The 72,089-nt window shown below is 40.0% G+C and overlaps 1 protein-coding gene and 1 long non-coding RNA gene across 2 annotated transcripts; both read right to left on the bottom strand.

Annotated features, from left to right (window-relative positions):
- Positions 1-6,621: 6,621 nt before the first annotated feature.
- LOC118237933 lies at positions 6,622-9,405 on the bottom strand. The gene is made up of 4 exons (XR_004769309.1): positions 9,291-9,405; positions 8,886-8,960; positions 8,417-8,543; positions 6,622-7,244 (listed from the first exon to the last, which is right to left on the bottom strand). It is a non-coding gene; the product is annotated as an uncharacterized LOC118237933 (long non-coding RNA).
- A 13,285-nt stretch (positions 9,406-22,690) lies between these two features.
- LOC100770404 (zinc finger protein 431) lies at positions 22,691-39,087 on the bottom strand. The gene is made up of 3 exons (XM_027404869.2): positions 38,956-39,087; positions 22,954-23,080; positions 22,691-22,755 (listed from the first exon to the last, which is right to left on the bottom strand). The coding sequence occupies exons 1-3, from the start codon at positions 38,980-38,982 to the stop codon at positions 22,691-22,693; spliced, it is 219 nt and encodes a 72-aa protein (XP_027260670.1). The 5' UTR covers positions 38,983-39,087.
- Between the last annotated feature and the right edge of the window lie 33,002 nt (positions 39,088-72,089).

Here is a 72,089-nt window from a genome sequence, read left to right on the forward strand (position 1 = left end):
TGGATTTTCAGTATGTTGGAATAGGCTAGGTGAAACTGTTCTAAGAACAAACCCCTAAATGTTCCTGCCTTTAAACAACAAACTTGATGTCTCTCTTGAGTGTCAGTGTCCTTCTATATCCCTGGAAGGCAGAAGCTGATGTCTTGAACACAGCAGGCTTCATACTCAGAAGGAAAAGATCGGTTTGACATTGAGTCATCGGTCTGGTTTGAGGTCTCTGGTTTTTGCTACATCATTTATACTGGGTCCTCACTGGGGATTCTCTTGGATATACTGATGTGGTCCTGTGTCATGAAGATCCTGTAACTCTGGGTCTGCATGGGCTATAGCAGATCATAGACTGGGTGGATGATGGGATGGGCCAACTCATAGCTCCGTCTCTGGGTCTGGGTGGTTGCTGGATTGGTCAGCCTACCTGCTCTCCTTCATTTTAATACCAGGGTGAGCTGTCTAGTACTGGCCTGGATAGGTCACCCTATGTGGTAAGCAGTAAGTGGTGGGGCTGATTCTCTTCCTCTCATATCCTGGGGCAGGGTTGTTGTTGGTGGTGGACTTACCCACACCTATATCACTAGAACCAGATCTGTCATGCTGCCCAGGTGAGGTGCAGGACCTGCTGGCCCTCTCCAAGGCTGCAGCCAGTGAGGGGTAGGACCAGTTCTCCATGGTGTTGCAGCCAGTGAGTGGCAAATACAACTCTGTGCAGCCCTATACTCTCTGCTTTCAGTGGTAACAGGACATCACCAAGACCATAGCTGCAGCCAGGCCACAGATGCAGACATGGCCCTTGGCCACAGCTCAGGCCCATGGGCCCTGGTGGCAAGTTGGCCACACACCTCAGCCCACTCCTCACTGCCTTCACCTCTTTGGATCTGCTTCTCTCCACAGGACACGAAACAGATGTTCTCTCTCTCTCTCTCTCTCTCTCTCTCTCTCTCTCTCTCTCTCTCTCTCTCTCTCTCCCTCCCTCCCTCCCTCCCTCCCTCCCTCCCTACCTACCTCTCTTTTCCTCTTCCTCCCCTCTCCCTCTCCCTTGCCCTCTCTTCCATACTCCACCTATATTTGCATATGATAGAGTCCATCAGGCTCCAGGTGGGCCAGTGGCCTCTCTTCCAGGTCCAGGGAAGAGATCCCTTGACCAGCATGTGGATCTTTGTTTCCCACTCAGTCTTGCTGGTGCTGTGCTTCTTTCTTCTCTTCAGGGCCACAGTATGCACCTTCAGACAAAAGGCATTTATACAGCTACCTGGACTGTTGAGACGATTCTGCTGAGAGAGCTTAATGTTGACCAACAGCTCTGCACCAGAGGTGCCAGGAGGGCTTATGTGTCTAGGGACCTGGGACGGAGCTGTGCTGGTGGTCCTCTATAACCCGCCAGCCTAGAGAACCTAATAACTGGGCTCTTAAGTTACAGGTAACTGGCATGTAGATGCCCCTTTCAGAAACCCCAGTTTCTATTATTTCTGATGTATAGCCGAAGAGATTGCTGTATCATTTGAGAGACAGAGACACCAACACAACTCTTCTTCCATTATTTTTAGGGTCTCCATACTGTCTCCCTTGCCTTCCACATTTTTATACATTCTTTTAAAAGAATCTCTAATTAAATATTTAACTATTTATTGTGGTTTCCCCTTCCACTACTACTTCCAATTCCTCCCCACTTCCTGCTCCTATCTGGATCCACCCCCTTTCTATCTCTCATTAGAGAAAAAACAGGGTTCTAAGGGATAAGTACAATAAAATACATATTTTAAGATAAAAATAAAAGCTAACACACCAGAATGGGACAAAACAAGCAAACAGAAGGAAAAGAGCTCAAGAAAAGGCAAAAGACAGATATGGATAAAGAGACCCTCTCATTCACACACTTAGGAATCCCTTTAAAACACAAAATAGGAAGCCTTAATATTATACAAAGAATCTGGGTAAAAATAGAGAACTAATAAGTAAAGATTAATAATTAAGTTGAATTAAATAACTAAATTAACCATGACACAACATTATGAGACAATGAGCCTTCAAAGATTCACTTGAGTTGTTTTATGTTGTCATCTACTGCTGGGCATGGGGCCTACCAAAAGAGGTAGGATTTTGGCTGGAAGTCTTTAGGAGGCATTCTGTCAAACATTCTGCCTCTCTCTTTCTATGTCCTGAAACCATAAGGGAGGCATTAAATCTGCAAGTGACTTTTGATAGGATGTCCATTTTCACAATATTAATCCTAGTGGTCAACTAGCATGGGAGATATTTCCATTGTGTGGTGCCTTCACCACTTTCTTTCTTCAAGGCCTTAACATTTTTATTACGCAAGTATTTCATTTGCTCGGCTAGAATTATGCCAAGATGTTTTGTTTTGAAATCTATTGTGAAAGGTACTGTTTTCCTGATTATCGTTTGAGTGTTTTTGTCATTTGTATGAAGAATGGCTACTGGTTTTTGTGTTACTTTTATATCTTTTCCTGTGCTGAAAGTGTTTCTCCGTTGTAGAATTTTTCTGGTAGAGTCTTTGGGGATTTTGTATATAAAACCATATCACTTGCAGATAAGGAGATCTTGACTGCTTCCTCTCTTATTTGTATTCCTTTGATCTGGTTCAACTGTATAAATGCTGTAGCTAAGACTTCATGCATTATATAGGATAGATACAGAGAGAGTGGACATTCAGCAATACTCTTTTTTTTTTTTTTCGAGACAGGGTTTCTCTGTGTAGCTTTGGAACCTATCCTGGCACTCGCTCTGGAGACCAGGCTGGCCTCGAACTCAGAGATCCGCCTGCCTCTGCCTCCCGAGTGCTGGAGGCGTGCACCACCAACACGAGAAAATACTCTTAAAGAGGATATGCATAAATGACTTCATGGAGACCATGAAAACAGCAGTTTAGTTTAATAATGAAAACCTTTCAGAAATAGAAAGTAATAAAATTAGAATTGTCAAATAGAACACAAAGTGAAATAAAATTGGAAATGAAAATAGTAGATGTTAAACAAAAATTTCATAGGTAAGCCTCATCAACAGATCACAAAACATGAAAGAGACAATTTTCCAGTCTACAAGTCAAGGAAGAAGGTGTCAATGACTCCATCAAAGAAAAAGGAAACATTATCCAGGCACAGAGACAGTATGAAAAGTCTAAGCCCATGAGTAACATAGAGAGGAAGGAGAAGAAACCCAGATCAAAGGCATAGAACACATCTTTGTAAAAAAAAATTGTAGAAGAAAAGTTCCCTCGTCTAAAGAAATAGATACCTATCCTTTCCATTTAAGTTGATATTGACTATAGACTTGTGAATACCATCTATTATGTTGACATTTGCCCCTTGGTATTCCTAGTTTCTCCAAGGTTTTGTATCATGAGTTGTTGGATTTTTTTGTCAAGGACCTTTTCAGCATCTAATTAGATAATCATGTAGTGTGCCTTCTAGTTTATTTTTTATGGTGGATTACATTTATCAGTTTGTGTGTGTTGAACCATCTCTGGGATGAAGCCTACTTGATCATGGTGGATAACTTTTTTTGATATGATCTTGAATTTGTTTTTTTTTAGATTTTATTTATTTATTATGTATACAGTCTTCTGCCTGCACGCCAGCAGAGAGTACCAGATCTCACATGGTGAGCCGCCATGTGGTTGCTGGGAACTGAACTCAGGACCTCTGGAAGAACAGTCAGTGCTCTTAACCTCTGAACCATCTATCCAGCCCATGATCTTGAATTTGATTTGCAAATGTTTTGTTGAGAATGTTTGTATCTATGTTCATAAGGGAAATTAGTCTGTAATTCTCATTTTTGGTTGGACTTTTTGTGGTGTATATATGAGGGTAGTTATGGCCTTTTAAAATTATTAGGCAATGTTGCTTCTGTTTCTATTTTAAGAACAACCAGAGGAGTATTGGCATTCACTCTTCTTTGAAGGTATAGTACAGTTCTAGACAGAATCCATCTGGTCCTGGTCTTTTTTACCCTGGGAGACTTAAAAATTACTGCTTTACTTCACCAGCTGTTATGGATCTGTTTAAAATGCTTATCTGATCTTGATTGAGCTTTGATAGGTGTACATATCAGTAGATTCATCCATTTCTTTTACATTTTGCGTTGGGTATTGTACATATTTTTTATTTTATCGACAATAGATTTTTTCTCACAAAATAATTTTATTGTTTTAATACTATATAATGATTATACTCCCCAATCTTTCTAGTTCCTCCCTACTTCCCTCTCCCTGAGGATCTACTTCTTTTCTGACTCTCATCAAACAAGTTTTTTAACAGATAATAATAGAATCAAAAAAATGTAATAAGATAAAAAACCCTAAGACATTGGAGTTGGACAAACAAACAAGGAAAGAGCCAAGGAGAAATCACAAGAACAGAGACCCACTGACTCTCACATTCAGGAATCCCATAAAAATACTAGTTGTGTGGGAGTAATTATGCAATTTTAGCTGTAATTATGTTTCTTTTATGAACCTGGGTGCCTTTGTGTTTGATGCATAAATGTTTAGAATTGCAATATCCTCATAGTAGTTTTTTTTTCCTTTAAAGAGTATGCAGTGTCCTTCCCCGTTCTTCTCTGATCAATTTTACTTGAAGCCTGCTTTCTCAGATAGTAAGATGCTTACACCTGATTGCTTCTTGGGTTCATTTGCTTACAATATCTTTTCTGATCCTTTTACCTGAGTTTACATATCCTGAATTCTAATCCAATCTGCTGGTCTCTGTCTTTTTATTGAAGAACTGTTGTCATTAATATTGAGAAATATCAATGAACAGCATTTACTGTTACTGTTATTTCATTGTTATGATGGGGGTTTTTCACATCCTCTTTTTATTTGCAAGTCTAGGGTTATTCATTCCATTTCATGTGTATGAGGTGGGGGATGAGATAACCTCTTCAGATTACTATTGTCCTTCTAGCTCCTTCTGTAGAGCTGGATTTGTTGATAGATACTGCTTAAATTTCACCTTCACAGAATACTGCTTTCTAGCTTTGGGTGTTCCATCAGAACAAGCATTTGCCTAGGATGTTGAATCTAGTTTGCTGTGCTCAGGATATTTTTATAAGTTTTAAAGATTCCTTGGAAACAAGAGGCAATACTCAGCTCACAAAATTTCTACCCTGCATTCAAAGAAACTTGAAGAAAAGTAAAATGTATATTAAAATTTTAAGAAGCCTGGTAAAAAGGAAAACCTTCCTTTACTTGGGAAGGTTCAAGAGAAAACAAAACTGAGAATAAACTAACAATGCCCTGTAAATGGATGCCAAACATGACAAATATGGCATGTGGTGTGTGTACATGCAGTATAATTCTCATAAAATAATTATAAGACTTCTCTCCTCCTGTTCATTTCAAACCTATGACAGTATTCTCACAGTTAAATGAGGTTTTTCCTGATCTTTGAAATCAGTACAATGTACCATTGTATTGACTAATAGCAACTGCCAAAAAGTTAAGACAAACTATTGTGCTATAGTTAGGTTTTTCAGGAAAGCTCTAAGCCAGTGATGACATGTAAGAAAAATGGGGTTTTTACATGGGACCATCCTAGTTAGAGGAGCAAGAGAAAGCACAGGTTGATACTAAAATCATGAGCTATGTACTTATTCACTATGGGATCATGAAATTAATCAAATTGTTTGGATGGCAATTGTTAAAATAGTAAGGTTCTTAGATACAATGATATAAATGATTAAATTGTATGATTATTAAAACATATATTAAGTGAATTTTATGTAATCTATTCAATAAACTCTATCTTCTTTTCCCTAGTTCAAATTATAAGTTAACGTTTATTAAAATAGATAGATATGGATTAGATGTCTTCAGGCCAATTTCCTGTGATTGAAGAATTAGTAAAAACACATCTCAGTAGAATATATTAGTGTATAAAATATAATGTGTATACCCAAAGAAGCTTCTAGGATAAATAATACCTATGAGGTTGACAAATAATTATTTCATCAAGAAATCTTCACCTCCCTTGAATTTACTGAGCAAAAGAATGGAAGGAATTTTCAGCATTTTATTCCTAGAATTAAGTGACCATATACAGTGACCATAATCCTGATGAATTGCCAGACTGATGGAAAATACTGTTATTGACAGAATCAGTACCCATCATAACTAACCAGCAAAGAGAGTAGTTTGTCTGGAATAATGGTCTAGAATCAACCTGAAGACAAAAGAAGTATTTCCTTGTGACACAACAATGCTTCTCCAGGTACAAACTGAATTTGTTCCAGTAAGGATGAAAGAACCTGTCAGAGAACTTGAGGCAACGAGCATTGTACCTTTCAATCTCCCCTCAAATGATGGAAACTGTTCAGGACAATGTTTCTCACAAATACTTGCAAAGAATCAGGAACGATCACTAAGGCAAAGTCAATGATGCTCACCCTCCCTGATCTCCTCTTGGGGTAGGCAGTCATGAGCTCTTTTAGGTCAACAGTAATTCTCATTCTTACCTATGATACCACAATGTAGAAGACACTCCATTGCTATTGTTGTCACCCTTGGAAATGGCCATGGCTAAGATCAGCTCTTAGGAACATTTATACTCAACACGTTGTTCATACACAGAAGTTTAAAAGATGCACTGGGAAGGCAAGGAGAGACAAAGATGCTATGGAGGATAGGTTTTTATGAAATTGTAAATTCATATGTAGCTATGCACATGTATATCACTTGATAATTCACTAAAGTTCTTTCTGTTAGGATAGAAAAATAATTTTTTATTTTATATAAAACATGAAAGACAACACAGGCTGAGATCCTATTGGCATTCCCCTTGAGAAAGTGCCTTCCCATAGAAAATATTGACTGGGAATGTGCCCAAGTGGCAGAGCACCTGTCTTGCACAATAGGCTAAAAGATAAGCTAGGTCTGTGGATCGATAGTTAAGTATTCTCTTGGTGTATGGGTGACTTCATGTTTAATGTGTAACATCACAGGTATCAATCACACACAGCAAAAACAGAATGTAAATCAGGCATGGCTAGACTGGTTTTACCTTTTTCCTCCAAAGAAGAGGGTTATTTGTGCTTCACCTGTAATATTAACATTCTAGTGTTATTGCACTTGGCAAAAATCATGTTTAAGTCTTGATGACAGTTTTCAAAAGTATGACCTCTAGAGAATTCCTTTCGGTGCTCAAGAGTCCGTTTGGCAACACAGGAAGCTCCAGGTACAGCTGTGTTGTAAAACATGCTACTATTTCTGTCCAGCCTTCTGATGAATCAGATATCTAAGGAAAGAAACATTTATAAAATGGGGAATATTTGCCTTATCTTTGGTGATATACAAAAATAAAGGAAAAATAGGACTAGAGGAGCAGCAGATGCACAGAGCACCTTCCTCTAAACCATGAAATCTGGGTTCAGTCCCTCACAGATAAAGATAATAATTTCTAATTATACATTTAGAGACTCCACCACTACCATACAGGAGAGCAAGAAGTAATTGTCATGTAAGTAAATATCACAGTAGCATGATATGAGTGTATTTTCCTAAATGGAGAGTTTGAATACAAAAATACAATTATTTTAGGGTTGTGAGTCACTTTTTCTGAGTGTCTCTTTTTTCCCCTTTCCTCCAAACCACAGCCATCTGGGAACCCACAGCGCTGTTCCAGATCCAAGCTGAAACCCTCTTTGTTTGTGAGTCACCTTTGTTGGAAAAGTCTTCTGTTTCCCATCCCATTCCTTCTTACTTTTATCACCAAATCCACATGCTTTGCTTTAGACCAGCAGGAGGCATGGCCTCCATGTTTTGCTGTTACCTTTGTTGGGGAAGTTGGTTTTTCACTTTCTCTGCAAACCCATAAGCCTATTCTTTGTTTTTTAAAGATTTTATTTATTTATTATGTATACAACATTCTGCTTCCATGTATATCTGCACACCAGAAGAGGACACCAGATCTTATAACGGATGGTTGTGAGCCACCATGTGGTTGCTGGGAATTGAATCAGGACCTCTGGAAGAGCAGTCGGTGCTCTTAACCTCTGAGCCATCTCTCCAGCCCCATAAGCCTATTCTTGAACCAAGGTTGTGAACCATGTTTGTGAGCCATATTTGCTGGGTAAATCACTTCTTCCCCTTCCTATCACCCCACCATTTCCCATTGGGGCCATCTCTATGCCTAGTGGCCTAGCTCAAGATCAATGGCTAAAATAAAGATGAAAATTGAAAAATTCAGTATCCAGTTAGAAAGCTCAGAGTAAAGCCTTACCAATATAATGAAGCAAACAAAAGACAGAATATCAGGATGTGATGACATAGTGTCGGGAAGCAAATGGATATTTGCCATCTTAATACATGACAAAATAGACTTCAAACTAAATGAACCAGAAGAGACAAGGAAAGGCACTTCATGCTGACCAAAATATCAGTTAATCAAGAAAATATTACAATACTTACCAAATAGGCACCAAAATCTGGTGCCAACTTCATAAGCATGTTTTTGGTAGAATTACGCCACAGATGAAAACAAACGCAAAGATAGTAAGTGATTTCAAAACCCCAATTTTTCAAATAGATAGGTCATCTGGCCAAAAAATAAACAAAGAAACCTCAGAATAAAAATGCCATCATCATCAAATGGATCTAACAGATAATTAAAATAATATTCTGCCTAAACACCAAAGAACATACATTCTTCTCAGAAGCACAGAGATGCTCCCCTAAAGTAGAACAAATGCTGGGACAGAGAGAAACCCTTAAGAAATATAGAAAATTGAAATAATGCCACGCATCCTATCTGACCACTGTATAATAAAAACTTAGTTGACAGCAAATAAAACTGCAGTACACATATAAACTCACAGAGATTAATAACTCATTATTGAATGGGTCAGAGAGGAAATCAAAAAAGAAAAATAATCCTTACCTGAATGAAAATGGAAACACAACACAACATAACCTCTGTGACAGTTCTAAGAGGGCAGTTTATAGTCTTAAGTGTCTACATTAAAAAATCACAAAGAAGAATAAACGAATTAATGATGCAACTCAAGAATTTGGGAAAACAAGAACCAAACCCCCAAGCAGTGTATGGCAACAAATAATAAAAGTTAAAGCAGAGATGAGTGAACTAGAAACAAAGAAAACACTACAAAGAATCAATGAATGCAGTGAATCAAAGAGCTGATCTTTTAAGAAAACAAATATGATCAACAGACCCCTTATCAAAGAAGAGTTTCTTTATAGCAAACAGAGATAATCACCATAATCTACAAGTAGACCCAGAGCAAAAATCAACAGAATGTATGGACCCTAGTCCCAGTGGACTCACCTGCATCACAACTCCAGCATCTATGACACAGGGGACATCACAGAAGCTGCAGGTGGAGACTGTAAGTTTGGGACACTTCTGTGGGAAAAAAATGTCTCATAGAAATCTCTATATAAACAAGATCTAAACAAAGGCAGTAACAAAAGACATGCTAAAAAGAAGGGGTGGGTGAATCTCAGAAGACCATGCTCCTAGATAAGGAACTATAGAAAACTAATGACTGCTGAGACAGGAAGGCTTAGCACCAATCAGGGACAAGCTCCCTAATTTGTCGTTCATTGAAATTGTAGTCAGCACTGAAACCATATAAACTCAAACAGTAAAACTAATTATGTCCCCTTTTTCATTTCTGATTTTGTTAATTAGCATACCCTCTCTCTGCCTTTTGGTTAGTTTGGATAGAGGTTTGTCTCTATCTTGTTGATTTTCTTGAAGAACCAACTCTTTGTTTCATTGAGTCTTTGTAATGTTTTCCTAGTTTCTCTTTTTATTTAATTTTTTTATTACCACTCATATTTACATATCCATCTCCCCATTCCCTAGCCTTCCCATCCTCCCATGTTCCTCACCAACCTCCCTACCCATCCCCAACTACTTCCCAGGGACAGTGAGGCTCTCCACTAGGGACCTTCAAAGTCTATCATATCGTTTGTGGGAGGGCCCAGGCCCTCCTTGCTGTATCTGGGCTGCAACAGTATCCCTCCATAGGGAATGGGATCCCAAAGTCCATTTGTGCTCTAGGGTTGAAGACTGGCTCCACTGTTAGAGGTCCCATAGACTGCCTGGACTCCTAGCTGGCACCCACATTCAGAGAGCTTAGTTCGGTCCAATGATATTTCTGAAGTTTTATGACTAGGGTCTCCATGCTCTCACTAGGTCAGGTTCACTGTTTCTGCAGGTCTCTCAATCCCCATCTTGGCTCCTTTGCTCATCTCTCCTCCCTCTCCACAACTGAATCCCAGTAGTATGGTTCAGTGCTTAGCTGTGGGTGCCTGTTTCTGTTTCAAACAGCTACTGGATGAAGACTCTAGGAATGGTAACCAAGGTAGACACCAATCTCATTATAGGGGAAGGGAACCAATGGCATTTTCACCACCACGGCTTGGATTCTTAGTTGGGGTCATCCCTGTGGATCCCCTAACATTTCCCCTGTGCCAGACCTCTCTCCATACCTGTACTGTCTCCCTCTATCAAGGCATTTCCTTCCTTGACCTCCTCTATTCCTCCCCTGTCTCAGTCTTCTTGTTCTCCTCCCCCTCCCCTTCTTCTCTTCCCACCTCCTTCCTCTCCACCTACGCCCTATGCTCCCACTTTGTTCAGGGGTTCTTTTCCCCCTCCCCCTCTTCAAGGGACTATGCAATCTTCTCTTGGGGTCCTCTTTGTTTCCTAGCTCCTCTGGCAGTGTGGCTTATAGACTGGTAATCCTTTGCTCTGTGTCTAAAAATCATACATGAGTGAGTACATATCATGTTTATCCTTTTGTGACTAGGTTACCTCACTCAAGATGGTTTCTTCTAGTTCCATCCATTTGCCTGCAAATTTCAAGATTCCATTGTTTTTTTTTTTTCTGCTGAGTAGTACTCCACTGTATAAATGTACCACATTTTCTCTATCCATTCTTCAGTTGAGGGGCATCTAGGTTGCTTCCATGTTCTGGCTATTACAAATAATGTTGCTATGAACATAGTTGAACATATGTCCTTATTGTATGAATGTGCATTCTTTGGGTATATGCCCAAGAGAGGAATTGCTGGATCTTGAGGTAGGCTGATTCCCATTTTTCTGATCTGTATATAGTAGGGCTATATATCATATCATCTGCAAATAGTGAAAGTTTGACTTATTCCTTTCCAATTTGTATCCCTTTGATCTCCTTTTGATGTCTTATTGCTCTAGCTAGAACTTCAAGTACAATATTGAAGAGGTATGGAGAGAGTGGACAGCCTTGTCTTGTTCCTGATTTTAGAGGCATCACAATGATTTTCTCTCCATTTAGTTTGATGTTGGCTGTTGGTTTGCTGTGTATTGCTTTTATTATGTTTCGGTGTTCCTGTTATGCCTGATCTCTCCAAGACCTTTATCATGAAGGGATGTTGAATTTTCAACATCTAGTGGGATGATCATGTAAATTTTCTTTCTCAGTTTGTTTATATGGTGGATTACATTGGTGGATTTTTGTATGTTATACCATCCCTGCATCCCTGGGATAAAACCAACTTGATCATGGTGGATGATTTCTCTGATGTGTTTTTTGGTTCAGATTTGCCAGTATTTTGTTGTATATTTTTGCGTCAATGTTCATGAGGGATATTGGTCTGTAATTCTCTTCTTTTGTTGTGTCTTTGTGTGGCTTGGGTACCAAGGTAATTGTAGCCTCATAGAAAGAGCTTGGCAATGACCCTTCTGCTGCTATTGTGGAACAATTTGAGGAGTACTGGTATTAGCTCTTCTTTGAATTTCTGGTAGAATTCTTCACTGAAACCATCTGGCCCTAGGCTTTTTTTTTTTTTTTTTTTTTTTTTTTTGGTTGGGAGACTTTTGATGACTGCTTCTATTTCATTAGGGGTTATAGGTCTGTTTAAATTGCTTATCTGTTCTTGATTTAATTTTGGTAATTGATATCTATCCAGAAAATTGTCCATTTCCTTTAGATTTTCAAATTTTGTGGAGTATAGGTTTTCAAACCTGATGATTCTCTGGATTTCCTCAGTGTCCGTTGTTATGTTCCCCCTTTTCATTTCTGATTTTGTTAATTAGCATGCCCTCTCTCTGCCTTTTGGTTAGTTTGGATAGAGGTTTGTCTATCTTGTTGACTTTCTCAAAGAATCAACTCTTTGTTTCATTGAGTCTGAAGTGTTTTCCTAGTTTCTACTTTATTGATTTCAGCCCTCAGTTTGATTATTTCCTGGCATCTACTCCTGTGGGGTAAATTTGCTTCTTTTTGTTATAGAGCTTTCAGTTGTGCTGTTAATTCTCTAGTGTGACTATTCTCCAGTTTCTTCATGTGGGCACTTAGTGCTATGAACTTTTCTCTTAGCACTGCTTTCAAAGTGTCCCAAAAGTTTGGGTATGTTTTGTCTTCATTCTCATTAAATTCTAGGAAGACTTTAGTTTCTTTTTTTATTTTTTTTTCTTGACCCAGGAATGGTGCAAATACGAATTACTCAATTTCCATGAGTTTGTAGGGTTTCTGCAATTTGTGTTGTTGAATTCTAACTTTAAAGCATGGTAGTCTGATAAAATGCAGGGGGTTATTCCATTTTTTTGTATCTATGTAGGTTTGCTATGTTGTTGAGTATGTGGTCAATTTTAGAGAAGGTTCTATGTGGAGCTGAGAAGAAGGTATATTCTTTTGTGTTTGGATGGAATATCCTATAGATATTTGTTAACCCCAATTGGGTCATAACTTCGGTTAGCTCCTTTGTTTCTTTATTAAGTGTCCGTCTGGTGGTCCTGTCTAGTGGTGAGAGCAGGGTGTTGAAGTCTCCTACAATAAGTGAGGCTTTATGTGTGATTTGAGTTTTACTAATGTTTCTTTTATGTATGTGGGTGCCTTTGTATTTAGGGCATAGATGTTCAGAATTGAGACTTCATCTTGATGAACTTTTCCTGTGATGAGTATGAAATGCCCTTCTTCATCTCTTTTGATTGATTTTAGTTTAAAGTCTAATTTGTTAGATATTAAGATTGCTACACCAGCTTGTTTCTTGGGTCCATTTTATTGGAAAATCTTTTCCTAACCTTTTACTCTGAGGAAACGTCTGTCTTTGACGTTGAGATGTGTTTCTTGTATGCAGCAGGATGGGTTCTGACTTTGTATGCATTCTGTTAGCCTGTATCTTTTTATAGGCAAGTTAAGACCATTGAAATTGAGGGATATTAATGACCATTGATTGTTGATTTTTGTTTGTTTTGGATTTGTTGTTGGTGGTGTTATTATGTGTGGATTTCCCTCCTTCTTTCTTTTGGTGTTTGGTAAAGTGGGATTATGTATTTCCTATTTTTTTGTGATTGTAGTTATCTTCGTTGGGTTGGAGTTTTCCTTCCAGTACTTTCTGTACGGCTGGATTTTTGGATATGTATTGTTTAAATCTGGTTTTTTCATGGAATATCTTGTTTTCTCCATCTATAGTGATAGAAAGCTTTGCTGGATACAGTAGTCTGGGCTGGCGTCCATGCTCCCTTAGCATTTGTAGAACATCTACCCAGACTTTCTGGCTTTCATAGTTTCCATTGAGAAGTTGGGTGTAATTCTGATAGGTTTGCACTTATATATTACTTGGCCTTTTTCTTTTACTGCTATTAATATTGTTTCTTTATTCTGTAAGTTTGGTGTTTTGGTTATTATGTGGCAAGGGGACTTCTTTTTGTGGTCCAGTCTATTTGGTATTCTGTAAGCTTCTTGTTCTTTCATAGCCATATCCTTCCTTAGGTTGGAGTTTTTTTCTATGATTTTGTTGAATATATTTTCAGTTGCTTTGAGCTGTATTTCTTCACCTTCTTCTATACCTATTATTCTTAGGTTTGGCCTTTTCATGGTGTCCCATATTTCCTGGATATTTTGTGTTAGAGATTTGTTGGACATGAGATTTTCTTTGGTCAATGACTGTGAGTCTTCAACACCTGGGATTCCCTCTTCCACCTCTTGTATTCTATTGGTTATACTTGCATCTGTAGTTCCTGATCGTTTACCCAGCTTTTCCATTTCCAACATCCCCTCATTGTGTGTTTTCTTTATTGTTTCTATTTCAGCTTTCAAGCCTTGAACTGTTTGAATTGTTTTCTTCACTTGTCTGGTTGTTTTTTTCTTGGCTTTCTTTAGATTCCTTAAGAGATTTGATTATTTCTTGAATTTTTTGGTTTGTTTTTTTTCCTCCATTTCTTGTGTTTTTTGTTTTTTGTTTTCTTCTATTTCTTTAAGGGTTTTTCTTGTTTCCTCTTTAAGAGTCTCTATCATCTTCATAAGATAGCTTTTAAGGTCCATCTCTTCTTCTTCCTCTGTGATGGGCTTTTCAGGTCTTACTAGGGTGGAGTCCCTAAATTCTGGTGGTATCATAATGGTCTTTCTGTTGTTGAGTGTATTCTTATACTGTCATCTTCTCATCCCTTTTTCGAGTGGGTGCAGGTGGGGTCTCTCCCTCTCCTCTAGTCTCCCGGTGGCGTATGTGAGTCAAGACTTCAGTGTCTGCAACTCTGGATGGTCTGGCCTCTCCTGGTATTCTCCTCACTCAAGCAGAGGGCAGAGGATGGGCCAAGGGTGAAGTGTGGCCAGACTCAGGGTGGGCCTCAAGCAGAGGATGGAGGGCAGAGGGGGAACCAAGAGTGAGGTGTGTCCGGACTCAGGGTGGGCCTTCCTGCCTGGGCGAGTCCACTCTATGCCAGGAACAGCCTCAGGAAGAACTGCCGAGGGTGTGATGGTGGGAGTTGGGGCCGGAGCAGTGCCCAGACTCACTTCAAGCAGAGGACAGAGTGGATTTTATATTTTTAAGACCAGGATGAAGTTGGAGTTTATTTTTTTAATTCCTGGAAATTGACTCTATATTGGATTTGTTGAGGAAACTGGGGGTATGTATTGCCTTCACTGTGTCCATAGACCTTAGGTTTATTTATTAATAATTTTAACCTTCAATGCATGCTTACCAAGAGATGTGGGCAAATCAAGTATTGCTAGTGCAATCTACCATGTTTTACTCATGATGTATCAGTCCCTGATAACTGTGTGAATGTGAAATATCACCCACAGGATCACGTGATTGACATCCTAGCTGAGCTGGTGACAATTTTGGTAGGTTATGTAACCTTTTGGACACAACCTTGATGGTTGAACTATTGGTATGTAGGCAGTATTGAGAGGACACCTTTCTGAGTTTCTCCAGGGTCCTCTGATTCTGGTTTTTTAGAGATATGAGGAAGAGGAGCATAAGCTCCTGATACCATAAACCAAGCTTTACCCAGCTGCCGTGCTTTCTCAGCCAAGACGAGACTCTATCTCCCAAAACAGCAAATCCTGTCTTTATATTTTGTTCATGCTTTCTCAGCCAAGAAGACACTCTATCCCCCAAATCACAAATCCTGTCTTTAAATTTTGTTAAGTTACTCTATTGTATATTTGGTAAAATGCTCTCTAGGGGAAACATGGGGAGACATTAATCTACTGAAGATTTGGTCTTGGACTTCACCTGCTCCAGAAGATGATCTGGACACTAGACCTCTGTATGATCACAGGTGCCACAGAGACTGCAGCACGGAAAGCATACCTAGGCTGTCTCCAGCCCTGTTGTCCTCAATGGAGCTAGGAAAGGTAGAATTCCCTGGCCACCTGGTTTCCTCATGGCCCTTCTTCCTTAGCTCTCAAGAGCACTCCAAGTGTTCCTTCATTCTTGTCACTTACATTAAACTTCTTAGAGAGGAGACACAGCACCCTTTGATGTTTCCCTGGCACATTGCTTCGTGGAATTTATTCTCTAGTTTGTAAAGTAGGCAGTACCTATTCTCAGTACTACAGCTGCCACCAGGACAAGTTCCCCTTTCTACTACTAAGGCACTCAAAGAAATGTGGTGTTGTTTGATACTGTTTCTTCAAACAGAAGAGATTCTTCTGGTGGTGGAAAACACAGCTGTGTTTTCTGTCCACTCTAAATAACTTCTTTAATCAATCTTAACTTTTAACCCCTCCCAAATCCATCTTACCACCAGAACCTGAATCTATGAGTCCCAGAAGTGATATATTCTGGTTTGGCCAGTCAAACACACCTAGATGGTTATGGAGCAGCACTGGTTAACAAAAACATGCTGGTTCTTCCTTAGACATAACTGACAAATAGTGCTCACTGTGCATGTGCAGTGTAAGCCTGGCAGTCTTCTTTTGGTTTACTCTATTTTCATCCAGCAAGGTCTTTTTCTCTTCTTCAAAGTTGAAGGATTCCTTTTTCCCTACAGTGACCTTGCTTGGTAGTTGGATTTTTTTCCCTCATATTTTTTTTTCAACAAGAGGTCATGGATGAGTCTGCCTTTTGATGAAAATGGAACTTCTCTCTTGAAGATTCTCTCTGGGTGGTTTGGTTCTGTGTTTTCAATGCAGTGAAAGGCTTTGAAGTTACACTTTTTGTGGATGCAGGAGTGGATGTATATGCTTTTAACATGATTCTAACACACTGATGAGATGTAATTTCCAGCCATGGCTGTTGGAATTCTAAATGTCTTCTCTACAGCCTGGTCCATATATTTCCCTCGATGAAGGGACCTTCTGCTATTATGTTATAGAAAATGTTTTCTATGCCCTGAGTATCTTCACAATATCTTCAGTGTCTGATCTTTATATTTAGTCACTGCAGTGCTTTTAGTGAGAATGCCCCACACGGGTTCAGATATTTGAACACTTGGTCCCAGCTGGTGATGCTATTTGGAGAGGTGGCAGTAGGTTTGGGAGATGGAGCGTTGATAGAGGAAATCTGTCCCTGGGGGCAGGCCTTGACTGTTTACAGTCTCTGCCCACTGTTTGCTCTCTGACTCCTGCCTATCGCTGAGATGGGATCGCTAAGCTTCCTTTTCTTGCTCCCATGCCTGCCATTTGCAGCTAACTCTCCCCACCATGACAGACACATACGCCTTTAGAACTGCAAGGCCAAATCTATTCTTCCTTCTGTAAGATGCTTCTAGCCACGGTGTTTTATCACAGAAACAGAAAATTAACAAGTCCCATCTCTGAATAGCAACATCCCAGAGATCTAGAAAGATGTGGTCATTCCTTTTAATTCTTAGTGTCTAACTGTAATTATACCCCAACCTTGATTTCTAGCTCTAGTTGTTCTTCTGCTTGACTCTTTCCACTGCTGAGGCTCTTTACAGAATGTCTATGCTCAATGTATAGGGGTTTTCATGAAAACTAATCCAATAGTTTTCATGTTCTGTCTCCTGACTTTCACATTCAAATTGTGTGTTTTGTTCTTATATTTTCAGCTGTTTATTGGTGTCCTCGTTGAAGTAATAGCTGTTTTCTTTCTAATTACTTTAAATTTTATTTTAATAAAATCTGTCTTTCATTTTGTGTGTGTGTGTGTGTGTGTGTGTGTGTGTGTGTGTGTGTGTGGTTTGTTCCATATGTTATGTGTGTACTGGGATTACAGCTATGCACCTCTAAGTCCAGCTGAGATATGTTTTTAAATGACCTGTCATTGAATCAGAGAATAAAAGGATAAAATAAGATTTAGAAGAGGCCATCATTCCTTTGATGAACAGTAATACTTCTTGAAATTCTATAATATAAATGGGCAAGTTATTTCATGTTCTCAATAATTAGATTATTTTATTTGCTTTTTACATTTCATCCATTTAAAAATTTTGAAGTGTGTGTGTGTGTGTGTGTGTGTGTGTGTGTGTATACACCTGGGCCATGATGTGTATATAGCACTGAGAGGACAACTTAAAAGTGTCTATTATCACCAGGCATTGGTGGTGTACGCCTTTAATCCCAGCACTAGTGAGGCAGAGGCAGGCAGATCTCTGTGAGTTCGAGGCCAGCCTGGTCTTCAGAGCGAGTGCCAGGATAGGATCCAAAGCTCCACAGAGAAACCCTATCTTGAAAAACCAAAAACCAAAATCAAAAACAAAAAAACCTGTCTATTATCTACTTCTGATATGTGAGCTCTATTGATGAAACCTAGAGAGTCATTTGGCTGCAAGTGCTATGTATGAGTGTGTGAATACCACTGCCCAAGGGTAGAAATAAGAGAAAAACAGGTAGGAGTAATATAGGTAATCAAGAGATAAAACTCAGCTCATCAGGCATAGCAGGAACCAACTTTACTGCATGAGGCAATTCTCTGGAATTTAGTTGTGGTTCTGAGAAAGTATTATGAATAAATGTTTAATTCTCAGAATAAACTTAAAAATAAACTGTAGTATAAAATTTTTCATATGAAAAGTAGTTTTATTATTCAAATTGTCCAGTGTTCCTCTATCATTATATGAAATGATGCTTACAATCTGAAAAGAAGACAAACAGTATACTGTTTGCAATATTTGCAATATTTGCAAATACTGCAAAAAAACAAACAGTTGCAATATTTCTACTAATCTTATTTGGGCACCAGTGACACAGCTCTGTGGGAAAGGTCTGTGGTGTGCAAGTCTGGAAACCCAACCTTGATCACTATATAAAGAGGACCAAAAGAGATACCACCATACTGTCTTCTGATATCTTCATATCTGCTATGGGATGACAAACCCATAATCACATTACACACACACACCATAAATGTTTGTTACAAAATAAATCTTGGTGCCATTACATTATCTGGCATCTGTGGATAATTTCCTAAGAAGGCAGTGTTGGGGACTATTATGCTGTGTCTTTGTTTATGTTGTATTTGTTTAACTCTGTGAAGCTGTAACTCTTTGCCCATCTAGAATAGCTGATGGTCTAATAAACATCTGAATAGCTTTGCTCCACTCTGCTAAGAGAGCTTCCCAGCAGAGATATCCATTGCTGTTCTACTCCACTCCCTAAGGGAGTTTCCAAGCAGAGGGGTCCGTTGCTCTCTGCTCTGCTTCAATAGGAAGTTTCCTAGCAGAGACGTCTGTTTCTTCTCAGCTCCCACCTAAATTACTACATCTCTGCTTCACTCAACTAAGGGGGAAACAGCTGCAGTAATATACTGGTCAGCTCCAGCTCCTGCAAACAGTTGATAGTACTGCTCCACTCCCCTAAGACAGCTTCCCTGCAAAGGTGTCCATTACTTCTCTGCTCCACTCCACTACAGAGTTTCTGATCTGCTCCAGTGAAAGAAAGGTCTTCATCTAAAACCCATTCAAGAGATTTATTTGGAGGGGAGGAATCTGGGAGAATGGCTGCCTCTGCCAGGGTAGAAAAAGGATTCTGCCACCTGAAAAAGCATAGAGCTTCATAGGGGTAGAGTTTTTTCAGGGAGATTTTTGGGGTGGAAATTGGTCAGATTTCAATCCCTGGCCATGAACAAGCTCAGAGATTGGCTGACTTTTGTGCTCAGGGAATGGTGGGTTTCAAGCTCAGAGACTGGTTGGTTTTGTGTTCAGTTGCTCAAAGGTAGAGTTTCTTTGGCTCTAGTTTCAGGGTCTAAGCGTGTTTCTTTCACTGGCCCCTTTTAACCTTTTGGCTCTGGTTTCAGGGCCAGGGGGCTCTTTCACTGGCTCTGGATTACTGACAAGGTATGTGACTTGGGCTCTAGATTCAGAGTCAGGGTGTGTTTCTTTGGCTCCAGTTTCAGGGCCAAAGTGTATGTCTTTCACTGGCTCTAGTTTCAGGGTCAGGGTGTGTTTCCTTGACTGGGCCTTTTACCCTATACATAGAGTTCATAAGTTCACATTTTTCCATGAGTTTCCTGATGCAAACAATATAAGAACAAATATCATAATGCTTGAATGGATAATTGGCACTGTCAAATTTCTTCTACAGAATAAATATTATTTTTTTAACTGATTGTAAGTGTGTTGGCTAAAGATCTTACCAAATAACAAGCCCTCAGTATCTTTTTCAATAATCAAAAACTATTGTAATATGCAAAGGCTTTACCGGATTGATTGCAACAAAACGGTTTATTCCATTATGACATGCAAAACTTTACCACACTGACTACATTTATAAGGTTTCACGGCAGTATGTTTTTTCTCATTATTTCGAAGACTATTGATACAAGCAAAGATTTTACCACACTGATTACATTCATAGGGCTTCTCTCCAATGTGTTCTTTTATGCTTTTGAAGATTACAGTGTCGTGTGAAAGCTTTACCACATTGATTACATTCATAGGGTTTCTCTCCAGTATGTATTCTTTCATGGCTTCGGAGATGACTGTGAAGGGCAAAAGCTTTACCACATTGATTACATTCATAGGGTTTCTCTCCAGTATGTGTTCTTTTATGGCTTCGGAGATGAGCGTGATGTGAAAAAGCTTTAGCACATTGATTACATTCATAGGGTTTCTCTCCAGTATGTGTTCTTTTATGCTTTTGAAGTTCATTGTGACCTGCAAAAGCTTTACCACATTGATTACATTCATATGGTTTCTCTCCAGTATGTGTTCTTTCATGCCTTTGAAGAGTATTGGTATGAGCAAAGGTTTTACCACATTGATTACATTCATAGGGTTTCTCTCCAGTATGTGTTCTTTTATGTATTTGGAGATGAATGTATTGTACAAAGGCTTTAGCACATTGATTACATTCATAGGGTTTCTCTCCAGTATGTGTTCTTTTATGTCTTTGAAGACCATAGTGACAAGCAAAGGCTTTACCACACTGATTACATTCATAGGGTTTTTCTCCAGTATGTGTTCTTGTATGCCTTTGAAGAACACTATGATGAGCAAAGGCTTTACCACACTGATTACATTCATATGATTTCTCTTCAGTATGTGATCTTTTGTGGCTTTGAAGATGACTATAATTTGCATAGGCTTTAACACATTGGATACATAAAGGTTTCTCTTCAGTTTGTCTTCTTTCATGCCTGCAAGAATAATTGGCACATGTAAAAGTTTCACCACATTCAATACATGGTTAAATCTTTGTATCAGTATGAATAAATTTTATACTTTGATTCAAAGGTAAAGAGAAATCAGATCTTAAGTTTTTTTTATCACTGGGTTTACACTCATGTTATTCCCCTTCATTAACAGATTTTTTGCTGTTGTTGTTTCTTTCAGACTTATTCTTTATTCTTCTTTTGTATTCTAATTCTGTACTCTTATCTCTATTCAGAATTGTCCCATCTGTCCTCTTGATGTTTTCCTCCTAATTCTCTCATTCTTGGTATTTTCCTTCTAAATCTATCTTCATTCTTTATGTTTTTCTTAAAATTCCTTCTAACTCTCTCATTCTTGGTGTTTTCTTTCTAACTCATTTTTACCTCTTTTATTCTTTCCCTTACAGCTTATATACACCAGCAAAAGCATTCAAGCAATATAACAATTACAATCTGGTTACACTGTTTTTCAAGTAAATGATTACAATGAATTCAAATAAAAAACAGTATGTTTTCAATGTCCCTTACATAAGTAAACATTTTACATACTACAGGTGAAAAACAAATTACCCCAAGAACCTATATACATTCATACCCAAGCAACTTGTTATAGATTAACTGTGTAGCAAGCAAGATATTCTTTTCAATCAGTTCTTTTGCTGGCAAGATGCATTTTGCAATTCCAGAGAATGGATTGATTACTTTATTACTTATCTTGAAAGGTAATCTTATAAGGAATATTAAAAGAATAACAAATCGAAACTCTTATGTATGAAAAAAAAAACCCAGTCAGCTCTACTTTAAATTTTTAGTATACATACCACATTCATCAATACTTTTTTTTAATGTCAGGAGACTGAGGGCAAAAAGAAATTTTTTTATGGTAATAATATCCTTTATTACATGGCTCACATTTACAGAATCTTTTTTATATGAGATTTTTCACATATTTAAAGAGTACTGGAAAAACTCAGAGTTTTATCACCCTTACCACATTCATAAATTTTCCTATGTTATGAGTCATACAACATTTGCTAAGAGAACTAGGATAAATAAGTATTTACACAGTCCTAGTACTCATAGGGCTTTTCTGAAGTGTGATTTTGTTGATCTATTAACAATGAAGCTGAAAAGCCAATTACTTGTATACATGAATCAAATGCAACAAGTATACTCAAAGTGGGGACTGATTATAGTATATATATATTGTTCTTAGAGAGGTATGTTAGGTCTTTCCACATCCCTATGCTCATAGGACTTATACCCAGAGTAACATATACCATACCTAGAAAAGTAAGAATAACTCTTATGTTATACAAGGTTTCAACATTGAATTCACAATGTTGACTTTCTATTCCTCATAGACTTGTAGTATAGGTTAAGGTTTCTCCGCAACAACTGTCCCTTGACTCTAACTGCCCCTCATAGACTTGTGGTATAGATTTGAGATTTCTCCAGAACCACTGTCCTTTGACACTAACTACCCCTCTAACTAAACTAAGCACAGTCTCAAGTATATGAGATACACTGGATTTACTATGGGCTATTTACTTATTAGAATGTTTTGAAGATATACTTATCACCTCTTCAACATGTATACCTTTTGTAATATGGGTGGCATGACTTGAATGGATTGACAAATCTACAGTCTAGCTCTCATGGAGCTATGATTCAAATGGTGATATCTGCTAAGACATTGTTTCCATGACTTCTTTTTTAAATGAATGACTTGCAAATGCAATTCATTTACCAAAAATTGAGGTATATAGTTTTGTGAGAATTGAATAATCATCCATGCACATTAAGCTGTGAGTATTTATACTGTTGCTTTTGTTTAAAACTTTTAGGGCATGTTACAATTTCTTCAGAGGTACATTTCTATCAATTTGCACATGATAATTACCTTTCATGTCTTCTAGAACTGTGACTATGTTCTTCAATATTATGGTCTTCCCAATTGTATCCTAAAATATAGTAACAGAAAATGTATGGTATATTATTGGAAAGGGTGCAAAATTTAACTTACCAACTTCAGTGAACCTTAGAATAATGCCTGATTTATGAACCTCAGTATTCTTTCTCAAACAAATTACCGAAGGGCATCAAAAACAAAGGAACAGTTGTCCCCTTATTTTAAAATGTGAAGGAAAATTCAGTCTTACCTATGGTAGTGAGGTTCCTGTAGGTCTCCAGCATCACATCTTTGTAGAGCGTCTTCTGGGAAGGATCCAGCAAAGTCCACTCTTCCCAAGTGAAGTCGACATGCACATCATCATAGGTCACTGTATTCTAAAATATCCCATGCATGTGTACAACAGAAAGCATGATACTGACTATATTGCAAATGAATACTTCTTTGACAGTATACTCATATAATTCTAGTGCTCCCCACACTTATTCCATGACATAGACATCATAATGTAATCGCTCAGTCACTTCTGTCAACTCTGTTCCCTGGGAATGGGATGTCACCTTGCAAGATAAATGCCTACTAAAAACCAGACAGAAAACTAAACAGGTCAGCAGTACAGAGTACACATGAGAGAAATTGTATGAACAATTACTAACTACAAAAAAGAAAACTAAGATGGACAAGCTGGGTGTTTTGGCTAACACCTTTCACTTCTGCACTCAGAAGTCAGAGGCAGATATATCTGCCTTGGAGTTGAATGCCAGCCTAGTATATGCAGTCAGTTCCAGGACAGCCAGAAGTACATATTAAAAATTAGTACATGCAAAATTAGTCAAAAAACAAAAAAGAAAAAACTCAGATTTTTACTGACTATTTCTACAAAGAGTTATGCATTCACTCCAGTCCTGTATTCCTCTTCCAGAAACTTGAAGTACCCCAATTTAAACTGTTACATCAACAAGGTTTACTTAAAGTCACTGCATGTTTAAACTGTTAGAAATGGACAGATGAAAAATTAGCCATACAAATGCTATTCATAAATAACACAGGGCAGAAGAGATGGCACAGCAGTAAAGATCTCTTGCAGGTCTTGCATATAGGTGCCTCAACTGCTAGTATTACTGGGGGAGGGAGGTTACAACTACCCATATTTCCAAGTTCAGGGTTTCTGAGACCATCTTTTGACCATTGTGAGGACCAGGTACCCTAGTGGTGCACATCCATCCATACAGGTAAAACACTCATTTTCATTTAAAAAAAATCATAACAAATACAACAGGGAGGAAGAACGTGATGTACTTGCAATCCAATGACTCCAAAGGCTCAGTCAATATTAATGTTATGCATACATGCCATCCTAGAACAGAACTGTACCCTCTGCCCAATTTTAAAATTGAAGATATGAGCAAGGCTCAGTACAACATCATATGCTTGTTTGACGTGGACAAAAACTTGCATTCCAGACCCATCACACAGTAATATTAAATAAATAAATAAATAAAAAACAAGCCAGGTATAATATTGGCCCACATTTGATCCCAGAATTTAGAAACCAGAGACAAGGGGACCTCTGAGTTCAAGGCCAGCCTGGTATACCAAGCTACTTTCAGGACATCGAGGGCTACACAGCTAAACCTTGTCTTCAAAAACAAGTAAATTAAAACAAAACAGAAGGGTAGAAAACTGGCTTAGCACTAAATAGCAATTGTTTCTACTGTATCTTATGTGAATCATGCATAGAGTCTATAATGTTGGTCAAGGTATGACAGTACAAGAAGGAAGCTGGATGATTAGTTTCAACCACAACACAGGAGAAACAAAGAACAGAAAATAGGGTGAGGCTATAGAGATTCATATCATATCCCCAATGTAGAATTTCATACAGAAAGACTCCTCCTACTACAGGTGTCATGAGAAATCTAAAGAAAGTCACCAAGGAGAGACACATATGCAAACATACAATCCTATCTGGGAGGTTTTTCATTCAGTCAACTACATTCTGACACAGGTCACTATAGGCTAATGGTCATCCATGAAGAAAATGCATTTAGTCACTTCAATGATCCTCATAATCTGCAACTATTGTTTGTGGTAGAATATTATTTTAAGGTGTGTGACTTTTGTTTGTGTTGCATTTGTGTAACTTGATGAAGCTGTGATCTTTGGTTGTCTAAAACACCCAATGGTCTAATAAAGAGTCAAATGGTCAATAGCGAGACAGGAACAACCATAGGCAGGGCTGGCAGGCAGAGAGTATAAGTAGGAGAAAAAAGGAAAAGAATAGCAAGACAACCATGAGAAGAGGGTGTCAGGGGTCAGCCACCCAGCTACACAGCAATTCATAGAGTAAGAGTAAGATTTACTTAAGAGAACAGAAAAAAGCCCAGAGACAAAAGGTAGACAGGATAATTTAAGTTAAGAAAAGCTGGCTAGCAATGAGCTAGCCAGGACATTCATAACTAACAACAAGACTCCATGTGTGATTCATTTGGGAGCTGGGTGGTGTGCCACCCAAAGAGAAAATACCTCCTACTATTGTTGTTAAAATGTCTATTCAAAATGTCCAGTCTCTTCTGATACTCAAAACAATCTTTCCTAGCAATCTTTCAAACTCACTAAGAGTCTACAATCAATCTCTTCTAATTAGCCCCATTTGGGGTCTAATTTTTTTCTAAATCTATTTATCAGTCTAAATACTTACTAGAATCTCCTCATTGTATTTTTTCAGGAGCAATTGTAACCCCCAACAAGACAAAATGTTCTATACTTCTTCAAACATTCTTTCTAAAGTATCTACATTTGAATCAGATATTAAAATTAAATCTCATCCATGTAATGGTAAACTCTAGACTGAGGAAATTGCTTATGTATCATTTCCAACAGCTGACATACAAAATATCGGCACAGAGTGGAACTAGTTAACATTTCCTTTGGGAGAACCTTCCGTTGATATCATTTAGCAGGTTGAGAATTATTATAAGTAGATAAGGTGAAGGCAAATTTCTCTCTGTCTTTTTCTGTAAAGCTATAGTGAAAAAAACAATCTATTAAATCAATAATTATAAGAGTCCATCCTTTAGGGAATAGAAATGACAAAGGAATTCCAGACTGTAGAGAGCCCACTGGCTGAATCACCTTATTAACGGTTCTTAGATCTGTTACCATTCTCCATTTTCCAGATTTCTTTTTAACAACAAATATAGGAGAAGTCCAAGGACTGATTGACTCTTCAATATGCTGAGTATTTAGCTGCTCCTGTACCAGCTGTTCTAAAGCCTGCAATTTCTCTGTTGTTAAAGGCCACTGCACAACTCATATGGGTTTCTCTGTCAACCATTTTAAAGGTTCTTGATGTCTTTGAAAGATCAGAAGCTGTTGTTTTGCTCTGTTCTTTTACAACCTGAATGGTTGTACAAGAGTGAATGACTGTTCTTTACAATACCTCCTAATATTTTTCCCTGAAACACACCTTAATTTATGGTTTGTTTCTAAGATTTTGGGGATGTTAATCTGAGTATTCTTCTGCTGTAACAAATCATGTGCCCACAAATTCATTGCTATGTTAGCAATATGTGACTTTAATTTTCCCCTCTGTCCTTCTGGCCCTATACATTTGACCCATCTTGTGCCCCCCCCCTTTTTTTTCCTTTTAACCTGAGATAAAATTCCAATCCCTAAAAGCTGAATATTTACCTCCTGAAGAGGCCAATTTGGATGCCAAGATTCTGGTGAAATAATTGTTACATCTGCACCTGTGCATACCAGACACATAAATGACAACATCATTTATTCCTATTTTTAATTTTAGTCTTAGCTTATTTGTAGAAGTTTGCCAAAATACTCACTTTACGGTTTTCCTGAAAGTTTTGTTCTCTTTTCTATAGCTGTTTTATCAACCAGTGTTATCATTCTATTTACTGCTGAAGTCAGTCTTTGCAAGAAATCCATGAAGGCTTCCTTTGGACCCTGTATAACTTTAGTAAATGACTCAATTTTCTTTCTTACTTCTCCAATTCTATCCCAAACATTCAAAAATGCCATGCAATATAAATCCAGGACATGGTCATCATATACAGCTTGCCTTTGTACATTATTATAATATCCCTCTCCAAGAAGTTGATGCTGGCAGATTTTCACCCTTCTAGCCCTACTCACTTGTTCAATGGTCTTAGCCTCATCTTTGAACTCCATTGTAATTGTGGACCAGGCTCTAAAACAGCTTTAACCAGTCTCTGGGGATAATTCGATTACAAGCTGACCTAAAATTTAACATCTGCTTCACAAAAGGTAAATGCATGAGACTATCACTTCCTTGAATCTCCTTAAATCTAACATTTCCACAGGAGTCGATTTAGCTCTTGTATGACCTTGGGGATATCTATAATTTGGCAGTTGTTCCTGTAAGGTGACTGGATAAATTAAAGATGGTCCTTTGAAAACCTTAAGCTGACCATCCCAGCGGGGTCCAGCCCAGCCAGAGACTACCAGCTAGAGTCCTAGTCCCTTTCTCTGCCCACAGGATGAGGAAGAGGAGAGCCATCAGAGTATTGAACCTGCTTGCACCCACAGGAAGGGAAGTTTGGACCTGTACCCATCAGGAGAGTAAGAGACTTCTTCTGCACCCACTGGAAGAAGGGATGGGAAGACAATATAAAAACACATTCAACAACAGAAAAACCAATATGACACCACAAGGGTCTAGGGACTCTACACCAACAAGACCTGAACGTCACAAAGCAGATGAAACAGAAGAGAAGACCTTAAAAAAAAGACATCATGAATATGATAGAGGTCCTCAAAGAAGATATGAGAAAATCCCTTAAAGAAATGGAAGAAAAAGCAAACCAAAAATTACAAGAAATCAACAAATCTCTTAAAGCCAAGAAAAAACAATCAAACAGATAAAGGAAACAGTTCAAGACCTGAAAACTGAAATAGAGACAATAAAGAAAACACAAACTGAGGGAATGCTGGAAATAGAAAAGCTAGGTAAATGATCAGGAACTACAGATGCAAGCATAGCCAACAGAATACAAGAGATGGAAGAGAGAATCTCAGGCATTGAAGATACACTAGAAGAAATAGATTCATCAACCAAAGAAAATCTTAATATCCAGGAAATATGGGACACCGTGAAAAGACCAAATCTAAGAATAATAGGTATAGAAGGTGAAGAAACCTACCTTAAAGGTGCAGAAAACATATTCAACAAAATCATAGAAACTTTCCCAACCTAAAGAAAGACATTCCAATGAAAGTACAAGAAGCTTACAGAACATCAAATAGATTGGACCACAAAAAAGTCCCCTCATCATGTAATAATCAAACCTCCAAACATACAGAATAAAGAAAGAACATAAAGAGCAGCTAAAGAAAAGGCCAAGTAACATATAAAGGCAAACTTATCAGAATTACACCTGACTTCTCCATGGAAACTCTGAAAGCCAGAAGGTCATGGATAGATATTCTACAAACACTAAGAGACCATGGATGCCAGCCCAGACTCACAGCAAAGCTTTCAATCACTATAGATGGAAAAACAAGATATTCCACAACAAAACCAGATTTAAAGCATACATATACACTAATCCAGCCCTACAGAAAGTTCTGGAAGGAAAACTAAAACCCAAGGAAGTTAACTACAACCAGAAAAACATAGGCAATAGATAATCCCACTTTACCAACAGCCAAAAGAAAAACGGAGAGGAAATCCACACTCAATTCCACCACCACCACCACCAAATCCAAAACAAACAAGAATGAACAATCAATGGTCATTAATATCCCTCGATATTAATGGTCTTAACTCACCTATAAAAAGACATGGGCTAACAGAATGGATTCGAAGAGAGAATCCACCCTTCTGTTGCATACAAGAAACACACCTCAACTTCAAAGACAAACATTACCTCAGAGTTAAGGGTTGGGAAAAGATTTTCCAATCAAATGGACCCAAGAAACAAGCAGGTGAAGCAATCCTAACATCTAATAAATTACACTTTAAACTAAAATCAATCAAAAGAGATGAAGAAAGTCATTTCATATTCATCACAGGAGAAATCCATCAAAATGTAGTCTCAATTCTGAACATCTACACCCCAAATACAAAAGCACCCACATTCGTAAAAGAAACATTACTAAAACTCAAATCACACATAAAACCTCACATACTTATAGTGGGAGATTTCAACACGCCTCTCTCACCACTAGACAGGACCACCAGACAGAAACTTAACAAAGAAACAAAGGAACTAATAGAAGTTATGATCCAATTGGGTTTAACAGACATCTATAGAACATTTCATCCAAACACTAAAGAATATATCTTCTCAGTGCCACATGGAACTGTCTCTAAAATTGACCACATACTCGGCAACATAGCAAACCTCAACAGGTACAAAAAAATTGGAATAACCCTCTGTATCTTATCAGACCACCATGCTTTAAAATTAGAATTCAACAACAACGCAAATTGCAGAAGACCCACAAACTCATGGAAATTGAATAATGCGCAATTGTACCATTCCTGGGTCAAGAAAAAAAATAAAAAAAGAAACTAAAGACTTCCTAGAATTCAATAAGAATGAAGACACAACATACCCAAACCTATGGGACACTTTGAAAGTAGTGCTAAAAGGAAGGTTCATATAGCACTAAGTGCCCACATGAAGAAACTGGAGAATAGTCACACTAGAGAATTCACAGCACATCTGAAAGCTCTATAACAAAAAGAAGCAAATTCACCCCGGAGGAGTAGACACCAGGAAATAATCAAATTGAGGGCTGAAATCAATAAAGTAGAAACTAGGAAAACAATACAAAGAATCAATGTAACGAAGAGTTGGTTCTTCGAGAAAATCAACAAGATAGACAAACCTCTATCCAAACTTACAAACTGCAGAGAATGAACATGCAAATTAATGAAATCAGAAATGAAAAGGGGGACATAACAACAGACATTGAGGAAATCCAGAGAATCATCAGGTCATACTTTGAAAACCTATACTCCTCAAAATTCAAAAATCTAAAGGAAATGGACAACTTTCTGGATAGATATCAATTACCAAAATTAAATCAAGAACAGATAAACAATTTAAATAGACCTATAGCCCCTAATGTCATAGAAGCAGTCATCAAAAGTTTTCCAACCAAAATAAGCCTAGGGTCAGATGGCTTCAGTGCAGAATTCTACCAGAAACTCAAAGAAGAGTTAATACCAATTCTCCTCAAAGTATTCCACACAATAGAAGCAGAAAGGTCACTGCCAAACTCTTTTTACAAGGCTTCAATGACCTTGGTACCCAAGCCACACAAAGACACAACGAAAAAAGAGAATTACAGACCAATATCCCTCATGTACACTGATGCAAAAATACTCAATAAAATACTGGCAAATCTGAACCAAAAAACACATCAGAAAAATCATCCACCATGAACAAGTAGGCTTCACCCCTGGGATGCAGGGATGGTACAATATACGAAAATCCATCAATGTAATCCACCATATAAACAAACTGAGAAAGAAAAATTACATGATCATCTCACTAGATGCTGAAAAAGCCTTTGACAAAATCCAACACCCCTTCATGATAAAGGTCTTGGAGAGATCAGGAATAACAGGAACACACCAAAACATAATAAAAGCAATATACGGCAAACTAACAGCCAACATCAAACTAAATGGACAGAAACTCAAGGCGATTCCTCTAAAATCAGGAACAAGACACGGCTGTCCACTTTCTCCATACCTCTTCAATATTGTACTTGAAGTTCTTGAAGTTGTACTTGAAGCTAGAGCAATTGGACAACAAAAGATCAAGGGAATATAAAATGGAAAAGAAGAAGTCAAACTTTCACTATTTGCAGATGATATGATAGTTTACATAAGTGACCCGGAAAAATTCTACTAGGGAACTCCTATGGCTGATAAACACTTCAGCAAAGTGGCAGGATACAAGATAAACTCGAAAAAATCAGGAGCCCTACTATATACAGATCAGGAAAATGGGAATCAGCCATTCCAGCAATTCATCTCTTGGGCATATACCCAAAGAATGCACATTCATACAACAAGGACATATGTTCTACTATGTTCATAGCAGTGTTGTTTGTAATAGCCAGAACCTGGAAGCGACCTCAATGCCCCTCAACTGAAGAATAGATGGAGAAAATGTGATACATTTACACAATTGAGTACTACTCCTCGGAAAAAAAAACAATAGAATCATGAAATTCGCAGGAAAATGGATGGAATTAGAAGAAACCATCCTGAGTGAGGTAACCCAGTCACAAAAAGACAAAAGTGGTATGTCATAAAATCACTCATATGGATTTTAGACATAGAGCAAAGGAGTACCAGCCTATAATCCACACCACCAAAGAAGCTAGGAAACAAAGAGGACCTAAGAGAGACATACATGGTCCCCTAGAGAAGGGGAAAGGGACAAGATCTCCTGAGCTAATTGGGAGCATGGAGGGAGGGGAGAGGGACCTTGGAGAATGAGAAGGGGAGAAGAGGAGGGGAGAGGAGGACATGAAGGAGCAGGAAGAGTTAGTTGGAGGAAGAATAGAGGAGAGCAAGAAAAGAGATACCATAATAGAGGGAGCCATTATAGGTTTAAAGAGAATTCTGGCACTAGGGAAATGTCCAGAGATGTACAAGATTGACCCCAACTAACAATTTAAGCAATAGTCATGAGGCAACCTTAAATGCCTTTCTCTGATAATAAGATTGATGACTACCTTATATGCCATCCTAGAGCCTTCATCCAGTAGCTGATGGAAGCAGAAGCAGACACCCACAGCTAAAAACTGAGCTGAACTCTGGAATCCAGTAGCAGAGAGGGAGGAGTGATGAGCAAATGGGTCAAAACCAGGCTGGAGAAACCCACAGAAACAGCTGGCCTGAACAAGGGGTTGCTGGGAAACCAGCATAGGACTGTTCCAGACCCCTCGGAGCGAGGATGTCAGTTTGGAGGTCTGGGCAATCTATGGGGCCTCTGGTAGTGAATCAGTATTTATCCCTAGTATATGAATGGACTTTGGGAGCCCTTTCCACACAGAAGGATACTCTTTCAGCCTAGACACACCGGGGAGGGTCTAGGCCCTGCTCCAAATGATATGACAGACTCTAAAGATCCCCCATGGAAGGCCTCACCCTCCCTAGGGAGCAGAAAGGGGTTGGGATAGGGGGCCAGTGGGGGGCAGGGGAGGAGAGAAGGGAGAGGGAACTGGGATTGACATATAAAAGAAGCTTGTTTCTAATTTTAAAATGGTATAATTACAATTATAAAAATGAAAAATGAAAAAACAAAAAGAAGAACCAGTTTTTAAAAAAAGGAAAAGAAAACCTTAAGCCACACCTATCTAATCTTATAATACAATGCTGAAATTGGTTCTCCTTTAAATTCTTCTGTCTGGATCTGATAATCTCTATGATCTGTTTTATTGAGTTTTTCTAAAACTTGTGCCTTAGCACTCAACCAACTTTTTTAGTGATAAAACAAAAACGATAAAACTGATGTTTATAATTTGACATTACATAAGTCCCATCTAAATTAGTTATCCTCTCATTTAATTGTTCCATTTTCAAACCGTCCAGCATATAATAATGCAGAGACCTAAATCCCTCCATTTTAATAGTGTTTCCTATTACACAATGTGGAAAAAACTCTCTCTTTTAACTAATCCCTTCCTTTAAGAATTCCCAATTTTCTTACCAAATCTATCAACAATATCAGTGAATAGTGAGACATAGCACATCTACTTAGAGAAACAGTGTGTAGCTGTGAACTGAGAGTAGAAGCCAGAGGAGAGGGGCTACAGAGAAAGCCCATAACCCATGGAGAGGAGGAGGGGAAGATAGAGAGAGAGATAACTGGCTGTCTGAAAAACCACACATGGGATTGTGTGGAGGAAAACACAAGTGGCAGAGCAGCATGTCTAGAGTGGATAAGTCCTGTGGCATTTGGAGCCCAGGTGCTTCTGGAGTTTGGGTGGCAGCTGGAAACTATTTCAGAGAGGCTACAACAGGAAGATCCCAAAATCACTCAGAGGCTTGAGGAATAATGAAAAGAAAACCTAGCTGGCTGGGCAGTGACTCTGGTGTGAGCCCCACATGCAGTCCTGGCCTGTGGCAGTGGCTGCAAAGCCACAAGCAAGTGGCTTTTCTCTGAATTCATACCCCTACACAGATGAATTCCAGGAAAGCTACCCAGCATATTAGCTCAAATATATCAATTAATTCATTAATTAAAAATTTAAGAACACTTGAACCCGTATTTATGCTAGTGCATGAACTGGTTTTTTGGCGCCCATTCCCCATTGATGGCTACTCTCTCAGCCTAGATACATGGGGGAGGGCCTTGGTCCTGCCCCAAATGATGTGACAGCCCTTGATGACCCCCATGGAAGGCCTCACCCTCTCTGAGGAGTTATGGGGGGGTGGGAGGACAGGAGGGAGAGGAAACCGGGATTGGTATGTAAAATAAGATTGTTTTTAATTTAAATTTAAAAAATTAATAAAAAAGAATTCTATAAAAGAAACAAAATTTAAAAAGAGGATAAAAGTAAAACAGCTATGAGGCTTTGTGACAAAAAGAAAAATATGTCCTCATACCCAGCCTAAATAGTATTCACACACAAAAAAGCTTGAGTCTTTATTCAAAGATAGGATACAGGAAAAAAAAAAGCCTTAAAAACTAAGAACTGAAGTCATCTAACAGCACAATGGTCCTACTGTGAGAAAATCCACAGATGAAATAAAAACTAATACAAAAGATTTATTAAGCAAAGGGCTGGATCTATTTACTGAAATGATACCAAAGAAAAAATATTTTCAAACACCAAACAAGTATTTGTAAGAGAAGAAGCAGCTCGATGGTACAGCACCTGCCTAGCATGAGCCCTGCCTGGGTTTCACTGCCAACATAAAAATTATCTAGAATAATGGAGAATCTAGGATATGCAAAAAATCCATAATTGTAAAAGCAAATAAGCTTTTTAGAAGGAAAGCTGAGTGTTAATGATGATTTAGAACTAATTCCTGTAGACGTGAGTCAAAAATGGCAAAAAGAAAACAGAAGTCACACAGATCTGAATGAAAAACAAGATTATTCTTCAACTCTGAATCAAAATCTATGCAGTATGAACAAAGGAGCAATATTTTCACATTTTACATGTTTAAGTCATAAACTGGACAGTGGCTTGTGTGTGTGTGAAAGCATCAGACATGGCCACCCTTATGTGAGTATGGAATTCAAGGCAATCCTGGCCTACTAAAGACCAGTTTGCAAGATAATTAAGTCTGGCCTGAAATTTTTGGCCACATACATTATTCTGCTTCTGCAAAGCACAACCAACCTTGGCATTTAATATATATATATATACATATATATATATGATCTCAGCCACGTGTGGCACATGCTTTAACACCTGGGGCTCTGGATTCAGAGGCAAACATTTCTCTGAGCTTGAAGCCAGCCTGCCCTATTCAGTAACTACAGTTTGATCAATGATACATACTGAGACTATTTCAAAGAATCTAAAAAAACAAAGGTCAGGCATGCTGGTGTAAGCCTTCATTCCCAGCACTTGGGAGTCAGAGACAGTAGAATCTGTCTGTCAGTTCAAGGCCAGCCTGGTCTACATAGTAACTTCTAGGACAGCCAGGGCTACATAGAAAAAATGTGAGGGAAACAAAAGAAGCATAACCAAATCAAAACAAGGTCTTTTATCATTCCATCAATATATTAAAGTTCTTTATTATTTAACCTACAAGGATCTTTAAAATTCCAGTGTCTCCACTGGATTTGATGAAGATTCAAAATGATTTTTCTAAACCACTAATATTAAATTCAAAAATATTTTCTGCATCTTCTCCTCATGGTAACCAAAGTCATCAAAGTATTATACTTTGCAAATATTTCTATTATGGCTATCAGAACAGACTAGTTTTATGACTTTTCAGAAAATGGTGCTATCTCATACAAATAAAAAATAACAATTTGAAAAAAAAATTCAGTCCTGTATAAATTTATTCATCACATATATCTTAAGGGTTCTCTAAATACTAACACTGATTTTTAATAAGTTTTTTGTGGGTGTATGTGTTTGTGTGTGTGGTATGTGTGTATGGGTATGTGTGATGTGTGTATATTTATGTTTGTATGTTTGTGTGTACCTTTGTGTTTCTTTGCATTTGTGTTTGTATATATGTTGGTGTTTGTGTGTGTGTTTGAGTGTGTGTGTATTTGTGTGGGGTGTGTGTTTTTATGTGTGTGGATTTGTGTGTATGTTATGTGTGCATTTGTGTGTGTGTGTGTGTGTGTGTGTGTGAGAGAGAGAGAGAGAGAGAGAGAGAGAGAGAGAGAGAGAAAGAGAGAGAGAGAGAGAGAGAGAGAGAGAGAAAGGTGTGTGAGGTGTGTCTGTTTGATGTGTGAGTGCAGGTATATGCTATACCTTATGAGGACTGGAATGGAGATCTTTCAGGACTTGTTTTCTTTCTAGCATGGGTTCCCAAGAACAAGCATATTGTGCTTGTATAGCAACATGCTTTGACCTGGGAGTCATCTCAAAATTTCACAAACACATGTAAATAAACTTTATAAAATAATTGCTGGCACCCAAAGTCTGTGTAAATATATTGTCTTGTGTGACTGTTTATCAAACATACAAGAGCTAATTCAAGTTTACTACTGAACTATTTATCCTAGGTCAATTTCACAAGTTGGAGGATTTTAGTGCTTAAAACAATTTTATCTAAAGCAACAGAGGCTACAAATACCCAAATTCACTATATCCACTGGTCTATGCAGTTGCTAACACAAGGATGGCTGGAGAAAGACCACGACAAACCACCAGGCTGGGAATATATCAGATAGTGTAAGGGGAGTGTCTAGGGGTACGCAACAGTCTCAGGATTGGTGTGCTTCCAGGCTTGGGCAACCTGTCCTGTATTGATTGGTCAACTGGTTGTTATGGCCCATAGGCCCTCCCAGGGTGGTTGCTATGCTCTGCACTTGTGCACTTGCACATAAAGCACACCCAGAGCCATAAAGCACAGCTCTGCCAGATAACTTCTGATTGGTTCCTTGCTAGTAACCAGGACAGGAGGGGAAAGGTCAGGTGAGCACATTTTAGCCTGTCATGGCTGCTAAAACAGGGGGCTGGTCCCTCATTCCCCTTCTAAAAGTACCAGTGAGTGACAGGACTCAAAAACCCTTGAACCTCAAAATGGCATGAGCTGAGCAAAACTTTAACTACATCACTCTGGTTCCTGTATGGGAAATAACTTTTACAAACATGTATAGTCTCTATGGAAGTCAAAATGGCAGTTCCTCAGAAAATTAGGAATAGACCTATGCCAAGATACCCTTATACCACTCTTGGCATAGACCCAAAGGATGCTCCATCCTACCACAAGGACACCTGCTCAACTATGTACATAGCAGCTATATTCCTAAAGCCAGAAACTGGAAATAACCTAGATGCTACTCAACCAAAGAATGGATAAAGAAAATGTGGTACACTGATACAATGGAGTATTACTAAGTTATTAAAACAAGGACAACATAAAACTTGCAGACAAATGGATAGAACTAGGGCAAAAAAATTATCCCGAGTGAAGTAACCTAGACCCAAAATGGCAAACATGGTATGAACTCACTTAATAAGCAGATACTAGCTGTAAAGGATATTCATGCTACAATCCACAGACCCAAGGAGGGCTCAAGAGGGAACACATGGACCTCCATAGAAATAGGAAACGGAATAGATTTTCTGGATAGACTGGGTGGGGATGGGAACAGGACAGAGCAGGCTATGAGGAGGGATGGAGACAGAGAGTATAGGGAAAGACTACTGGAATTGGGGGACATTTGGGTGTTGGTATGAAAACCTAGTGCAGCCTCTGTTGTATAGCTCTCACTGGCTGAACCACTTTCCTTGCTAACTCTAAAAGAAGCAGTAAACCTAGCTCTTCAGATATTCCTTAGATTCTATGGAAATGACCCTAGAAAGGACTCCTAAAATGGGGAGTGAGGAGCCTGAACAGCTTTCTATAACCAGACACGGCTCTCAGTACTGGGACTGGAACACCAACACAGACACAAAACCTTTGACCTGCAATCAGTCCTACTTGCACGATGCTGGATTAATGGTGGCTCAGAAACTTTGAAAATGGACAATCAATGCTCTAAATGCAGGCCCATTCTATGCAAGAGAGCCCATGCCAAACACTGCTTGGATGTCCAAGAACCTGAAGCTTCATAGAAGTCCCCCATTTCCTTCCACTGTCCCCTGGACGTAGTATACAAGATACTATTCTTCTTAAGAAGCTTACTTGGCATGAGACAGCTTGTGCAAGACCTCTCCACCCCAGCTTTCTACCTCTATTTTTCCTGTCTTTCTCATTCTCTGGCACTTTCACCTCGCACCCAGTCACTGAAGAATGGCCTGTTGTATCAGGTCACTGGTGTACTTCAGAAATAATTCTGATAAAATCTTTACTGTGTCAGTCCCCCATCTGCCTAAGTGTCTAGATTTGTAGTCCCCTGTCCCTGTTTAAATGGTTCATAGTGTAACCTGGAGCATGAACCTAAAAGAAACTTAAGGATGACAGCAGATGAGGAATGCAAAATCTGTCTAGGCTGGCTCCTCTTTGAACATTAGACAGAGATAGATGCATGCTCTCTTGAGAGAGATTTGTCTTTATTAATCTTCTAAGTGTGTGAGCACATGCTGTCTCATGCCAAGTAAGCTTCTTAAGAAGAATAGCATCTTGTATACTACTCCCAGGGGACAATGGAAGGAAATGGGGGACTTCTATGAAGTCAGCAGACACTCTCTTACAATGGGACACACACAGGAGGAGGGTAATCAAACAAAGGTGCACAAGGGGAACACGGTATTTCAAGAACATTACTGACTGAGCCTACAGTGGCCTTGGGACTGATAACCACAGCCCCATGTGGTGGGAAGAGTTCCGTTCTCAGGATCTGAAGGAGTCATTCACAGCTCTATATTCCTGGATTTAGAGAAGAAGCTCTGTTTTATTCTCAATACATCAAGGCCTTAGGCAAAGCTCCCAAGGCCGGGCCCCAGGCTGTTACTGGCTCTCCCAGAATGTTGTTACTGGTTCTCTCAAGAATGTTCCTCCTCACTGCCTGAAGGCCTAAATGAAAACCTTGCTTGACCAGGCCAGTCCTTAACACAACAGTGTTTTACTTGTCAAATACTTCTCACCTAGGTCAGTGTCCATCTCTCAGAACTATGCTTTTCTCAAGAAAAAAACTGGAACTTTAAGGCACACGGGACTTGACTAGGTTGTGACCCTGTAATGCCTCCATGTGCAGCTTGTTAGAGGACTATTCTTTGATATGGGTGGGGATGGGCCTAGTGATTGGTTGGTGGTAGGGAGTGTCTTCTTTGTAATGGTTTGGAGCCAAATGTCTGGACAATCCTGGTGAAAAAAATGTGTATCCTAGCATCCTTATCTCTACCAGGCCTGGTTGGGGGCGGTTTTTGATTTGTTTTCTTTTGTTTTGATTTTGATTTTTTTCAAGACAGGATTTCTCTGTGTAACGACCCTGGCTTTCCTGGAACTCTTTAAACCAGGCTGGCCTCAAACTCACAGAGATTCATTTTCCTCTACCTCCCCAGTGCTGGGATTAAAGGCACGCGCCCAGCAACACCCAGCTATTTTGGGGTGTTTTAGAGGCAGTCCTCCCTCAGCTAAATTCTACTTAGTGAGACTTACTACCTACCAGGCATTAGTAAACCCTTTATATCACCAATTCTACTCTTCTACATCACAGCTAAGTAGTAGAGTGCTACCCAACACAAGAGATGCCTTTTATAATCTCCACAAAATTAATTGTAAAAGGACCTTACACGGAGAAGTTAAATGAAAAGGGCTCAACGTCTAGAAGATACTGGAGAAACTAGAGGTCTCACCAAGTTTGGCAATCTGTCTTCCATGGATGCACCAAAAGCACATTGTTGTTGATTGCAAATATGTTTCTACACACAGCTCCCTGCTCTCAATGCTCTACAAAGATGCACCCCACACAGCAAGGTTATTCAGAGGCCGGTACCTGGATCCAGGAAGTTGCAGAGAACACGTGGGAACTCACAGGACAGGCAACCTGCCTGCAGATTCCCACCCAGCCCCAGGGAGGACCCGCCACCCCGGCTCCTGCACCTCCCCATCTGCTCCTCCCCATCTGGGAACAGCAGCCCCTCGCTCGCTCACCGTATCGTTGCTTCCCAGCTCGCCCATGGCCCCCTCACAGCTCCCTGCAGCAGCACTGACAGCGCAGCACAGGTAAACACTGGCTCCAGCTATTCTTCAGCGCCAAGCCTGCAGCCTGGCTCCCGGAAGGGCCCTGCACCACTTCTGACTGTCAGTTTCGACCTGGAGGCCCTGATTGGCTAGTGAGGTCTGGATGACATGAGTACCGCCCTTAGGGTTTCAGGGTCCTTAAAGGCACAGCACAAAGGTTTTGTCTCCGCCTTCCACCCTATGCCCAGAGGTTTTCTAGATCTGTAGAGATTTGCATTTCAATAGCGCGCTGCCCTCCTGTCTTCCAGCATTCCACAGGCACTTCCCATTCTTCCTTCGGAAAACCATGGGACTAGTTTGCACAGCCCTTTCCTCAATGTGGAATTGAGGAGTTGAGTAATTCCTGTCCCATAGGTGGAAGTGTGCCCAGAATATTAACAATTGTAAAGACAGATTTAAGGACACAAAAGGAGATGTTTGGTCTGTGGCTTCACACTGAGGTCAGGCGAAGGTACTTTTTACCTGTTAATCACAGGCGCTGCAGAGAACTAGGAGAAAAATTCAGGAACCAAATAAAAAACATAATGACAAACCTGTCTCCCACCAGAAGACCGAATAACAGTGGCTCCATTGCTTTCGAAGTTGTCTTCCGGAATTCAGGGCAAACTCTTGATAAATGAATAATAATAAAAAGTGTAGTCTTCAGGGTAAATTAAATACTTAGAGAATAACGGAGCTAGGAAGAATGTCTTTATGAGTACTATTGTTAACCAGCACATCTTCCTCAGTGGGCAGGCAAAAAAAAAAAAAAAAAAAAACACGGATGCATATTTCAAGGTCCTCTACATGAGCAGGACTGGTAAAAATCAATCTCCCCGTGTACAAAGAAAGTGGATTTATTACAATGTCTCACAAGCTGTGGTCCAGCTAGTTCAAGAGCAGCTGTCTACCAATGGAAACTTGAGGACTCCAGTAGTTAGTTGTTCAGTCCATGAGGCTGGATGTCTCGGCTGGTCTTCAGTATACACCAAAATTCCAAACAAGTAGGCTGTAATGCTAGTAAAGGAATGAACTTGGTAGGTAGAGCTGGGGCAAGCAGGCAAAGAGATAGCTTGCTTCTTCTACGTCCTTTATATATGTAGGCTGCTACCTGAAGGTGTGATCCAGGTTAAAGGTGGATCTCATTCTTTCTTTGATGGTTTTTTGGTGTTTTCCAGATCTCTGACAGCACTGTAGAGAATTCTGTTCTTTCCTTTTTCTAACTTCTTTTTTAAATTTTAGTTGTATGCTGTTTTTCCTGAATGTGTCACTGTACAGTACCTATAGAAACCAGAAGAAAGCAGATAATGCCTGGGACTGGAGTTACAGCAAATGGTTAGCTACCATGTGGGTTCTGGGAATGGAACCTGGGTCTTACACTATAACAATACCCAGTGCTCTTTTATTGAAAATTCTTCCTATACATTTTTAATTAGAACATATTACATCAATATTTTTGTCCTCCTTCCATTCCTTTCCATGTTAAGTATGTATGAATAAGTATCCTGAAATATATGAATACACCCTGCTGAGTCCATTGTTGTTATTTGTAAGTACATGTTTTAAGGGCTGACCATGCTGTACTTAGGGAGCTCATCTCTGCCCAAGGATACTTCTGTCACCTGAAGGACAATTCTACTTTTTAATCAGCATCAGGGGCTGTCTTGACCCTGACTAGGCTGCCTTGTACAGGAAACACAATCAAGAACAGAAATTTTGTATTGGAAAATAGTTTAGCAGTTAATAGTATTGAAGAACTTCCACAGTGCTCAGCTTCCATTCCCAGTACATATAGAAGCTCACTACTATTTGTACCTTCAGTGCCAGGGGTTCTGACACTATCTCCTGGCTTCCCTGGTCATGAGTCATGAATAGAGTACAAAGACATATAAAATAATGACCGATATTAATTTTTTTTAAAAAAGTCCACAAGAAAAACCATTACAATATGTCTTGAGCCCTTACCAGGTTTTGACCTGGGAGGAATGACAGACTCAGCGAGTTGGTTTTGAGTATGTAAGTTTTACTTCACACTTATGTCAAAGTAACACACAAGCATAAACAAACAATCCTAGGAACCACAGGCTCATATAGCAGGGGGTATGTAAGAAGCCTTGTAACCAGGCAGGCAAAGGCCTGGCTGAAGAGAGATTAAAAAGAAAGGGAGTATTGGCCCACTACCCAGCCATTGTAGATAAGAGTGAGAATGTGTGGAGTGTTGCAAAGTGTGATTAGCAAGATTTAGCAAACTATTTAAGGGCCAGCTCAGAACTGGGAACTTTAAAGTGTACCATGCATGACTCTACGTACTGGAGTTCTCCTCCACTAACATGAAACAACCAGTCCATCAAGCTGAGTCCTGGGCCCCGGACCTGAGGGCTACTGCAGGAGAGGTACCCTGTCTCGAGCCCTTACCAGGTTTTGACCTGGGAGGAATGACAAACTTGCTCTGAACCCGATTCCATGACACCAGGCCCTCAGGAGACCCGACAGCCTGAATCCAGAGGAACAGAAGTCTCGAGCCCGAACCTGCAGGCAGCTGCAGGAGAGGTACCCGCCCCTGCTATGAGCCTATTGTCTGTGGTTCTTAGGATTGTTTGCTTATGCTTGCGTGTTACTTTGACATAAGTATGAAGTAAAACTTATATACTCAAAACCAACTCACTGAGTTTATCATTCCTCCCAGGTCAAAACCTGGTAAGGGCTGGAGACAGGGTGCCTCTCCTGCAGCGGCCCTCAGGTTTGGGCCCGGGACTCAGTTTAATGGACTGGTTGTTTCAGGTTAGAAGAGGAGAGCCCCAGGACATAGAGTCGTGGTACACTCTAAAATGCCCAGTTCTGAGCTGGTCCCTTAAATAGCTTGCTAAATCTTGCTACATACACCACACATTCTCACTCTTATCTCCAATGGCCAGATAGTGGGCCTATACTCCCTTTTAATCTTTCTTCAGCCAGGCCTTTGCCGGCCTAGTTGTAAGCATTTGTCTTCATCTCCCTCCAGCCAGGCCTTTACCTGCCTGGTTACAGGCTCCTCACACAACAATAACAATAACATAAAATATTTTGGAGTAACCCTAACCAAAAAAGTAAAAGACCTGTATGACAAGAACTTTCAGTCTTTAAAGAAAGAAACTAAAGAAGATATCAGAAAATGGAAAGATCTCCCATGCTCTTGGATAGGTAGGATCAACATAGTAAAAATAGTAACCTTACCAAAAGTAATCTACAGATTCAATGCAATCCCCATCAAAATCCCAGCACAATTCTTCACAGACCTTGAAAGAACAATACTCAACTTAATATGGAAAAACAAAAAACCCTGGATAGCCAAAGCAACCTTGTATAACCAAGGAACTTCCAGGGGCATCACCATTCCTGACTTTAAACTCTATTATAGAGCTATAGCAATGAAAATAGCTTGGTATTGGCACAAAAACAGACAGGTAGACACAATGGAATCAAATTGAAGACACTGACATTAATCCACACACCTGTGAACACCTAATTTTTTTTTTACAAAGAAGCTAAAATTATAAAATGGAAAAAAGAAAGCATCTCCAACTAATGGTGTTGGCATAACTGGATGCTGGTATGTAGAAGATTGCAGATAGATCCATATCTATCGACATGCACTAAACTCAAGTCCAAATGGATCATAGGCCTCACTATAAATCAAGCCACACTGAACCTCTTAGAAGAGAAAGTGGGAAGTACCCTTCAATGCAGTGGCACAGGAGACTACTTCCTGAACATAATACCAGTAGCACAGACACTGAGATTGACAACTAATAAATAGGACCTCCTGAAACTGAGAAGCTTCTGTAAGGCAAAAGGCACAGTCAGAAAAATAAAACAGCAGCCTACAGAATGGGAAAAGATCTTCACCAACCCCACATCTGACAGAGGTCTGATCTCTAAAATATACAAAGAACTCAAAAATCTAGACATCCAAGTACCAAATAATCCAATTTAAAAATGGGGTACATATCTAAACAGAGAATTCTCAACAGAACAATCTCAAATGGTGGAAAGACACTTAAGGAAGTGCTCAACATCTTCAGTCATCAAGGAAATGCAAAGCAAAACAACTCTGGATTCCATCTTATAACAATCAGAATGGCTAAGATCAAAAACACCAAGGACAGCTTATGCTGGAGAGGATGTGGAGAAAGGGGAACACTCCTCCATTGCTGGTGGAGTGCAAACTTGTACAGCCACTGTGAAAAATCCATATGGCTATTTCTCAGAAAATTAGGGATCAACCTATCTCAAGACCCTGCAATACCACTCTTGGGCACATACCCAAAGGAGGCACATTCACACCACAAGGGAATTTGCTCAAATATGTTCATAGCAACATTATTTGTAATAGCCAGATCTTGGAAAGAACCAAGATGTCCAACAGAAGAATGTATAAAGAAAATGTGATATATTTAACATCCTAAAATTTGCAGGCAAATGGACAGAACTAGAAAAAAATCCATCCTGAGTGAGGTAACCCAAACCCCAAAAGACAAATACAGTATGTACTCACTCATAAGTGGATACCAGACATAAAGCAAAAGATACCCAGCCTAAAATCAACAATCCCAGAGAAGCTAGAACCCTTTTCCAGAAACAGATGGAAGCAGATGCAGAAATCCACAATTAACCATTGGGCCAAGCTCTTGGAGTACAACTGAAATGAGGTAGGAGTGATAATAAGAACAAAGGAGTCAAGACCATGATGGGGAAACCCACAGAATCAGCTGACCGAGCTAGTGAGAGATCACTGAATCAGATCTGACAAATGGGGAACCTGCATAATACTGGACTGAATTCCCTTAATATAGATGACAATGGTGTGGCTGGGACAATATATGAGGCCACTGGTGGTGGGTCCAAGATCCGACTCTAATGCATAAACTGACTTGGTAGAGTCCATTCTATATGGAGAAATACCTTGCTCAGCCTAGACACAGGGGTATGGGGGTAGAGAGGTGCCTTGGTCCTGCCTCAATGAGATGATGGGACAGACTTAATAGACTTCCTAGGGGAGGCCTTACCCTTTCTAAGGAGCAGATGAAAGGTGGGGGGGGGGTTGTGGGGAGGGGAGCAGGAGGAGAGGAGGGAGGGGGAACTGGGATTGGAATGTAAAAACTAAATTAATAAAAAAATGTAAAAGAAAAAATAAATAAAAATAAATTCTGTTTTCTCAATAAAAAAGGCCAACGTTTGTCAAGTATACTAAACATATCATTAAAAATGCAAATATACACAGAGGTCTAGAACATTTAATATGAAACAAGAGAGAAGAAATAGCTTAGAATTCTTTGATGCAACTCTATAGTCTGTCTACATCTGTTGACACATATAGTAGTTTTATTTTAATCATGTGATTTTTTTCTTTGAAATATGTAAAACAATGTCTATTCTTTGCTTAGAGTTCATCATGCACTTATTGCATAATTCCTAATTGTATTTTTGTTTATACAGTTACCACTTGCATATCTAACAGGTCTGTTCATTTCCTGTCAACTACTCTGTTTTGTTATTATTCTTTATTTTATGTACTATCACAAGAATTGTTCACTTCCTGATCTTCTGCCTTCATAGTTCATTCACACTGGACTCAGTGTGATTACCAGACACTGGAGTCTTGGGACTGAGAACAGGAAGGGCCAGGACATGATCAAGGTTGGTCACCTGACAGGGAGCTCTGCAACACTGCAGACTCTGGTACATAGATGCATGTTTCCCCTGTCAATCAAACCCAGTCCTATCCAGTGAGAGAGACCTACCTGTACCTCTGTGATTCCTTTAGAGGTAACAGGTAGTGGCTCTTCTTTCGGACAAATGACAATTTTGGAGTTTTTAATCTTTTCATGAACCATCTCTTTTAAGTCCCTCTGAAGAGGTCCTTCAGCTGTCGGTCCTGCAGATTCCAGAGCTCCTGCTGTGTCTCCTTTACCTGCTCTTGCAACAGAGCCTCCTGCTCCATACATATTTGTCTTAATTAGTTGCCGAGTAATTCACTAATTTCCTGTACATCCTCCTGAGGAGGTTCCTTGTCCGTGCATGCTCTACAGTGTTTCCATTACGTCATTCCTGAGGAGTTCCTTCAGTTGTGTGTAGTACCAATCAGCTTGCTCCTTCAAGTCATCCTCCCTTTTGACCAAAAGATGTCTTGAATTCACGTATGCATCTGCTCTATCTTGTTTCTTATTTTTTCTGGTCATTTTCCGCTGATGAGAAAGACATTAGTTTGCTTGGCCTTATTTTCAGATTTGTTGTTGTTCTTGTTGTCTGGGAATGCTTGCTTTCAAAATGGCTTTGTCCTTACAGGTTAAAGGGAACAGATGGGGAAAGTCGGAAGCACAGTATAACAGTTCAGTTTCTTCATAAGTTTGGCTGCTCGCAAATCACTAGGCTACCAACAGCAATTAAAAATGATTCACCATAGCCTAGAGTAGGAGGAAAGCCAGGAACCGACAAACTTACCAACAAACCAACACTTACTCAGTGTTGACTGAATAAATACATCATATCATATGTTAAATTTGCCAAAAATAGTGAATTGTGTGATTTTTAACAATTCTCAAACAATACCCTTTGCATTGTTAACCTGTGGTGCCTAGTAGAGTCATTGCTGTCCTGTTATAAATAACTCCATTTTAATTTCTTTTATGTATGTATACATATGTGCAGATGTATATGTATATAAGGGGAGTATGTGTGCCCTATATCTGCTCTTTCTGTAGGAATACCTGGCTAAGTATATACGTGTTGATTTTATCTCTCAGTACAGGCACTAAAGACAATTAGAAACCGAGGTGGAACTCATTCTATAAACTTGGCATGAGTGTGACTGGTAATGACACTAAAAATTTTAATCCCGGGGAATAGACTCTATTTAATTTATTCTAAGGTACTGGTTATTACAGACACATCATTCATAATGTAAATCACTTAATCAGGAGGCTTAACTTATCATACATATGTCATTAGGGGACATTATACAAGGGAGAGAGTGAAAATTATTCAGAATAAAATTTGCCTCAAAGGTAAAGATAGTCAAAGGATAAGGTTTCACAGGAAATTACTAGATTCTAAGAGTTTATGTTTACTTTAATTTGCTTGTGTACATATATGTCTGCATGTGCACCATGTGTGTTCTGGAGCTCTTGGAGGCCTAATTCAACTACTCGAGGTTTGATGTTACTATGTGGGTGCTGGGAACTAAATTCAGGTCATCTTGAAAGAACAGCAAGTGCCTTAAGTTTTGAGCTATCTTTTCAGCCCTTTTTATAGTTTATGTGTAAAGATTTTCTGCCTTATAAAATTTTTCTAGATAAATGTTGGGCAAAATATTAGGAATAAAGATACAATGCTTTATGAAGGAAAATTCAGATATGATTAATATGGATTGCATATAGGATGATAAAATGACCAGATCATGTGCCCATTTCAGGCACAAAAAAAGCAGGATATAATATGTTTGACAGTAATGCAGCACCTACCCAATGACAATCACTATTTGCTTCATGGGAATATGACTGTAGTGTAAATGAAGTACAAGGATTTTTTTAGTGTTGGATTCAAATGCACTGTTTCATGCTGGGAAAGAATTCCAACACTGAGCAACATCCACTGTCCTGTAAGCAAAAGCTTTTACAATTACCAACATCTAATACCTGGTATGCTATCCTATATTCAAGAATTAACATACAACTAAAATTTTCCTAATATAAATTGATACAAACCCTCTTGAAATTACTAAAATCACTATCACAGTATATGACAAAGCAGAGTATTAAGTTCAGATACTTATGGAGGGAGAGTAGATGACATTTGCTGTGAGATTGTTTCTCCTAGAAAGGTCAGAGTAGCTACACCCATTGAGTCTTAGCAACGTGGCTTAACTGTGACCTGAACAAAGATGACACCAACAGACACAAAAACATGGAAAGGACAAAATTCATGGGTCCTCAACTCTAGATAAGGAACTGTGGGCAAGTGGAGAATGCTGAGGAAGGAGAAATGGTCTCCCTCAGGGAAGCACCTCCCTCAATGAATTATCTAATGCCAGTGGTCAGTCCTGAGATCATATACATACATGTAATATTACACTGACTGAGCAGGATGTAGTCATATATTTAGGAGAGAAAGAGAAACAAAACTAATGAAAAAGAGGTCATGAGAACAATGGGGTGTCTATGGGAGGAGATGGTAGGAAAAAGGGGAAGTTAAGTAACGATGTCATTATATTATTATTTTAAAATATTAACTAGGAGGAAAGCACAAACTGAATCTTTAGAACTCTAGTGTACATATGTGTCTTATAAAGAAGAGAAAACCTTCTTCATAGATACTGATTAATGACATGGCTCAAAACACACTGGATTGAATCAGTTCCTTATGGGTAACTGAAAATCCAGATTGTTGAAGAAATCTCTGGAATTTTGATGGCTAATTCAATTTATGTAAACAACTACATGTATCCTCTCTGGGCCACATGTCTTTTTTGGTGACTTGATTTTGAAATATTGTATACACAATAAATATATGCATGTGAAATATTTTGTTCTTTTAATATCTAGTTCTCTCAAAAAAAAGCTGCAAGATGAGGCTGGGGTGATGGATCAATGGATGTCTCAGTTTTCTTTCTATTGCTGTGATAAAAAGCATGACAACAAGCAACATGGGAGGAAAGGAATTATTTGGCATCTATATCCCGGGTCACAATCCACTGAAGGAAGTCAAAATAGAAACTCAAAGTATTAACTGAAGCAGGAGCCATGGAGAGTTAGTTGCTAACTAGTTTGCTCCTCATGACTTTCACAGTCTGTTTTCAGATACAACCCAGGACTGTCTGCCCATGGGTAACACTGTCCATCCTGGACTGGGCCCTTGCACATCAATCATTAAGCAAGAAAATGCCCCCAAACACTTGCCAACAAGCAATCTGATGGAGACACTTTCCCAGCTGAAGTTCCTCTTCAATGTCATGGTGCAATTTACTTGGATAGAGAAAACAGGTAATAGAGCAGAATGATGGGCAGGCAAGAATCAGGAAATGGTTAAAAGCTAATGTCTTTAGTCTGTTACATGAAATCTAAGGTACCCAGGAAACTTAGAAGGCACAACCGAGTCAATGTATACATAGTGAAAGATGCATATGGATTGAAGAAGGTAAATATTTGTAAAATTCAATAAATTTATACTTTTGTGATGCAACTGTGGTGATATATTATTTATAATTTATTAAAGCTTTCCTAAAGGTTCAGAAAGCAAAGCTTGCCACAAGCCATAGAGGTCAGACAGTGGTGGCACACACCTTTAATCCCAGAACTCAGGAAACAGGCAGATGAATCTCTCTGAGTTCAAGGCCACCCTGGCCTACTCAAGAGTAAAGCATAACAGAGCTCACACCTTTGATCCCAGCACTAGTGAGGTGGAGACAGGAGTGATATGGCTGGGCTGAGAAAGGAATATAAGGAGGAGGAGACAGAAACTCAGGAGCTTTTGCCTCTGAGGACTCGAGGAGACAGGATTTCAATTTGGTAGAGGTAAGATCTACTGGCTTGACTGCTTTGCTTCTCTGATCAAAGAGAAGCTTGAAGCTTGAACCCCAATATCAGTCTCTGGGTTTTATTTTTCATGTTACATGCAACTTTATTCAAATTCTGGAATATTTAATGTAAAAGCAATGGAGAAACAAACCAGAGTATTCAATATTCAAATAGGAACGTCTACAGTGGGAAAACTACGGTGCCATTTTTATTTCAGTCACATGATCCTGGGAGCCTGAAAGCCTTTGGTTTACTAGACTTTGTCATATGTCTACTAGTAATCTATGGTTCCTTATAACATGCTTTGTTCTGTTATCACTTGTATAGCTACAATGTTGGTTCTTTTCGTGTTAACTGTAATGACTCCTGGGCCTTTATTTTTTTACTAAATTTATGTTCAGCATTATTGATTGAATTTTCCCTTGTTTGCTTTTTAGTTAGTCATCTTCAGAGTCTAGTTTACTTTTTGCTTAAACCTTTGATGATGACTGACCAGGGTATTCTTGAGACTGGTAGCGTGGAGGAAACACAAGTTATTTTCATGATTTGGGTTTTGCTGTTGTTTAGAAAATATCTATTCTACTGCAGAGATGAGCAGACCAGATGCATTTTTCCCTACACAATCAAATATGCAAATTTTCAGATCAGAGAGAACAGAATAGCCTTTAAGTGTGCTCTCCCTTTAGGCTTATCAGGAATCAACACTCTGTTAGCACAGACATTCCTTTCAGACTTTTCACTCATTTATATATTCTCTTCTTTAAATCTTACCTGAGAAGTTTGTTAAGATATGAAGACTGGAGTGCACTCAGCTGGACCCACTCCTCCTCCTCACTCCTTTTTTGCAGAGAGATGCTCTGATTGTGTGGGTGTATATTCCCTGCTGTATTTATTCCTACTTATTGTTTTTGAGACATTTTCTGCTAAGCAGAAGACGGTAGGTTAATTTGTTTCAGTCTCAGTGTTCTTTATTTGAGGTGCTTGTGTTTTTAAAATGACTGTAATCTCATAAGACAAAGGTTATGGACACAGAGAAAGCAGAAAATAACTGGTAATCAATAGCTAAATTTATTCATATCTATGCTCAGCTACCCACAAATCACTATTAATATTATTAAAAGCTGACATAATTTGCTTTGGGTAAGAGCCCATAATTTCCACATTCAGGGTCTGGGTGATATTTACAAGGGCTACTTACTCTGATGGAGCAAAAGATAACAGAGCAGAATAATAGCCAGGGAACTACCAGAGAACAGTAAAGGGCAATGTCTTTAGGTTGTTCCATGAAGTCTGAGGCACTCAGAGAACTTTTAAGGCATAGCTTAATCAATATGTAAGGAAAAGATAGATTTAATTGCAAATGCATATTGTTCCCAGAAGATACACTGAACATGAATATATATTTAATATATATTAAAATATTACTATAGATCTTTAGTAATAAAAACATGGTACTGACATGAAAGACATCCATCAGGGGAATAGAATTTGAGGGCCACATATAAGACTACAGCCTGCATGTGCACAGCCAGCTGATTTTTTTTTTATTAGTTCAAATTAGGAACAAGTTTGCTTCACAAGTCAATACCTTCTCTCTCTCCCTCCCCTCCCCCCAACATCCCACCTGTCCCTAGCCATCCCCCCTCCACTCCTCAGGCAGGGTAAGGCCCTCAAAAGGGGCTCCCCAAAGTCTACCACATCATCCTGGAGCCACCTGCTTTTTAAAAAAGAGGCCAACAACACACCTTGTTGTAAAGATAGCATCTTCAACAAATAGTGCTGGTTAAGCAGGGAAGCTACATGTAGAAGAATGAAACTTTATTCTTATTATTTCAGCTTGAATGAAACTCACATCTGAAAAGGAGCACAACCTTACACAGATGGTTATTGATGGCATACTATAATTGATAACAATGAGAACAACTCACATGGGCACTCTGAGCCACCAAGATCCCAGATACCTCCAAGACCTGCCCTGAAGCCCAAAAGAGGGCGAGCCCTTCTCCTCCTTGCCCTTTTTCCTATCCCTCTACATACCTGTGACCACGGCCAAACGGGCATGGTCAGTGGTACAGGTATCTAGGGTCTCTTCCTACACAAATCCACACCTACTCTTTGGGAGGAGTGAATGGGGGTGGGCTGGGGGGAAGGTGAGGGAGTGTGAGAATAGAGTTGGGATGGAGAATTGTGGTTGGAATGCAAAATAAAATTAAAAATAAAAAAGCATCAAATCCATAAATCAAGGACCTTATTGTAAGATCTGGGACCCTGGATTTGGTAGAGAAAAGAGTAGGACATACACTTGAACTTATAAGCACTAGAAAGGATTTTCTGAATATGACCCTACTAGAACAAACATAAAGACCAACAATTGGGAAATGGGAACACATGGAACTGAAAGCTTTTGTACAGGGAAGGACATCATAATTGGAGTAAGGAGGCACCCTACAAAATGTGAAAAATCTTCACCAGCTATCTGTCTGACAGAAAGATGCTATGTAGAATATAAAACAAATGAACAAACAAACAAATAATCAACATCAAGGAAAAAGCAACCCAATTTAAAAAAAAATGAGGCATGGAACTAAACAAATATTTCCCCAAAGATGAAAATCAAATGACCAATAAAGTTTTTTAAATGTTCAACATTCTTAGCCATCAGAAAAATATAAATTAAAACTACATTGATATTTCTACTCACACCAATCAGAATGACTAAGATTCTTAAAATGACCACAAATACTGGCATGTGGGGAGAGAGTGCAAACTTGTGTATCCAACTAGGGAAATCTGAAGATGTTCCTCAAAAAGCTAGAAATAAATCTACCACTTCATCCTGCTATTCCATTCCAATACCTGCTCATCCATGTTCATTGCTGCCTTATTCCCAATTTTCAGAAAAGTGGAAACCACCTAGATGTCCAACAGCTGATGAATAGAGAATAAAAATGTGATGTACTTACAAAATAGAATTTTATTCAGTTAGTAAGAAAATTAAGACATAAAATCCACAGGTAAAGGGATGACACTGGAAAGAGTCATTCCAAGTGAGGTAGCCCACACCCAGAGTGACAATATTGCCAGTTTTCTCTCATTTGTAGATATAAGTTTGAATATATAGATGTGAATGTTTCTTTTGGAATACCTATAGAGATCAGCATTAAACTGACTCCTCATGACTTACCTATCACTTTCATTAAGCCCATAGATTAGTGCCTCTATTAACCCTCTTCAGAGAAGCTTCTTTTTGCAGGAGATGGTGATTGACAGAGATGTCCCGACCTGCAGGACATCAGCCTGGGGCAAGAGAGTCAGGGATAGGGAATGGGGACAAGAGATGCAGAAAGAACGACCACAAGACAGGCTTCTGATCAAGTGGCAAACTTTACTTTTCTCAGGCTAGCTTATATAGTCAGGATATGGGGAGGGGCAGGATGGGTTGTTTGTGCACCAGGTGTTAGTATAGGCAGGATATTAGGAAGCCACAAAGTGGATGTTTGGCAGGGTAAAGAGTTCATGAGTAAGAGGTCCAGAAAGGGGTTGCCTAGGTGACTGAGCCTATGGGTGGAGGACTGGGTCAAGTTGTTTCTTTTCTTGAACTGAGGTTCTAAGGAGCTGCTATGTAAAGGTTAACTATGTGGGATCTCAATTCAATCCCTGAGATTTGGCTCCCAACACAGATCCACAACTGGTCTCTGCAGAATGTTCAATCCTAAATGAAACACCTATCTCATACCCTCTCCTAAGACTCAGGCATCATTACAAAAGAGGGGACAGGAAGAACCAGAAGTCATGGGTAACTACAAGGAGGCAGTATTTTCTGTAAAAAATAAACCAAAACAAAACAGGGTAGTTGCAGGTATGCAGTCCACAGAAGTGGTAATAGCATGTACAAGACCTGCCTGTGCGATCTCAAGCCGGAGAAAAGTCTATGTAGCCCCTGGTAGGTGGACCATGCTCCAGTAAGTGGCAACACAAATCTGACTCGATGGAATTTAGAGGAAAACCTGAGGACACAAAATTAAATGAGTAGGAAAAGGAGATGTAATCTGTGAGGAACTGTGGGATGAATGTAATGCAAAGACGTTGTGTGAAATTCTCAATGAACTGAAAAAAAGAAATACAAATCTAGACAAATTTCTGAAACACAGTAAAAGCAGGATAGAGAAAAAATAATTCAATTGTCTTCATACATATATCTTTAAAGAAATATGGTGTCTTTTATGTCAATTAAATAAAATTGTTTCTTTGAAGTGCATAAGTGACTGCACTTTGCGTTTGCTAGATTTAGGCATATGTCTAATATCAAATTGCCCATTACTTATGCTTTGGTTTACATACATCAATTATCATCCCAACTGTAATGACTCCCATTTCCTTCACTACTACTGTTGTGGTTATTAGCATTTATTTTGTGTCAGCACTAGAATTCACATTTGTGTTTAAACAGTGGTAAGTTTAAGATCTGTTATTTTCAGAGTTTAAATTATCTGCCTGCAAAGCTTGGACGATGACTACCAAGAGTATTCCTGTGACTAAGAAATCAAGGAGGTGCGAGGACCTGTTCCAGGCTGGGTTCTTTTGTCTGGAAACCCTCTGCAGTATCCCAGAGTCCTTCTACATTCATCTTTCCCCTCGCCATGAAACAGAGCCCTTTTTAGACTAGTGGGAACTGCTTACTGTTGAGTGTGTTCTCCCTGCAGAGGTACGAGGTGTAGTGATTCTTCGTCAGAAGCATCAGATTCAGAGTTTTCAGTGCCTTCTTTCCCTGAGATCCGGTTAAGAAATGAATACTGTGTTGAACTAGCTGGGCCCACTGTTCTTCATTTGAGTTGTCAGAGGGAGGCTGGAAATGGACAGATGTGTAGTCACTGTCACATTTAGTTTTTTTCTTGTTCTTGTTTTTTCTTGTTCTTTTATTTTTATTTTTCTTGTTATTTCCTGCATATAGGAAAGGTGGAATAAACATTTACTTGGTATACGTTCATCTTTCGAATTTTGGTATATAAACTAATAACAAGCATGCTGAGAAAGGCATCATGGGAACATTGCCGTTCAAAATAGTTTCAAAAAACATAGCTAGGAATAACCCTAATCAAGGATGTCAAAGAGGCCTTGTTAATGAAAATGTTAAGACACCAAAGGAAAAAAATGTGAGGAAGACAGTAGAAGTTGCAAATATCTGTCATGATCATAGGTTGGAAGAATTCAGTATTCTGAGAAACTGGATAACCAAAATAATCCAAAGTAAAAGGCCAATGCTGGGGATGTCACTGTTTTTGAGTTCAAGTTATGCTGCAGAGCTGTAGTAATAAAACCAGCATGGTACCAGCACAGAAGTAAACTCAGATCATGGGAATAGGATAGAGAACCTGGTTATCAAGCTGTGCAACTAAAGCCACATGCTATTCAACCAAGACACCAAAAACTCACATTGGTGTAAAAGTGGCCCAAAGGTTAAGGGTGTATGTAACCAACCAGCTTTTCATTGGATGTGAGTCCAGTTCCCTTGGTAGGAATTCATGCCTGGTACTGTAAACCAGGCCCAAACCTTGGGCTTGGTAAGTCACAGGACCTGGGAGGAGCGTTAATAGTGTTGTTTTCCTAAATGAACATGTTCTCAAACTGCTTTCTAAATATTTATGTTTATTCATATAGAACAGTACATTTCAAATTAGTGGCACTGTGTAGTGTGGTAATACTTTGTTCTTTGGAGGTACTAGGTAGTGACTCTCACAAAAACAGCATTAACTTCAGGTTTTCCAGAAAGCCCACAATCTATCTTTGTTGTTTCTTTTTTAATGGGTTTTCACCCTGAGTATACTTTTGCCCCATCAACATATCCTCACTCCTGTCCTCAGGAGGAAGTCTGGAGATTTAGATTGTCTAACAAGTATTTTTAATGCTGGATATGTATATACATTCTACAGATGAGAAAGTGGACGATTAGTTTTCTTGATTTCATTGTCAAGAATTCTGTTGTTTTTACTAAGGTGTACTCATGTTCAAATTAACTTAATTCTTCAGAGTCATAAAATATGATCAAAGCAAAAATATAAACTTGTAGTATTTACCAGTTAAATATATCTGCGTATGCTTTGCTAGACACATGAGACTCTCATTTAGAAATCAGAATATTAGTAAGGAAAAGGAACAAAACTGAAACCAACAAACATAGTGAGATTGGAATAAACACACCTAAGTATATGGTAAATTTGTAAAACAAAATGAATTAGATGATTTTTAATATGGAAAATCAATCCTTGCGTTAAAAGATTTTACCCAACATTTCTATTTGAAATGTTGAAAAATGACTTAAGACATTTAAGACAATTAGAACTTCAAGGCAGAAGTAGCTCTACTAACTTAGTAGGAATCCCTCCCAACATGAAACTACAGATTTAAGGCTCCAGGAAGGAACTCCTCTTCCTAAAATCTAACCCACTGGCCATCAGTGTCACATTGCTCATAGCTTCAACCCGGGTGGTGGCAGATTCCAGGCCAGAATTGTCTTGGGTTACCTATCCTTAGTTCCATCAGGCCACCTGGCTACCCACCACTCCCTCCATCAAGGGCCGCCTGCCTGTTCGTTCCTTCCCCTGCCACCTCTGGCTCTGAACGCGACCTTCTGGACTGACATAAGGACGCATGTCAAACCCACAGCACAGACCTCTCTCGGCTCTGGGTGACCAGTCGCCCTCATAGTCACACCGGCTTAGTGAGACAATGTCTGACCCGGAGGTTCCATGCTCATGACTGCAGGACCATCTTGGACCTCCGTGGTTAGCCACCACCTCAACTGACTCCATCCCTGTGCCCAGGCCTTGGCCCCTCAGAGGTTGGGCTCAAAAAGCCACCAACTGTGGATATCTAGCACACACTGGTATGGTAAAGGGAACATCTCACTCCAGACTTGAAGCATAGTAGACATGTACTGTGTGCCCAGATGTCAATTCACGAATTCTTTGTGATGTCTATGCTGTATGTTTGCATTCACAGTCCTGTATCTTGACTCCATTTTGTGTAATTACAGGTTTGTGCCATCTGAGAAATTAACATCTGATAGATGATTATGGCAATACGGTAGCATAGCACTAGTTTTGATATTTTGATCTTTAAATCTGGTGTTTTTTGACCTGACTTGAGGTTAATGCATACAAATCAGTTGTTACGTTTGCTGATCCACCAGTAAAGATATGATTTCATTAGAATTATGGAGGCATGATAGAGACTGAAAAATTACATAGTAGCTTTTTCTTCTGTTTTTGAAGCTAAAGGCACAGTAATTTCGTTTCAAGTGTTAGGCAATTTAATGTTTAAATGCAGTCCCTCCCGCAGGCCTGGTAGCTCTCTCATACCTCTAATCTCCCTAGGCACACCTGAGAATGCCGAATCGGTAGTGTTGATGTGTGTTTTTTGACCATCCTGGGTTACCAAATAAATATCTCAAACTAACAGGAAGCATTCCCATATAACCACAAAGAATAAAGATACAAAATATGCACAGTTGAACACAATAGAAAAACCACAATGCAGGCTATGAGGGGAAAGCTGTCAGCTATATAGAAAACACATGGAGTCTGGTAATATATGTCTCTGTGCTGTGAAGGAAAACTGGCTTAATTCCCAGCATCCATACGGCAGCTTACAACCATCTCTACCTAGTTCCAGGGGATCCATGCCCTTATCTGACTTCCACAGGCACCAGAGACATACATTCAGGCAAATACTCATATACGCAAAGTAAGTTAAAATAAAAAAGAAAAGAAATGCAAAATGCAGAAGCAAGTTCTTCCGCATCAGCTATCACTTTAGTTATAAATAGATAAAAGATTGGCAAACGGGTGACAACTCACAAGCAGACTATCTACTGCTCACTTAAGGGACTGTAGCGATGTCTCACTGAGTAAAGAGATTTGCCCTCACACCTGATGGCCTGCATTGGATACCAAGGACCCACGTGATGGAAGAAGAGGATGGACTCCCAAAATTTGTCTTCTGACTTGCTCATGCACACTATTGCACATGTATGCCTCCTCTAACCAGAAGACAATACAAACATAAATTTAAAAAATCACTCTACATTCAGCACCATTAATAATTGAAGGTGAAAAAATTTTAAAAATACCCACAAAAACAGTGACCAAAGAAAAGCCGAACAGATATCCTGGCATTACAAAACACATACTTTTTAGCAAAGATGATCACTGGAGATAAAGAAGGACACTGAATATTAATGAAATACTTGATCTGAAAGGATCTGCATTTGTTGCTGGGGACTTCTGTGCCTTTCTTTCCTGTTCCCCGTATGTATTTCTATGCATCACATACATGCAATGTTCCAGGCGACCAGAATAGGGCATCAGACCCCTGAGATTGGATTTACAGACAGGTGTGCACTGGTATGTGGGAGCTGACTAGGTCCCTTGGACGAGTAGTCAGTGCTCTAACCATTGAGCCAGCTCTCTAGCTCACTTTGTCTTATTATTGTGTGTTTGTCACAAGATCTCATTAGTTAGCCCTAAACTCTCAATCCTCTTGCCTTAGCCTCCCAAGCACTGAAGTCATAGGCATGAACCACCATCTCTGGTCAATGCCGTACTTATTTAAAGACAGGGTTTCTCTTTGTAGCCCTGTCTGTCCTGTCTGGTCAACTCTGGAGACCAGGCTGGCATTGATCTCACAAAGATCCTCCTGCCTTTACCTCCATGTACTAGAATTAAAGGTGTGTGCCACCACCTCCACCTATGAAGTAGCCATAACTTTCGTTTCAAGAACACTTTTTAAAACAACAGCAAAAAACAAAAACCCAACAAGTATGGATTTTTTTTTTGAGACAAGGTTTCTCTGTGCAGTCCTGGCTGTCCTAGAACTTGCTCTAGAGACCAAGCTGGCCTCAAATTCAGCCATCTGCCTGCCTCTGCCTTGTTGGTGCTGGAATTAAAGGTGTGCATCACCATGCCTGGCTTTGAGTTGTGTTTTTTGTTTGTTTTGCTTTGTTATTGCTTCTTAGATTTATTCATTTGTGTATGTGTGTGTGTTTTGCCTGCATGTATGTATGTATACCACTTGCACGCCTGGTGCTCATGGAGGTCAGAAGAGGGCATCAGATCCCCTGGAACTGGAGTTATACATTTATGAACCAATATGAGGGTGTTGGGAATCAAACTCAAGTACTCCTGAAGAGCAATAATAATGTTGATGATGATGATGACGACAATGTGTTTAACCACTGAGCCATCTGTTCACTCCTCAAGAGCCCTTTCTGAACAAATATGTTTTCTCAAGTGTATATGGACATTCTCTGGGAGAGATTGTGTGTTCAGTCACAAGTTAAATCTTTTATTTTTATTTATTTGATTTTGATTCTTGGGACTGAATCCAGCATCCTGTGATGCTAGGAACATACTTTTCTTTCTTTTTCTTTTCTGAATTTTTATTAGTCTGCTCCAGGCACATGCTTTTTATTTATTTATTTACTTATTTACTTATTCATTTTGAGACAGGGTCTCACTCATTATGAAGCTCTGGGTGGTCTAGAACTAGCTGTGTAGACCATTATATCTTCTCTGCCACAATACGGTAGTATTAATAAGTGAGGGCTTTAGGAGGTGGTTAAGACACAGAAGGCACAACCATCTCCTCCAGACATTCAAGGACGCAGTACTCCTTCCGGCTTGAGGAGGTGGCAAGGCCATCATGGAAACTACAAAGAAACGCATAGACCTTCACCAAACACCAAAATTCCAGCCCCCAGAACCATGATAAATACATTTTTGTTGTAATTTGCTTAGTCTCATATTTTGTTTCAGTTGGTTGAATGAACCAAGACTCTCTCGGTGGCTGTTTTTGGTTTTGTTGTTTGTTTGTTTCTTTTGGGAGACATAGTTTTCCTATGTATCCAAGATTGATGTTAAACTCGAAATCTTCCCAACTAATCCTGAGTACTGGGACTCTAAGTATGTGCCACAATCCCTGGCAAGACCCTCTTAAGTAACAAATAGATTTGTACCATCAATCATGAGGCAGATGAGGAGGGCCATGAGTTCAAGGTCAACTTGGGATACCTAGGAAGACCCAGCCTCAAAAACAAGCAAAACTCAACTAATCACATCATTTCCCATCTCCTGAAAATAATTTAAATATCAAAGAATCACAAGAACATAATAAAATGCCTAGAGATACGACTAATGTACTTCAACATGCCACAATTTATGGGATACAGTAAAAGCAGAAACTTAAGTCCCAACGTGTTTCTATTTAAAAAAAAAAGGAAAGATTTGAAACTCACAAGTTAACTTTACAACCTAAGGAACCAGAAAAGAAACATCAATTTAACTAAAAGCTAGCAGGAGGGAGGAAATAAGAGATATTAGGGCAGGGATAACTAAAACAGAGAACCTCCAAGGAACTGAAGGCTTATTAATGAAAAAATAGCTTAACCTTTAGCCAGAAAGATGAGAAAGAAGCCTCAGATTGCTACCATCAGACATGGAAATGAGCTATTACTGATGACCCCACAGGGACAGGGGGTGGGGGGTGGATGACTGTGCCCTCACACACTGAAGAACCTGGGGGATCGCACACCTGGCCTCTGCCAAGCACAATGAAATAGAAACTATATAGACTCATGATTGGCCAAGTGGTCAAAGCAGTAATCAAAGGCCTTTCCACACAGAGTCAGTTTCTTCGTAAATATAAGTTTCCAAATAGCTCTACAAGCAATGAGCATCTAGCTCAGTAAAAACAAACCTATTGTCTGGTGGACAAAAAAAAAAAAAAAAAATTGCTAGTTATGAGCCAGACAGTCCAGCAGGGGGCAGCATTACCCCACGTGTCATTTATCCATCCAGCAACATAAGCAAGAGCTTTAGAATATGATAGGCATCTGGTGAATATTTGTTGCTGCTCTGCAGGAGCTTATTTAACCTCTAGGAAACTCCTGAACTCCTTTCTCCAAACTAGGTCTTATGGTTTGCAACCTCACTGGACAAATGAGAAAGCTAATCTCTCTGAGCTCAGAATGGTCAACAGCTCGAGCCTCCTGACTGTCCAGACTAAGAGCATAAAGTCTTTGCCCTAAGTCTGAGTACCCTGTGTATTTAAACAGGCTCTCATTTACCCCAGGCTGACTTCAGACTCATTATGTGGCTGGAGAGGACCTTGAACTTCTGATTCTCCTGTCTCTACCTCCCAATGTGCCGTGATTACAAAGTATTCCCATGGCTGCATTATATGGTGTTGGGGATCAAACTCAAACCTAGGGTTTGCCAGATCAGCACTCTGCAGCCAAGCTGCATCTCCAGCCCTGATCTGCTTCAGAATAATATTTTTGTACACTGTGGAGATGTGTCATTCTGATTGGTTTAATAAAAAGCTGAATGGCAAATAGCTAGGCAGGATTTTCAGGCACACAGGATGCTGAGAAGAAGAAGTGGGAAATTGCCAGCCAGATGGAGAGAAAGCAGCATGAGCAGTACAGAGTAAAGGTAATAAAGCCATGAGACAAAAGTAGATTGATTAAAAATGCTTTAATTTATGGCTTAGTAACAAGCATAAGCATTCAGCCAAGATTTCACAATTAGAAGTCCCCATGTGGTTTTTTGGGAGCTAGCAGGCAGGACAGAAAAAGGCTGACTACACTGATCTCCTTTAAACCACTGTCCCCATTTTACAGATTAGAAAATCAAGGTTTAGAGAGGTAAAGATGTGTTAGCAGGTGGCAGGAATGGTGAATCGCTACCTCCAGGTCCAGTTTTCACTGGCCCTGACCTCTGCTTATGGGGTCAATCATGGTGGTAGACCAAAACATGTGGGTGATTGTTCCCTGGGGAATTTCTAGAATTGCAGATTTGAAACATCTGCCCTGAACCTCAGGAATCATTGGTTCTGTGGATAGAACCAGTTATCTGGGTTGATAAAGTCTTCAGGTGATTCCAGGTGTGGAAACATTGGGGAGCCAATGTGAAAGTTCTCAAGAGCCTCGTGCTCCACTGTGGCTCCCAATGCACACGGTGAGCAGCTCATGAGATTAGCCTGTTCACTGAGAGAAGGATGCTGACAAGTGTGTACACTAATCTGCTGTTTGAGAAGCCTGTGTGTATGGGGAATGGCAGAAGCCCTGAGGGAGTGAAGTCCTGGGTGGATGTGTGTTTTGATATGGCATAGGATGATGGGTCAAGGCTACAATTCCAGGAATTACAGATGTGAGCAAGAGAGTCCAGGAATTCAAAGTCATCCTTGACAGCATAGAGTGTTTGAGGCCAGCCTGGGCATCAGAGTCCCTGCCTCACAAAAATCAAAAACCAAAGAAATGCCTAGATCGCCGGGCATTGGTGGTGCACGCTTTTAATCCCAGCACTCAGGAGGCAGAGGCAGGTGGATCTCTGTGAGTTCAAGGTCAGCCTGGTCTACAGAGCAAGTGCCAGGATAGGCTCCAAAGCCACAGAGAAACCCTGTCTCGAAAAACCAAAAAAAAAAAAAAAAAAAAAAAAAAAGAGAGAAAAGAAAAGAAAAGAAATCCTAGATCAATGTGGTAGAGTGAGATTGTCCCCCACAGACTTATATATTTCCATGCTTGGTCCCTGGTGGCACAAATTCTAATTGGTCATAGTAATAAAAACCCAGAGACAGATATTAGGGGGTGAAAGCTGAAGGATATGAAAAGCAAAGCAACCAACCAATAGAGAGTTCTTACCTCTACCAAGGCTAAGACCAAAAGGGCGATCCTGTCCTCCGACTGCATCCGCAGACTGACTGCCAGACTGACTTGAACTCCTCCTGCCTTAGGTTCCACTCTCACCCAGTCATATCACTCCTATCTCCACCTCTCTAGTGCTAGGATTAAAGGCATGTGATCCCAAGTGCTGGGATTCAAGGTGTGCACTCTATGGCTGACTAATGTGGCTAGCTTTGCACTCTGATCTCCAGACAAGCTTTATTTGTTAGATCATAAACAAAACATCACCAGAGTCCACATTTGACAGACTGTTTGGGAAGGATTAGGAGGTGTGACCCTGTTGAAGGAAGTGTTGTCACTGGAGGCAAATTTTGAGGTTTCTAAAGTCCATGCTTTGCCCAGTTAGCCCTCTCTGCATCCTACTTGTGGATCAGGATGTGAGCTCTCAGCTACTGCTCCAGAGCCATGCCCGCATACCTGCCTGCCCCCATACCCCCAGCATGATGGTCATGGACTCTAACCCTCTGAAACTGTTAAGCAAGCCCTCAATAAATTCTATCTTCTATAAGTTGGTTGTGGTATCTTATCACAGCAAAGTGACTAAGACAGTCAGTAGTGACATTTGTGGTGTATCTATCTGTAAGGCAGTTTCCACTCACCCTGGATGTGAGTGGCACCATCCCACAGGCTGGAGTCTCAGACTAAATAAGGGGAGGGGGGACAACAAGTTCAATGCATAAAGGCTTGCTTGGCCTGACAACCTGACTTCAGTCCTTGGGACCCACATGGTAGAAAAGAAATACTTCTACAAGTCATTTGAACCTAAAAATGCACCATGGCACATTCATGAGTACACACACACACACACCACACACACACACACACACACAACACACACAGAGAGAGAGAGAGAGAGAGAGAGAGAGAGAGAGAGAGAGAGAGAGAGAGAGAGAGAGCTGTGTATGAGCTTCCAGGGAGCCCCTTTTGTCCTGAGTTTCTGAATTTCGGTGGCAGGTGAGGGGATGAGACATAGGGGCTGTGTCGGTGCCCATAAAAATGGCTCTGCTTCATCTTAACTTAAGGTTAGAGAGTACAAAACTATCCTTACTCTTCCAAGGTTAAAGTCATAAGACCTAAAGTGTGGCTACTGAAGGATATTTGGTCTAAGGTGTGGATGTCTTTCCTACATAACAAGAGATTTGGTTTCAAGTGTGCTTACTCTTAACCCTCAAGGCCAGATAATGAGAGATTTAGTCTAAGGTGTGGTTACTGAATGTTTGCAAAACTAAGGAAGTCTCTTTGTTCCTTGTATGGTAAAGAAGTCTTTTGCCTTTGGCCGTTGTTTGGTTTGGGTATATTAGAATGTTGAAGAATAAACTTGGGGCATTCAGTATTCACCAGAAAGCCCTCCTGACTCTATTCTCTGTCTCTGTCTTTTAGTATCTTTACCTGCCATTTTCTAAATCCACACTCTACCTCTTATGTATGTTGTGCCCGAATCATAAGGATCCCCAAAGAGACCAGGGAGACAGACCACTGATGCAAATGCACAAGGCTTATTAAATTGTTTATCCTACTGTGGGAAGGACCCCGTCTAGCAAGCTGATGAAGTAGCCTCCAGAGGGGGTGAAGTTCCCTGTCTCCTGCTAGGTTTTAAAGACAAAAGTTACAGGATTACATCAGAAGGTACGGGTTGGTTTCTGATTGGCTGACATTTGGAAACAATCAGGAAAATGTCTCAAAGTCATATTTTGGCATGAAATACCTGTGTACCAGGTATTCTCATTGGTCAGTGCTGAGAGGGAACATTCTGTGGTTTCTATGGCTTTGTCTTGTTGCTTGCAGGTGGCCTGTTGTTCATAGACACCAATAGTTTTCAGAACTGTATCCTGGAGACTATAGGGGAGGTTTTGGTCTCCCCTGGCGTTTCTTTTGTGGCCAAACAGTTCCCAGGAATGAAGTACCTAGGAGGAGAGGGTGGGGGAGAGGGGTCTGGAGTTTCTTTGTGTTCAGTTTTGGACCTAGGCTCCAGGAGGCCAGAGGATCTGGAGTTTCCTTGTGTTCAGGCCTATGTGTCTTTTCTGTAGCCTGTCATGGCTTCTAAAGCAGGGGCTGAGGGAGGGTCTGGTCCCTTCATTCCTAGAAGTGAAGCCTTTGAGTTCAGTTTTCCCCTTTCATTCCTTCCTCTTCTTATAGGTAACCCAATTTTGGGTTACTAGTGAACAATTTTTATTGTCATCTTGTCTCCTATGTAAGGGAGTTTTGTTTTTTTTTTTGTTTGTTTGTTTTGTTTTTTATTGACTTAGCATCTCAACCAGGGAAAAGGGGCGATGTATTCTTTTCTGTGCCACTTTCTGCTGACTTTGGGGTGTTGTAGTCAGGGGCCCAAGCAGGCTGAAATGCTAGTCAAAAACAAAGAGGGAATTTAGGCAATGGGGTATTTATCAGAAGCATCTGATTGGCCGACTCTGCTGAACAAGCAGGGAGTGTTCACATCAGCTGGCTTGGTTTACAACCACAGTAAGCCTAGAGATTGTAGTCTTTAGGAGCAGGCTGTAGTCAGCTACTGATGCTTGGATGTGTCTGCCAGAAGCATAAACCTGCTTGAGACATGTTTATATTTAGAACAGAATTTAAAACTTATATGCTTAATCAGAACTATTAGACCTATAGTTTTAGTAATCAAGAAGGGCAAGAGTCCCAAGACCAGGGGAGAAAATTCCATTCTCAGGAACAGACAGGTGGGATAACAAAAAGCTGTACTTATTTGGAGTCCTTTTGACTGTGAGAAGTGGATCCAAGTTTTATGACTTTTGATCCACTGAAGCCTATATGAACTTTACTATATAAAAGGACATAACAGTTTTAGATATATCATTAGTATTATTAATCTGTACCAAAAATCTACATTGCAGAAAAAGCAGATATCAGGTATCTGTAAAACAGCAGGAACAGATTTATACCTTTGGGTCCTAGCAAAAACTACAGGTTTGAGTTAGAAGCATGAACATTTTTTTTCTGTCCAGAGAGTCAGGTATAGATTGGACAGAGGTGCCTTTGGCCTGATGAAAAGCCCTTTATGTTTATATTTAGATGACAACTAAAATAAATCTAACCTTGAGCTTGTGACTGACCAGAAGGTAGTAACTGCTCTATCGGCTTATCAGAACTTTATTAAATGAGCTATTAAGCTGGCTATAGTTTAACCATTAATATTATCAGAGATCTGAGAAGGATAAATTTTATACAGTTTCTGAATCTATTAAAAAATGACAGGGTCCAGTCCGTATACACAGTTAGCCATACCCAAGTCTCCATTAGCAGGCAGAAGTATTAGAGAACAGCATCAATCTTTGCCAGGCCTACAAGGTGAGAGGTTTTGTTTTGTTTTGTTTTGTTTTTCTCTGTGGAAGAGGGACATGGAAAAGACTGACTTTATTTAGTCTAGGCAAAAGAGGTACAATCAATTCTCCAATGTCCTGTTGATTGTCCATGGTATGGGCCAGGTTCTGGCAGCAGGTGTGCATCCGGGCATCTTGCCCCCTGGTCAGTGTTGTGTAGACATCAAGGTGTCCTGTAATCTTCTTTGGAGACTTTGGATCACTGTCAGTATCTGGGATTCTCTGTCTTATAAGTTTTTTAGTCAACATTTTAAATGCCATATTCTGTAGATCTCTGAAAGCATCAAGAGTGTTGTATAGGTAAATCTGGATAGAGAATTTTGTTTTCAGTTGTTTGTTTTAAGCTTAACCTTTGAAAACAGGGGACTGAGTAAGGTTTATCCCTGTTATAAATTTTTTCTGTATTATATTTTATAATATAATTATATATAATATAATATAATATGTAATTATAATATAATATAACATAATATAATATATATTGTATCCCTGTTATAAATTTTTCTGTATGTCATTATATGGCTATAATGACATCAGTGCAGGATCTGTCTGCAGAACTGGATTTAAACTGAGAGGCTGTGGAGGGATGTTTTACTCAGAGCCCTCCATCCTGACTGTAATTGGTTTTAACTTAGCAATCAGACAGGACATTTAAAGAGACAGAGTAACTTAAAACTGCCAGTAACAAGAATGTATATCCACTGTAGATGGAACAGGCAGGATTTTTGCATGAAATGTGTGCCCTATCAGGCCCCGGAAAGGCACAACATTCCGCAAACAAGCCATGTGGAACAGAGCTAGTGAAAAAAGAAAACTGTCAGTGACCAAAATAAAAGGCAAATGAATTATGTCTGGCAGCAGAGTTTGTTGGCAGAAGCTGACTAGATTGTCCCTCTGTCAATGCTGAGGGAAGGGGGTAACCCATAGCAAAAATAAAATATCCTTTATGTCCTTAAAACCATTTATTACCTGGGTGACTGTTAAGTTACAAAGTTTACATAACTTTTTAGAACAGAAAATTCTAATTAACAGAGTAGATTTTATTGCTCCTTAAAAAGGGAAAAGGCACAAGTTAGAAATAGGAGTCTCTTGCTCTACCAACTGAGGTGCATTTCCAGTCCCACATCTCTTTTGTCAAAGATTGGCCATGCATGAAGGGTTGGTAAAATGTGCTTATTTTTCCCTGGTACAAGTTATGTGAAAAAGTTAAGCAACCACATGTCTGATAGAGAACCTATATAAAACTTAACAGTGACTTGAACAAAATGATCTAAGTAGAAAATGGGCAAAAACCATGAACAGACATTTTATTACCAAGGATATACAGATGACAAATAACTAGCACACAAAATATCATATTAACCCATTAAAACCTGTACCTTGGTCATTCTGCTTGAGTTGGCTGTTAGCTGCCCAAGGTGAGGTACAGTGCAGAAAGACTTCACCCAGGCACCAGGAGAGTACTGGCCTGCCACCAGCAGCTGGGGCGATCCATCTTTCATGGGAGCCGCTGTGTGCAGCCACCATAAATGACTATTAACACATATAACTTTTTCCCGTGGAAGTAGAAGCATAATTTGTTTAAACATAATGAATCTTTGACTTTTAAAGCTTCCCAAAGTATATAGACTGGCATAATTAGGAAGGCAGGAAGAAGAGCGGCACTGGTGAGCACAGAGTGCCCTTGGCTGCCAGTGTTTCTGAAAGAAAAAAAATTTTTTCCCAACATTTTTAGCCACAATCCCAGATTCTCTGTTTCATGTCCTTTTAATGGGTCAGGCAGAGATCTAGAGAGGAGGAGGGTGTCTGTCTCATGTTAGGTTTCATCCCAGTCAGGTCCGTATTGTCAGTACAGTCAAGACAAGACAAAACAAAACAAGACAAACACAGCACTTAGACAAAAGAAAGAGGCCCAAGACAGATTATCAGAGTTCCAAGACAGAGTACCAGAGTTCTGCAGAATTCAGAGGGTCGGCTTTGGTCAGGTTCTATCAGGCCCAAAACCATATGGATCAGACAAGGGCCCATCAGGGGCTCATCATCCTCACAACTTGTCCCAGGAACCAAATACTAGGAGGCTAGCGGGGGAAGGAGGGGTCTGGAGTTTCTTTGTGTTCAGTTTTGGACCTAGGCTCCGGGAGGCCAGAGGATCTGGAGTTTCCTTGTATTACAGACCTACGTGTCTTTTCTGTAGCCTGTCATGGCTTCTAAAGCAGGGGCTGAGTGAGGGTCTGGTCCCTTCATTCCTAGAAGTGAAGCCTTTTAGTTTAGTTTACCCCTTTCAATGTACAAACCAGCAAATCAGCTGGATCCAACTAAAGTGCCCCAAAGACAGGTTCCCACAGATGACCCATCAACATGGGGCACAAACAAAGATGGGCCCATACAAGGCTGCTATATCCGAGCTCAGGGGAACAGGAAATATGATTGTGTGCTTGTGGTTTTTTCCTCAGAAAGAGACATATGTGGATATATGTGTGGCAAGAGAGAGTGAGAGGCTAATATGAACCTAGAGCCTGGGGGATGATGCTTTGCCATCTGCAAGCCAGAGAGCTGTAACCATGTTGTATGAGTCAATCTAAATCCTGAAGCCTGAGAAAAGCAAAGCAGGCGCTATCACTCTGGCCAAGGCCAAATGTTACTATGGAGGGTTGTTGTTCTCTGTGTAGCCCTGGCTATCCTGGAACTCACTCTGTAGACCAAGGGTTCATTTTTCTCTGCTAGTTAAGAATTAAAAACAAAACAAAACAAAAATCTCTCAGACACAGCAGCCAGCAGTGACAGAACCAGCAAATAAGCCAAGGCTTGCATTAGGGGTGAGGAAACGGAGAGCAAGGCTCACAGAGAGGGTGCTCAGAGGCCTTAAGGACTGGGGGAATATTTTAAGAGGGAGGGTCTTCCTCCCCCAGTTCAGGGTTGGTTGATCTGAATAAAGATAGGGTGACTGTTAAGTCCAAAAATCTGTGGTAAATGTGCCCTGGTCTGGCCTTGAACTTACCAGGCCCATAGGCAGGGAGGCCTACTGGAGGGAGGAAAAGGTCTTTCAGGCCTGTTTTAAGCTGCCAGGCTTTTGTCTCAGGTCAAGAGGGTGCAGAAGAAGCATCTTGTAAGTCCACTATCTTTGTCATCTAATTGTGGCCCCTCTCCCTATCTGACTTTCAGGGAGTCTGTCTAACTCCTAGTCCCTCACAAGGACCAGAAAAACTGGACAGCTAGGCAAGGTACAGGACACTGGCACCTTCTAGTTGGAGAAGCTGAGACCTTGACTTCTGGTCTTTTAGGCAGGGAAGGAGTTACCTCTATCAGAGTGAGCATTCACCTTTCTTCTCCCCTTTGTGTTCATCTGGGTCCTGGGGACTAGATATTGCTCATGCTGATTAGGGCAGGCTTCCCCACTCAGTCCACCATTTCAGGAGCCTCTCTAGACAGAGGGACATGGAAGTCACATCTCACCAGCTCTTTGGCTTCCCTGAAACAATAAGTCTTACCACCAAGCCGCCTGAGCCCTGCTGCCACGTGGGCACTTTCTGCCAGGCCGCCCAAGTTCCACCAGAATCCACGTTATGATCCCAAGTAACACATAGAAACCTATATTAGGTACAAATGCTGCTTGGCCAATGACTAGGATTTCTCATCTGCTAGCTCAGTCTTAACTATCATAAATCTATATATTTTATAAGACTTATCTTATTGGAAACCAGAGGAAGCATCCTGTTTTCCCAGGCTCACATGGTGATTCTGTGCTTTCTCCTACCTTTCCCAGAATCCTCCTTGACTCCTAGTCCCACTTAGCTTCCTGGTGCCAATGGCAGCCAGAGCCTGGAACCCAAATATTCCATAACAGGGATATTCGGTCTCCCACAAGAGTCCTATATCTAGATCAACAAGCAGCAGGAAGAGACACTAGACCTGGCTTGAGCATTTGAAACCTCAACATTCACTCCCAGTGATAGACTTCCTCCAACAAGGCCACACTGTATATGGACATTCCCCTGTCCCAGTAGCTGCTTCCAAATTGCCATACAGAGACTTAATATTATTTGTAAATGCTCAGCCAATGACTCAGGCTTATTACTAACTACTTTTGCATTTAAATTAACCCACTTTCATTAATCTATGTTTTGCCACATAGCTCGTGGTTTACCTGTCCTCTAGCATGTCTTGTTTTCTGGGTGGCTCGATGGCATCTCCCCTGACTCTGTCTCCCCTTTTCCCCATCATTATCAGTTTAGCTTTCCCACCTAACTTGCTGTCCAGCCACTGACCTGTCAGCTTTTTATTAACCAATGAGGGTAATATGTAGTCATAGTGTAGAAAAGGTTTGTTCCACATCACCACACCTATTCCAACAAGACCAATACCTCCTAATAGTACTACTCCCTAAGAGCCTATGGGAGTCATTTCCATTCAAACTACTTAACATTACATTTAAAGGTTAGACTTATTATGCCTGAGAGACCAAAAAGCAAAAAATGCCTCAAACTTGTAAGCCCTAAATTGTAAGGCTATACCCTAGCAGCCTACTTCCCTTATATACCTCTAGACATTGAAGACTATTCTTAAATTGGCTGATCTTATAAAATTTGCTGTTCTAGCAAGATAATAGTTCATAAGACTAACTACTATTTCTGCTTTTGTTAGTTTGCTCAAATATTCTGTCAATGACTAGGACAACTACAAAACATATATGTTGATTTGTTGTTGCTGTTGTTTTGTTTTTCAAGACAGGGTTTCTGTGTGTTGCCCCGGCTGTCCTGGAACTCTCTCTGCAGACCAGGCTGGGCCAGAACTCACTGTGACTCACCTATCTCTGTCTTTGCCTACACATGTAATCTTGTGGCTTTTGACTTTATAAGCCCTGGCCTGATATGACTAGATGGTGCATCTTAGGGATGCTCTCCATTGCAGTCCTGGTGCCATGAGTATCGATGCCAGGATTTAATGAAGCCTCTTCTTATTAGAACTTACTCATGGTCACAGTGAATCTCTGAGCGACCCCAGACCCACAGCAACACCACATCTGGGAAGAAAGAATCTTAATGAGAAAATGCCCCCTTAAGATCAGCCTCACTGGGTGTGGTGAAGTACTCCTATAATCCCAGAACTCAGGAGGCAGAGACAGGAGGATCTCTGTGAGTTCAAGGCCAGTCTGGTGTACAAAGTGAATTCCAGTTCCAGGGCAGCTAGGGCTGTTAAACAGAGAAAACCCTGTCTCAAACAAAATAAAACAAAACAAAAAGATCAGTCTATAAGTCTGAGGTGCTTTGTCTTGATTAATGATTGATGTGGGAGGGTCCAGCTCACTGTGGGTGGTGCCAATTCCTGAGCAGGTGGTCTGGGCAGTATAAGGAAAGCAGGCTGAGGGCTGGAGAGATGGTTAAGCTGTTAAGAGTGCTAGCTGCTCTTCCAGAGGACCTGGGTTCAATTTCCAGCACCTAAATGGAAGCTCATAACAGCTTACAACTCCAGTTCCAGGGGATTTGATGTCTACTTCTGGCCTCTACAGGCACTGTATACATAGGATGTACAGGCATAGATGTAGGCAGAGCACTGATACACATAAATAATAAAAATAAGGTAGAAAGAAAGAAAGAAACAAAGAAAGAAAGAAAGAAACAAAGAAAGAGAGAGAGAGAAAGGAAAGAAGGAAGCCTACAGAGCAAGCCATGAAGAGCAAGCCCGTAATCAGTCCCTCCCACCCTGCCCCATGGCTTCTACTTCAGTTCTTGCCTCCAGATTCCCATCTTGATCTTTGGCCGTGACTTCCCTCCATGATGGACTGTTACCTGAAAGCATAAGGTAAAAATAAACCTTTTCTTCCCCCAAGTTGCTTTTTTTTTTTTGAGACAGGGTTTCTCAGTGCAGCTTTGGAGCCTATCCTGGCACTCGCTCTGGAGACCAGGCTGGCCTCGAACTCACAGCAATCGGCCTGCCTCTGCCTCCCGAGTGCTGAGATTAAAGGCATGCGCCACCAATGGCCCCCACCCCCCCACCCCCCACCCCCCACCCACCCCACCCCCCCACCCCACCCCCACCCCCCGCCAAGTTGCTTTTGGTCAGGGCATTTTATTACAGGAACTGAAGCTCTCTAAGACACAGGTGAAACCCCAATGCTGGCTCAGGCCCTGAGTCTTAAACACACAGATCCAGACCACAGGCCAAGGGAGGCAGGATGCCAGAATGTTTTCCTCACCTGCAACATTCTACTCCAGACAAGTTCTTCTTCTTGTTCTGATCCCAGGCCTCTGATTTGAGCTGATTCTGAGAGCCTGCTTCTCTTCCCCATACTTTTTTTTTTTTTTTGAGGCAGGAGTTCATGTAATCCATGCTAACCTTGAATTTACTGTGGAGCCAAGGATAGCCGTGAACTTGTAACCCTTCTGCCTTTCCTCCCAAGAGCAAGATTTATAGGTGTGTGCAACATACGTGGATTTTGCTCATTGTTTGTTTGTTTGTTTTCAGATAAAGTCTTACCATGTAGTTCTGGCTAGCTCGGAAATTGTTATGTAGACTAGATGGGCCTTGAACTCACAGAGATTTACCTGCCTCTACTTCCGTTTCTTGAGTGCTGGGATTATTGTGTGACAATGAGCCCAGTTTTGTTTAAAAATTTATTGTGTGACATGGTTCTCTCATTCTACCGTCTTTGTGTCCTGGGTATTAAACCCAAGCTGGAAGGTGGAAGGTGTCTTTTCCTGCTGGGTCATTTTACTGGCCTATGCCTCATGGTTTTTGTTTTGTTTTGCAAAAACAAAACAAAACAGGTTCTTACTGGGTGGTGGAGGAACATGCTTTTAGTCCCAGCACTAAGAAGGCAGAGGCAGGTGGATCTGTGAGTTTGAGGCCAACCTGGTTTACAGAGGTAGTTTCAGGACAGCCAGGGCTACACAGAGAAACTCTATTTCAGAAGACCAAACACCAAACCAAACCAAATAAACAAACAAAATAAAATAAAACAAAACAAAGTTAACCCCAGGGTCTCCATGTATTGTATAGCCCTGATTGGCTTATAGAACTCACTATGTAGAGGAGACTGGCCTTGGACTCATAGACCCTGCCTCTGCATCCCTAGTATTGGACTTAAAGGTGTGTACCACCACACTAGACTTGGCTCATGTTTTGCTTCCCACATTGGGTGCTACTCTTTTATTTTTCTTGATTTTAAATTGTAAACTACTATTATTTCTTAGTGCCAGGAATCAGACCTAGGACCTTGTGCATGCTACTAGGTGAGTACTCTACTGACTGAGTCACAGATATTATTCATTTTTTTATACCTTTGTGTGGGGGGTGAGGGTTGAGACAGGGTTTCTCTGTGTAACAGCTCAGGCTGTCTTGGGACTTGCTTTGTAAACCAGGCTGGCCTCAAACACACAGAGATCTGCCTGCCTCTGCCTCTGCCTCCTGAGTGCTGGGATTAAAGGCATGTACCAG

The sequence above is a fragment of the Cricetulus griseus genome, chromosome 3 (genome assembly GCF_003668045.3).
Source record: "Cricetulus griseus strain 17A/GY chromosome 3, alternate assembly CriGri-PICRH-1.0, whole genome shotgun sequence".
Classification (NCBI taxonomy): domain Eukaryota; kingdom Metazoa; phylum Chordata; class Mammalia; order Rodentia; family Cricetidae; genus Cricetulus; species Cricetulus griseus.

Bases quoted from the DNA above. Each gene is read 5' to 3' on its own strand.
- LOC100770404 (XM_027404869.2), bottom strand. From the start codon at position 38,982: ATGGGCGAGCTGGGAAGCAACGATACG. The intron at 23,081-38,955 runs GTGAGCGAGCGA...GGGATATTTTAG, and splicing joins AGCTGGGAAGCAACGATACG to AATACAGTGACCTATGATGA. The intron at 22,756-22,953 runs GTAAGACTGAAT...ACTATATTTTAG, and splicing joins CAGGAACCTCACTACCATAG to GATACAATTGGGAAGACCAT.